Raw genomic sequence first — 72,089 nt, forward strand, 5'->3', positions numbered from 1 at the left:
CCACACCGTCACAGCTCCTCGGCCATGCTTCATGCAGATACCATCTGTTCACCTGCTCTGCGTCTCAGAAACACAGCGGCTGGAAGCATTTCATGTGTTTCTGGGCCCAAGTAGTTCTCTTCTTTTTATTGATCTCCTTCAGTGCATTTCAACCATGAAGGTGTGATTCATATTATCTCCTCCCAACAGTCGTTGCTGAAAGATGAGTGTTGTTTGAAGTTTGTAAAGTCTTGATGTGTCCTCTAATCTAAGGGGGTGTTTCCATGTTGCTTCTTCAGGCTGGTACCAGGGCTGGCCTCCACACACAGCACTAGCTCTGGAACCAAACTCCTGGGGGGCACTGGACTCTATACTTTTCTGTGGGGATTCTCACACCGCTGAGTTGGAGTTCTCCTCAGAGAATGAGAGACTTGACTGATTGAAAATGATAGAAAAGAACTCAAAGGTTTTCATTACACTTCATCGAACCTCCAAAACATGGTTTTACCCAATGGTATATTTTCAGTATGGGATTGGTGATTTTTCCTATTTGTTAACACCTTGAGTCGTATTAAGTACATTACCGTGTTCATATGTGAGGGTGGATCAATATGTTCTGAGACGGCTCCTGTTGTGCATGAACGATGCACCGGACAGGGACGTGCACGGAGCAGCAAAACGGCATCAGCAAAACTTAATCCAAAACCCTGGTGAATTATGGACTGTTGGAAACCATTCCTCCCCTTCAGTCTCAGCACTGCAGACAGATTTAAGTCCCCAATGAAAGGTCGATTCCTATCTCTTCTTTTGGATTATCACCTGTTCAAAGGAAAAAGCTAATAAATTGCTGGAAAGCAAAAGGAAAACTGGTGTGTTGTTGCTATTGTCGTGTTGATTTACAACTTTGACAGGATAAATAATTGATGACTTCTTTACTGGACGGCAGGAGCAAAGCTGAGTCAGTGAGCAGGTTTAATAGAAGTACATCAATGTTGTCACTCTCAACTTCAAGTGAATTAAAAATCTGTGTTTCCTTAAACACGAGCAACAATATACATGTGGGATTACATTCTTTATGTGAAGGGAAATTATTCAAGAATTAAATACATTATTTGGGCATTATTAAGTATTTTTTTGTTAGTTTAACTTTTCGGGACCTACTGATGAATTATGACCATCTGCTTAATAAGAGGTTGGTCCTTTGCATACCGCCGAAACACCTGCAACTCACCAAAATGTCTGCAAGACCTCTGCAGGTGTCCTTGTGGTATCTGGCACCAAGATGTTAGCAGCAGATCCTTTAAGTCCTGATGATGTCAGTTGTTTCCTCAACACCCTGTCACTAATTCAGGGTTGTCCCCCTCCTCCCCTGTGGAACCAGCATCCAGTTTGTGTTCGAGGGCCAGAAACCCTCTCTAGCTTTAAGATTAGACTCAAAACTTTCATTTTTGATAAAGCATATAGTTAGGGCTAGCTTATGTGGGAATTGTTGAATTGTTGAATTTCTCTGTATAATATTATAAAGTTCTGCTGTAAGGACTTTGATGTGTTAAGATTCATGAAATAACCTGTGTTGTGATTTGGCGCTATATAAATAAAGTTGAATTGAACTGAACCACTGTCAGTAAAACCCTGCATCCTGTAATACGTCTGTCAGTTGTTACGAGTCTTTCTATGTCCCACTGCGCAAGCATGTGTGTAAGTATGTGCATTCTATATCTTTGAGTTCTAGGTGCAGCTCCCTGATGATGAACTGAGGGCTTCTGCTTGAAGATGTGGGTGTGGCCTATATAAATGCCTCCTTGCTCCGCCCACTCTCTCTCGCTCTCTCTCTCTCGCTCTCTCTCGCTTCCTGGTGCCAGACCCTGGCCTTCTGTTTGTTTCTGATTTATACTTTATTTTTGTCTTTTGTAAGCAGATGCCATCTTTCTTTTGAATCTAACTGGGTTTTGTGTCCCTTGTTATGTTGCGTCTATCGAGCCAGTTGTAACACACAATAAAAACTAAACCATTACAAAACCACGAGCAAAGTTTGTCTCGGGTTTATGAACTCTGCACATGTTTTGAAAAGTGTTCATCAGTAGTGCATGTGATTTGCAGTAAAGAGACTAAACATGCAAAACCACTGATACGTCATCCCTCAGCACTGCAGTGGGATTTGCATAACACTGTGTAAAGCAGCAGGTGAAGAAGTTCAACATTTGAATGAGTCAAGCCCATGTACATTTAAAAACCCTGGCTACTGTTGCCATGGTACCAACACACCAACATCACTGAAGAGAAGAATCTGACGACGTCACAGGATCTGAAGGTATGAATTAGATTGGTGCTGTAAAATATACCAAGATGAGAAATGTTGAATGGGGATGGATAAGTGGCTGTGACAGTCTCTGACTATTTGTGCTATTTTAAAATGGTCTTTTCTCTTCTGTAGACAGAGCTGACACACAAGACAGCGACTCTCAGCCAATACTGTTGTCACTTGTAACTGAATTCCCCATTTACACAAGATGACTGTGTAAGCAGCGATGGCTCCATCACCACGGAAACCTTTTATTCCAAACAAGAGAGGAGCGTCAAATCTAAATTAGCTGAGATGGAGTGTCTTTTTCAAAGGTTGATTAGTTCACAGCCAGGCGTTAAAATGTCCCATCCTCAGTTTTGTCACATACACTGGATGTGATGGGAGTCTTTTTGTTATGGAATAACAGAAAGAAGGGCTAGATATGAAAATGGGTAAAAAAAAAAAAAAAATATGTATTAAAAGACTTCAGCTATTACAGATCTGTTATTTAAAACTTGCAGAACCTCTGAATAACTCAAGAAAAGCTGCATTATGACCACCTTTTATTTTCTCTCATTCACCTAACACCTAAAGAGATTATTTAAATAACGTTCAGTAAAGTATGATTGATGCAAGGCCAAACATAAGAACATTCCTGTTCATCTCCATCACAAGGCCACATCAAGTTTCAGTTCTACTGAGGTTCTGCTGACCTGAAGGTCCTGGTTACCACGGAAACTCAGCACACTTTACTGAAGGGAGCCTGGATTTGAATTAAAATACGTACATGACTTGAATACATTACGTGTGTAACGTTACTTGTGTAACATGCCTTCATTCAACCCAAACCAGGATCTGTTCCAAGCCCTAACGCGGTGGGTTTTGGTACCGAAACCCCCTTTCACTCCGAGGAGAAGGAAAAACGGGACGCTGGCCAGGTACTGGCCGTTGGACTGACAGATCCGTTACACCCCTAAAAGCGATGCCAGGCTGTTCTAGGTGTCAAATTATAATCTGAGTTTTTGTTGTTGGTTAACTGTAACATCTTGCTGCTAAAAGGAAACATGTCCACTCAACATGTGAATAGATGATTCACAGCCAATAAATAGAAATCAGAACTGAAAGAGAGTGCTAGTGAGCAAAGTCGGGGAACTTGGGAGTGGGTGCAATATGCAATATGGACTGAGTTCAAATTAGTTTGAACAAACTAAATGTCAGTTCTAAGTCATCATAACTTTTTGAACTATATGTGAAATATATCAAACAGATGAGTTTTGTGATATTCGCGTACTACACAGTAATGATGCTGCTACGTCAAAGAAGTATAAGAAAATAAAACAATCAGGTAAAGAGCATTTATAACTCTGAGTGCTTGACTGAAGACTTTTGTGAACCGCTCAGCAGCCGTGGTATGTCGTAATGGTCCCTAATTCATAGCTGCTCCTTTTGTGTGCTTCTTCAACATTGTTCACGTGCACACTGATGTCTTTATCCCTCCAGACAAATCCCAAGCAACTGTGACCACATCCTTGCCATTCTTTCCCTGAAAACTCCCAACTATGGCAATTAGTGTAGTGGTGTGTGTAGAGGGCTTGGGAACATAACATTCATAGACCTCGGAGGAACTTTCAACAGAACACAACAATGCCTTTTCGGCATTTTATAGAGAATACGTACATTTGCCCTCCAGCAAGAACGGGGAGAGCTCACATTCCCAGTCGTACAGGACCCACAATTAGCCACTGATGGACCACAACAGAAAGAGGTCCAAGAGGTCTCGTCAAGCATGAAAAGGCCCAATTGAGATTAACAATTTAATTCTAGTCGACTTCCAGTGATACGTAGAGCACGGGGCACATGTTGAGCCTGTTTCCCATAAACGCCACGTAGAATAAGGAGCTCCAGACGAGGGATTAAATCCAGGCATGGGCAGCAGTGCATGTGTGTCACATAACCAGGAATTTCCTTCCATGCGACGAAAGGAATTACCAGCGTGACGGGACATAATGGGCTCAATGTGCTCGACAGCATCACGACTTATCTTCAGCAACAGGAATCCCAAGGAGATATTTAGGGAGCGATCACATGCAGGTTTGCATTTGTTTGAGCCAGACGTCGGTTCAGTGAATAGACGCACTTATAAACATTTACAGTAAACCCAAGGAAACTTTCCCCAGGGGGAAGACATCTGTGGACAATATGGTGCAGTGTCACCACATAATTGATCATTTTTGATAGCTAGAAATATTAATAGATTCCTCAAGAGACAATGAAAACACTATTTTGCCGATTTGGACAATAACGTGAAGATGAAACCTTTCCACCATCTGTTGAGGTGAACTGACACTCATGTTTTCATTCCTAATCCATAAAAATATATTGCATTTCCTAAAGCAGCCCACACGATGAAACAGAAATGTTGAAGCTCACACCTTCATATTTATTTATGGTTGATTGAACAAAATAAGCAATTTGAAGACATCAATTATAAACTAAACAGTTGACTGATATTGTTTTATTACCACAACAGGAACTCATACAGCTACATCTGGAAGCCACATTGTACAGTATACGATCCAGTACGATTCACGACAGAAGTTATGAAACCTTCTTTATTCGTCTGATTATGAGTGTCATAACTCAGGAAGTCACAATTATTCACTGCAATTTTAATGTCATGAATGTAGACGGATGTATCAAATCAGAGATGTGTGGAAAAAATACAGATGATACAGTTCGAAATCTTAGTATGATTTCATTTTGTGACATTACTCTTATGCCAAATTTGTACTTAAATTTAGCCTCCAAACTTGTACTGTGTTTGGTGCTTTGGGGTGTTGAACTTGGAAGGATTACTGAACATCCAGTGAGAGGTACACAAAACAGTTGTGACTGCTGAATTAAATATCATGTCAATTTCAAGCTGTGTGAATATCTACAATCAAAAAGCTGCAGGACCACAAATATTTGTTGGGTAAGCAGTGCAGACTGACTGCGTCTTCGTGTGATAACAGGCTTGTTATTGAATAAATTAGTTTACAGTTTATATCATTCGTCTATAATGTTTCTAAAACCAGACAAACAGGAGAAGTGACTCCAAACAGGTACTATTTTACAGGCTGGTGACCAGAGACACTTTTATTACATTTTTATTTATTCTTTTCTGGAAGGTTGATTGATGATATCTCACATCAATCAACCTTGAAGGCACATACTTTTCCTCCCAGAGCTTTTACCAGTTATTTCCTGGCTTGGTCATCATTGTTCAGGGAGACGAACAGTATCCACGCACATATAATGTGTCCATATCTGTCCAGACACATTTTATGTATGTCGTTGAGACTTTGCATGAATTCTTAAATGTTTTTAACTTGGACAATAAAACGGATTCACAGTAAACAGTTTTTCATGTATGGATGTTGCTCTAAAGAAGCTACACGTTCTAAAATACACAGATGATTAACCCAACAGCACAGAATATCTAAATAAGCAGTGTAGTTTCAAGGTGGCCACCCAACATTATTGTCACTAGTTCAGTATTCGACCAAATGTGAAATATGGCTCATTTTAATTATCTCACCAGATTAATATGGTGCTGCTTAAAGTTACAGGTGGGTGACCATACGGTAACTCAGTGTTGAATATACTCACCATGCAGATATCTGATCAAATCCCTGAATAAATCAAGAGCAGGTTTCAACAGAAAAGCAATGGAAGCTCCAAATTAGCTCAAAAACACAAACCTAACACCAACAAAAGGTTCATTTATAGTCTTTTTTTTTATCAAAAAGCTGCCACGACACATTCATAAACAATTTAAAGTTTTTCTTCCTAAAGACTTTTTCTTCAGGTCTTCCCAAACAAAAAAGTTATTTTATCAATATTCAACAGAATGCCGGAACATAACCTGCATAAGGAACAAGAGCAGTATTGTGTAGTTTTCATTCATTTGATCTTTTATCCTGTTTCTTCACCTCCAAACAAAAACTCTCGGCAGAGCCTGATGCAGAGGAGCACATTGATTCCAGTCTGTGGAAGAAAATAATTTCCTCTGGTGCCTGCTGTTATCTAAAATTCTACTTAATCTTGGTTTTGTGTTCATTATTTATGTTATCGACAGGCTGTGTGAGCGAGCTGTGTACATTCATACTCTGTGCAGGCTTGTTAAAATGTGTTGAACAGTGCATGAATGTACTGTAATGTTGGGATTTCTGTGATCTCTGTCTGTATTTCATTCTTAAAAAACACTCATCGGGAAACACGCTGTGAATCACTAATCAGCCATTCAGGCTGTTATTACTCTGCTCCTTTAGTTTTACAGCTATGCGTGTGTTAGCAAAGCCATCAACTCAACCAGAAGTCAATGGAGAATCAAATCGTTTGTCTAAAAACAATTCTTGAACATATTTCCAACGAACATTGTGGAGATCAATGGATGAGTTTGAACTATTGGAGAGTCGGATCAGAAACTGGTTCTTTTCTGGTTCTTGAGGTGATGAATGAACCAATGATGGTGGCTACAGCTCCAAAAAAAAGTTGGATATGAAAAATACACACAACACAAAAGATCAATGCATCAATCTTTTTGATATCCCTCTGCCTATTTTTCTTCCCAAATTTAAAATCATGTTGCATGCTGCAGAATCATTTCTATTGAAGTTCAGTCGCTGAGTCAGCAGTCTGCTGTGACAAAATAAATGTTATTGATGGCATAAACATTGATTTTTACTACAATCCTAATGAAGTGCTGTTATAGGAACAGTTTAATAAAGTAACCATAAATGTTGTATGTGATAATTTACCTTTAATATCGGATAACTGTGTCTGTGTAGTCAGCTTTCTTGACCTATCCCGAGCACACGTCGACCATGTCCTAGAAGAAGTGGTAGACAGAAATCTCACATAATTCAGGAATCTCTTTGTTCAAATAAAGACACTTACAGTATGTCCAGGTAAGTCCTATTTATGTTTCCTGAAATAAATCACCGTGCAGGGGAAACTCTTGGCCTTTTCACATTTATTCTGACTTCATAAACTGATTTGTAGACGAGTCTGCCTGTGAAGTGTACCAGAACCTGATCTGATGGATTTGAGAACCACGATTATAGTCCCACATATAATATGGAGTAAACATTTGTCCCACACCTCCAGTATGTCTGGATATGATTTAGCTAGAACACGTGTGCACCTGGTTTGGACACTAAAGTTTCATGTCTTCCCCTAAATGTCTTTTTGTCTTACTGGTTTTCCTTTGAAATTGACAATAGATCCGTCATCTCACTTGTTGTTCAGCAAACTTTTACTGAGACAATCCAATACAGGCTGGCATGTGGACGAGGTGACTGGATCTTCATTTCAACCATTGTGACAGGTGTAAAGGGCAATCGTAGAAATTGTTCTCAGTTCATTTTTCTTTGATCACCAGATTTGCATTAGCTCGGTATTCTCTGACTGAACATAAGAAAATGTGTCTCTTTGTACTTTGAAAACGACCATTTGGAGTGAAGAACTTCACTTCTCAGTTTCTATGGTGACACAACAGATGAGTCAGACAAAAAGAGAAGCTGGCCTGATTTGCCATGACCTTTCCCCACCGTCGATAGATGATGTCCCTGCTTTCACTTTTCATTCATCAGAACAATTTTCTCTCATAATTTGCTGTCTTTTTGATGGCAAACATTTTGAGATTTTTGTTGAATTTATTTGAAAATCAATACAATCTAGAGGTGTAAGTGTAACCGAAGAAACCATCATTCCAAAAAGATCCACCCAATCTTTATTACATAATTTTCCTCTCATCAATATGATTATCAGCCGCCGAGCTGTGGAATGCCTCTCCAAACCATTCGGGTTCTTGTTTACATGCATATCGGTCCAGACAGATGTTGCTGCAAAGAATCTATAAATTCAAAAATGTGGATGATTCACACACAACTTAAATCGTGAGAGCACAAAAGCTCTTTGTAATCACCACATTTTATAAATAGACAACCCGGGGTAATGTCACCAATTCATAAATCATAGTCATAAATGGGAAATATGATCACAATCTACCCTCCTCCTCCTCAGTTATGGTGTTGATAATTGGACATAAAAGAATAATTTTGTAAAATGTTGAGAATTGTTGAGTTATGGCCACAAACGTGTTCTGTGAGGTCACAGTTTCATTTGACCACTAAATTATAATTAGTTGAGGGACTGATGGATCGGACAGACGGGAGGTCATGACCTCTTGACCTCAGAACTTTGATTACCTAAATATACTCGCCTTATCGCTGCATCCACGTTCATGTTTGAAGAAGGTCCCTCAAGGCGTTCCTGAGATACAAAGTTAATAAGAAAGATGTGAGGTCACAGTGACCATGACCTTCGACCACTAAAATCAAATCACTTCATTGTTGTTGAAGTTCAATACAATTCAGTTATTTCAGGGCACTTACACAGGAAGAAAAAAGTCCATCAGTGAGAATGAAAATCTCAATTTTAACAGGAAGAAACCTCCCACAGAGCCTGACTCAGAAGCGAGCGGCCATCTGCCTCAACTGGTTGGGGTGAGGAGAGAGGAGGAGAGAAAAGAACAGCATAGCGATCCAAAACAATGAACATTGACAAGCAAGTGGGAGCAGGAAGCACAGCGCCAGGGCCAGAAAAAAAAAAAAAAAGCACAGAACCACATGAGCAAACGGAACTGAATAGAGAGACAACAAACACATAACACAACTATAGGAAAGAGAAGGCATGAAGTAAATGAGATGTAATAATGCCTGAAAGTCAGAAATTCATGGATTAGGTTTGTGCAGAGGACGGATGTTCCTGATTTTAATAATATCATGTAGATGAAAGAAAGCAGTCTTCGAGACCTACTTTATGTGTAAGTTAAAGGAAGAAGATCGCAGAGGAGGACTTGTAAACATTTGTGCCAAATTTGAAGACATTCCCTCCTGGCGTTCCCCTGATATCATCTTCACCAGCATAGGTCAATGTGAGGTGACAGTGACTTGACCTTTGACCTCCAAAATTTAAATCAGTTTGTTCTTGAGTCTGAGTGAATATTGGTGTCTAAGGCCTGGAACACACTGGCTGCTGGAACGAGCGTCTCTTGCCTCCCGTCTGCGGTGCATCATTTATGAAGTGGACACATGTGGTTCCCAGAGAAAATATACAGGGAATCCATCTGTGATCATATTTGTACTTTCTAATCGTAGCAAAAACCCAGTGGAGGCTGTATTTATATCATGGTGATACTTTACCTCACTCCCTCCTCCCCCTGTGTCTGTGAACGAGGGTAAACAAAAACCACATGGCTGCTTTTTGGTTACAACTCATCACTTGTCGGACCTCAAAAATACTTTACTGATGGCCGTTATTAAAGAGAAGCTCATTGATTTAATGGAAATACTGCAGCTGACACGCAGCTGGCGTGGACACGCGCAAACAAGCAACAGCAGTGCGTGAGAGGTAACGCACACGCTACGCAGTCATTATATCGAAAGCTGTATTTGAAGAGATTCCCTGAAGGTGCTCTGGAGATACTGCTTCCACGGTGAGAAACAGATGTGAACTCAGTGACCACGACTTTCGACCACCAAAATCTTCAGCTAAATTTCATGAAGGCCTCTCAACGGCGATCCTGAGATTTTGCGTTCACCAGAATGGGAACGGTGTCACAGTGATGTTGAGTTTTGTCGACTGAAACTAAATCAGTTCATTGCTGAGGCGTAATAAACATGTCTGACAAATTTGAAGACAGTTCCTGAAATCTCGCGTTCTTTTTTTACCAGGTTTGAAGAACACACCTCAAGGTGTACTTGAGATATTACGTTCGCAGTAACAGGACGGACGAACAACTCAAAAACGTAATGCCCGTGGATACGGCTATCGCCGCCTCTGAGGCCTATAAACATGGTGTGCTGTGAATGTGGGCTGAGCTGAGTTACTGCCCCAATCACGGTTAGTGTAAAAAATACCAGGTGCAGCAGGGCAGCGCTCTGGCCTGCAGCAGATATCCAGGAACCGAAACAACCCCTCCAAGGTTAGCAGGCTGCCAGCTGGCCCGCAGCCACAGAGTCTTCCCTTCCCTCTCAGATCCCGCCAGCCGGCCTCTCTGATTAAAAAACACAGAGTACACGGACCTGCTCAGGAGCTCCGACGCCCACCGCTCTGACCTACCTGGACCACATCAACCCACTCAGCTGCCTCTCAGCCTCCCCCAGCACAGGCTGGCCGAACGGAAGGCATGATCACATGATTATGCCTTTGGGTCACTTGGCTTAGTTAGCAGTGTAAGTTTCCAGCCAACTGCAATGAGCTTTTTAAAAGACCTGGGCTTCTGCAGCATTACGGATAACAATGGCTTCAAAAACATAATCCACACAACTATTATCCGTCCTGCCGACGCCTCAGTGCCTCAGCTGTAGTGGGAGAAGGAGAGCCACGACCACTGCTCACTGTACGACAATCAATCAGTCTGTTTGTATGAAAACCACAAATAAAGTAAAAGTGCTTTACACATTGGATGTCACTTTCCCACTTGACATAGCATTGAATAAAATGAGATAATCTTGCTTACTCGAGCGATATTTTCAATGCACCGTCAATTAAAAATGTATAATGCATTTCACATTTGTAAATGTCTGAACACTACAGTTTGTAGTTCACAACCTGAACCATCAGACTCGATCTGATCACAGTTCAGGCTCGGATTATTTAATCAGTTCAGGAGGTCTGAGAGGGTCCAGCTCTGCACTGAGGAGGATAAACTGAACTGTGCAAGGGACTCTTCCACAGGTGAGGGTCAGATGTTTAGTTGCGCTCTGCAGAATTATGAAGGGTATTTTTTTTTTTTTATTTCTATAGCTGAGCAGAGCACATCAGTTGGAAAGGCTGTCCTCCAGTATAGTCCAGGACACACTGACGTACACACAGATAAAAGAAGGTGGCTGCATGCGGCTCAGATCGCCTCCATACTTGGACTGAACACATCTGATCTCAGTGTGTCCTCACTGGACGTGTCTCTACCAGATGAGAAAAACAGCATTTGCAAATAAATAGAAAGCATCTCCAGCACAGAAGATAAAATGAAGGTTCGTACCAATACAAGCTACAACCAGCACCCTGGCAGTCCGATACCTAAATACCCATTCAAATCAACTTTATCATTTTTCAAATATTGAGCTGACCATTCAGAAACCAAGGTTTTCTGGTTCTGTTCATCACGTTGTGTATCACGTTGAATTAGAACATTAGAAGATATCAGTGTTCATTGAATAAAATGAACCTTCATATGTCTTTAGAGTTATGATAAGAACAATTTCCATATCATTTGAAAAAAAACAAATGTCCTAATTTGTTTTTGTCCTTTGTGTAGTTGTCCGTGTTTGAGGAAATGAAACACTATGTTGATGTTGAAATGAAAACCTAAGGCCACTTCCTTTTATGTGATAAACGATGGTCCACTTTCTCTTCTTGTTATAGCTGTGACCACACAAAGACAACAACAACACAGCCACTGGTTCCCTCTCCCTTCACCATGATCAAGACACTCATTTGATGTCAATATCATTGAGTATTTGTCATTTTATGCCGTGGAAGTATTGTATCACTTTTCAGTTCTAATGATGCACTTAAAAACAAGACCTAAACTGTTTCCATGCATAATTCAGGCCGTGTTTGCAGCTTGTAGGAGGACCTTTGCTCACTCCAGCTGTGCTTTCACTGCAAATGCAGGTGTAATAACTGAAGGCTTTAACAATAATTCAGATAAATGCTTGGTTTGTGTCAACACTTTGAGGCTGTAAATGTGAGAATAAATCAACCTCAAAGCTACTTATGGATCAGTTTGGTGATTTGGAATGAATATTTATTTAAAAGTCTGAATTATGTTTGTGTCCTGAAGAGACAGTGGTTTGGATGAATACCATCTTCCACTGTGGAAGATGCCAGTTCTTTTTGCTGTATGTCCTTTTTCCTGATCCAATCAAGGTGAAAATGCAAAGCACTATAATATCCATTCCTTTTCTTCTGACAGCAGTGGTGGCACACTTTCAGGGTGGGTGGATCAATTACTGTATATTGGTGCTGGCAAGAGCCGGTTCTGGCCAACTGTATAAAATCCCCAAATCCTTTCAAAAAGACAAATGTGTATTTTAATGCCACTGCTACATTTTGTCTGAGTGCTATATGGTGTGTGCCACTATATACTATCTACGCCAATTATTCCAATATATTGTACCAGGTAACTGAATATTCTCACAAGCTGTTTTCTTGGTACTGAATAATTTTTTTTTTTTTTTAAAGTTGCCTCCCTCTTTAAAAAGTGTGGAAAACAATGGCACTGAGATGATATACTGCACAGTCAGGCCGAGGTTAGTGGTAAAACAGTTAACTTCAGTTATCTTCACTGTAACAGTCAAACTGTAATGTTTACAATTAGAGAATATTTGAACTTTCTCAACCAATCAAGACAACAAATGTTACTTTTTCTTACCATAAAAGCACTGATTAGCTTCACCTGCTGCATATTTACTCAGAGCTGTGTGTCACACAAATAAACCTCAGCACTGATACAAATGGAAGACTTCAAGCACCAAAACACAAATACTGTCTAAACAGCACATCTTCGCATTTTACTCAAATGAAGCCCGAATGTCAAGACTTTCCTAGCATTTGATGCATATATGTGCACTAATTTACTTTATCTCAATTTACAAGCAAAGTAAAGAACTTTCCTTGACATAGTGTCTGGGCTTAGGGACAGTGTGGGGAGTTCAGACATGTGCAAGCAGGTCAGCGTATAGAGGTCTTTAGAGCTATCGCCAGTGTTCCTTTAGAAATTTACATGAACTTAATGTGCATAAATGAATTCTTAAAAACAGGTGACCGGACCCGGTGACAGTCAGACCCGATGCGAATACTAAAGTATACCGAATACTAAGAATAATAAAAGAAAATACAGGTAACTCGTGTTTCTTTTCCATTGAGTTGACTGACCCGACACCAATGGAAGGAGCCTACCAACTCTATTCAAAGAACTGTAAAATGTGCCTTGCATTCACCCATGTGTGCATTCACCCATGTGTACCCACACCAATGATAGGACCCAACGGAGGTTTCAGATACTGAGAATCATAAGAACTCTTGAAGACTTGTTTCATGTGTAAAACCAGTGTTGATTCCTATTGAATGGAGCCAACAGAGGAAGTGCGTTAATCTAATGAGGATGTCCCTGGAACATCTCCTTCCAGCAGGCCCTACTGGGAGAAGACGCTGAACACACTGGAGGGATTGTGAGACCCATCCGGCCTGGTGAGGGTTGAGAATACACAACAAGGAGCTGAAGAAAGTTGCTAATAAGAAAAGTGTCAGAGCTACTTTGACACAACAATCCCAACCACAAGTATTCCCAGAGGAAATGTGAATGGATGTATGAGGTTCAACATGGGAGTCAGTGGCAAGATACTTTAGACAAGACACAATATATGATCCTCCACATATGAGCAGCCAGTTGGAATATCAAAAACCCAAACTAATGGGGTCCTCAGTATGTTTGGAGAATTGTAATAAATTAGCAAAATGGATGCGATCTTTAATGGTGATGGTTGAGTCATATTTAGAAATCAATCAAATGAGCCATTAAAGGGGAACAAGCCCTTGAGGCATCTCATAACAGCTGTAACTGATGGTCTGATGCTGTAGGAATGCCTTGTACTTCAAATGAACTAGGGGTGGGGGGGTTTCCACAGTGGTGGTGTTGGTCCAGTTCCTGTTAGCACTTAAATTCCTGCTTTAAACGCTGCTGATCTGACGCATCACAGAGGAGGACAGAAACTGTGGCGCTAGAACCACACACTGAGAACTCAAGGAGCTTATATCGCATCAAGCACTTTAGATGAGAATTTTATACACTTCTAAATTACTCTATTTTCCATCTAGTGCCATCTTGAGACAGTGTGTTGGCAAACAGGTGCCTACATCTGATTGCAGTCCTCTTCAGAGCAGGACACTCATAGTCACATCATGATTACAGAGAGACTAAGATCGTTGGTTTAAATCTTTGAAAGCCTTTTGTAATGCTTAATTCATGATAATTCATGTACCCTTACTGTAAAGTGTTACCTATGTTGGTTTGGATGACATTGGATAAATCATGATCAAGGGTTTGTATTAATAAAAACATGGCTGACTGTCATCATCCTAAAATGATTTTAGAAGAGGCCCATTTCCAAATGACCTGTTCATTTACCGAACTGTCCTGTTAACTGGTGCTCATGTTAAAGACCATCAGTCTGTGAAGGATGTGATATTCCTGCTCTACGTCAGGTCAATGTGAGAGTTTTGTCTTTTGAATTAAATAATCAGAGGTGAAATGAATATAACTGAAAAACTCTATATGCTTTCAGCAAATTAAAAACAGCAACAACACGGTGTTGAAACGAAGGCGTGAGAGAATGATTTATGTTTGTGTGCTCGACGTGCGACCAACGATCCACTCTGCGAGACACATGCTGCTGCTGCATCTGTCAGCCAGTGGCATCACCGGGGCTGCAGCCTGTGCTGAGACAGCAATCTGCTCGAACAAAAGTCTTATCAACACGCACAAACAACAGTCTGACCCCCCCACCCCCTCCCTGAACAGAACAGACACACGCCGCCGGTCGCTGTCTGTCTCTGTCTATAGACCTGCTTTCAATCAAATCCCTAAAAAGCCGAACGATGATTCACCATGTAACTTATCAGGACACTTGATGACTTCAGCATCCATCAGCTGCACGTCTTTGCTTTGAATTACTTCTACAAAGACCTCGCACCAGTAAATGGACTGCACTTATACAGCGCTTTGTCTCCTTGGTGGTCTCGAAGCACTGTCACACATTCACACAGCGATGACGGTAGAGCTGCCATTTAAGGTGCTTGTCTGCCATTAGAAGCAACTGAAGGCTCAGTGTGTTGCCCGAGGACACTTCAGCTTGTGGCCAGGAGGACCTGGGGATTGAACCAACAACCTTTTGATTGTTGGGCAACTTGTTCTACCATCTGCTCAACATCAGTCACTGAAGGAGAACAGAAAACTCTGTGACCTGCTGTTCTGGTGCTGTTAGATTAACCTTCAAAAAGCGTCTGTGCACCGTGGGCGACAAGAAAAGGAGTCGGTGTTCAGCCCGGGATGTTCTGAGGGAGTCTAAGCGTGAGGGCCTTTTCCCTTCGTTAATGAGAAACACTGAACAGCAGGATGGGAATGTAGAGTTACTATTACTTCCAGCTGATACACCAGCTCACAAACACATTGACAGAAAGGATTGAGGAGCTACAACTGTAGGTCTCCCGCACTTTCACTCACAGATGCAGGAAAAGTTTTCTGTTTTTTAATATTCAAAGACGTTGGTTAAAGGACATTTGTGGTTTATTACATCTTATTTATTGTTCCAGCAATTTTAGCCTTTGTTTTCTCTACCAATGAGATTAAATGATCTGTAGGTGTGTTTTAGGGAGAGTTCCAGATTTAGAAGTCTTGGGTTGTAGTTTTCTTGTTTGGGCTGTAATTCCTATTAATACGTATTTACCAAGGTAATGTGCTGTGTTAAGAAGGGTTTTAACACAAGATCGGAGAGTTATTTATTTGGAGAATAAACCCAAAACGTCCCTTTTCAGGCCTAATTATACTGATATTGTCCTGTTCTGGGATCTCAGAAATTAGTTTTGTAATTACAATGAAACTGTAATCGGCAGAACGACATGAGGTCACAGTTCTTCCTTCTTTTGACTCTGAGTTGGCAGCTGTAGGGAATAGTTGTGACATTTCAGGTTAATATTCTGAATCGTTCTCCAGCTGACAGTTCGATGAAAAGATTGACAACACGCTAACTCTCTGTGTGATAAAATAAAGCCACTGCAAGTAACATGTGAGCTTATGTTCAACAACTGGCTTGTTTGTGAGGGTTTTATGCCCAACTACTTCTTGGCATTGATTGTAGGAAGATCCTGGTTACAGCTGAGAAACAGTCCGAGGGCGTTTCAACACTGTATGTACAGCACCTGACATTATTTTTCATCCCAAGTTGTATTTATTTGCATTTTTTTTTTTTGTGTACAGTTTGTGTGTATATTTATTCATTTGATCTTACTTTTTCTAAATGGTAATTTTTCTCTATCATATTTTTATTGTATACGTATTTTAAATTTGTTCTTGTTGTGAGCACCTTTTTTCTTTTTTCCTAACTGTGTTTCTATGCTGCTGTGACGACTAAATGTGGGATTAATAAAGTCTTATTTTATCTCTTATCTGATCTTACACACCTCAATGTCCCGAGCAAGGTCCAAACCCAGGTTCATGTTACATATTAAACATTTGATCTGTTTAGGTTTGGTTTCACATTGATAGCGCACTAAAGAACTTTGCTCGACATGCCTCCATCCTGTCTTCCTTCGTGCAGCCTGCGTCTCCGTGTGTTTGACACTGTTTGGTTGGTAAACAGGCCGACGTCTGACTTCAGCGTGTTGTAAAGTCAGCCGGTAGCCTTTACAGTTAGAACAAAGAAAAAGAGTGAACAGATTTGATTCGTTGTCACTATACTCTTGTTTAAAATAGCATTACTACCAGCACTTACTTTCTTCTGAGAATGGATTTGAGATTTTTATGTTTTTTTCAAGTTGACTTTAAATTTCTTCATTGCACAAAATTACACTTAAATACTTCGTCTCTTCCCCCAGACAGATGCACTGGGAGCAGACATGGTTTGGTCCAGGCCTCTGTGAGCATTGAGCTGCTTCTTAACTGGTTAATGGCGAGTGAACAGCCACAGCAGAGAGGTAGAGCGGCACGACAACGCCACTCCCCCCCTCCCCCCTCCCCCAGTCTCTTATTAGATTCTCCCTCTTTGGAAAAACAGCCCTTGTTCTGTTCAAACACGTGGTATGTGCAAATAAAAAAAACCTGCTGTGTGGAGCATGAAGTCACTGCCAGTGAAGTCACCGCTAGCGATAAGCCCAGTGTGCTGTTTGACATGCAGGGTGCCTGAGTAGCCATCTGTGCGGGCACAGAGGCACACCCAAAACAGAAGGAGATATTCCCTGAACGCTCCCAGCCAGGGCGGGGGACCTGAGTCGAGGAAGAAACAAAGCGGCGGGAGCAGGAACCAGGGCCAGATCCACTGTGGGGAGTGGAGACCTGCAATTATACGAGCCAGCAGAAACAGCTACCTCATGAAAAAGAAGATCACATTTCCGCGGCCTTTGTGTTGGCCCGAGTGTTCGGTTCCTTTAACTTTTGTGTAGGAGGCACGTAGACAAATCTCCAGTCTTAGCAACCAGGTTGAGTCGGACTGGTCCCACATGGCATAGTAGACCTGGGTAATAGCATTCCTCTAATGGCAGCAGAAAAATGTGGACATTTACACTTGGTCAGATTGGATTGAGCCTCTTTTCTCCCTCTGTCCTGGTCCCATTCAGACGGGTCAGTGAGCTCCTGCCTGGTGTTTTGGGCGATGCAGTTCACAGCACTCCATCACTCTGTAGCTCAAACTCTCTCACACCTGTTCTCCGCTCAACTACCAGGAGAACACTGTGTAAATGGACCCTGGCATTCCTCAGCAAGGAAATGTGTTTAGAGAAAGGCATCATGGGTGTAACAGTAGACTTAAAGTGAAAAACAGCAGAAGGAAAGGAACAAAGTTAGTCCAGAAAGCAGTGATGTATGTCAACATTGTCCATGAATGCCACAAACCGTTACTAACTTGAGTTCCAGCTGTCTGTCGCCTAAAGATCATGTCAAATTTAAAAATCATTTGCATCAGCAAATGTGTTTTGTTGGACACGTTTTGTCTCTCAAATGATGTCTTTTATTAGAATGAGAAGGTAAAATAGTACCCATTTAAAAACAGTTCACAGTTTATGCAACATGTTTGGAAAATTGTATTAACAAAATGATCACCGTCGACGTATTTAAATGTATATTTTCTTTTGTTTATCTACAATATCTGCTTACAGTAACAACAGCATGATTCATGTTTTTATCGATATGATATAAACATCTCAAAGCACCTAGTTCAAATACTCAAAAGATGGTGGATGTGGCTAAAGCCTTGTGAAATAAAACCACAAAATAAGTCTTTATTTCTCTCTTAAAGACCACACAGGTGTTTTCTGATGACAGGACGACATCATTCGTCTGAACCTCCCAAAATCAATTCAAATCACTTTTGAATAATGACCTGACAAAGTTAGTTGAAGGAGCAGTTGAATCCACTTCCTCCCGAGACCCTGAGAACAGTGTAAGAATGACAGAGCAGGTGTATTTGGATGAGCAAATAATCTTAAAGCTGCTTGCTTGTTCTATTCTCTTATCGCGTTCAACGTATAAAACTGAAATGGCAGGTGGAACAGATAAATTGTAACATGAGACAGAAAGTGCAGTAAAAACAGTTGGGTGGTTTCGCCTGAGGGAAAATGTTGAAACTGGATGGTTTGTTTGGATTAAAACAGAAGAGTGAACAATGATCACAGTTCAGCACCAGTGTGGTGTTGGGACCTTTCTTCTTAAAATAAGTTATTTTTGTGTTCGTACTTCCCTGTGACTGCTACTGGTTCCTAGAGAGACTTTTAATTGAACCAAAGCAGGCATGTCCACCTAACTGCTTTTAATTCAGGGTGGCCGGAAGACTTCAATGCTCCTATTGCCCAGTGACCACTGGAGCCGATAATGACCGACAGCAGCAGTTGTGGTTACTGTGCAGCGGTTCGAACCTGTCACAACATGGAAACACATCAATACATGTATTTTTATTGCAAACTCCTAAATTTGGAAAAAGTCCAAAAACTGAAAACCGATTTTTCAATCAGAACTTTGTGTTTTCTTCTTTCCTCTCCCAGTCATCATCTCACAACCCTTCAGATGTATTTGTTGTTCCTTTACATAAAGCTGGACAAAAGTAGTTCAAACTCACGTGCTACAATAACACACTGATGCTTCACTATTTTTAATCTAACAATGTCATAGATTATAACAAATCAGTTAGAGGAGCCAAACCAGTCATTTTACATTCAAACTCTTAACTACATTTTCTTGTAAATATTTATATACATTTACTTAAATGTGATTTTTTTTTTCTAATGCAGGACTTCTCTAATGCTGTATTGGTACTTCATCTTAAAGGTTCTGTAAGCAATATTCAGAAAACCCTTATCAACAGTGACACTGGTGGCAGTTAAGTGCAATGCAGCCAGCTAGCATCATATCGTTCAAAACAGTGACAATGTAAGTGACTGCTATCATCTTCAAAGATGAGATAACTAAAGTTACACTGTTATTACAGTTTTATTATAAACTATATTTGACTCTAGCGAAACTATAGTTTGACCAAGGTTATGTTTTGATTTGTTATTTATACATGATTTATAAAGTTAATTGTCAGCTTTCAAAATACACAGTCGGTTAGTAAAGGTAGAAGAACTCAATTGTGTTTCATGATACATTCACTGCATTTATGTAGAAAGTTGTCAGCGTAATCAATCACTGTTTCTCTTTCACTGAAAGGTTCAGCAATGTCAGTGTAAATACATTTGCTGGTTGAAAGTGGAACATTCGTCTTATTTTTTGTCTAAAAATAAATGTTTCAAGAATGTTTTGTATTAGAAAACTATTCTCATTTTAAGAAAATGTATCTAACGTTGTCTTAATAAGATATTCCAGATAATATTGAGCTAGATTTAACTAGTACAACCACAAGGGTTTGCACAATATCCCAGAGGAACCATGTGCACAACTTACCGATCTGGGAATCTTACAAAATAACAATTGTGTGAACATCCGCATGTTTGCAGATGTTTTCAGAGTGAAGCAGTGACCAGTGACCATTTTCTTTAACAGTGGGGTGTTTTATGAGGGACTACTCTACCTCATCTTTACTTTCCCGAATTGTATTCAACACTGCTATCAGTATTGCAAACTGAAATTCTCCAAGATCCCATTCAAAACCAGGATTCAACCCCCTTCCAGACAAAATCCATTGGCTAGTGGAATCGCTGGAATGTTCACTTTTGTTTGTTTTCCTATACAATAGCTGGAAGATGAGTGTATCAACAAGTCCTAATGAAATAGAAAACTGCTCTCAGTAAATCCTTTAGTCTGTGTGTCTATAGAAAAAGTGTGTTTGTCTTGAGTCATGGAATAAATTTGGTCAGATAATACTAAAAGTGGAGCAGTGTGAGGAGAGCATGTGTTTTGGGACAAGGTAGCCCCCTACACACTCACAAAAGAAAAAAAAGGAAAAAAAGAAGGAACAGTGTGCAAGTTTTGTTAAAGTGCAAAGAAAGAAAACAAAATAAAAGTCATCACCAACCACCCAATTATAGGAGTGTGAAGCACAGGTGAGACCTCCACCGGCTGAGTCAAACTCACAAAGTCAGCGACAATAATATGAAAATGTACTTCTTGAAGGGAAAAGCAACAAGTGCCACCAAGGGCTAGCATTAAAAAAAAGGAAACAGGAAACAAGAACAGAAACCAGCTAAATCTAGACAATACAAATGAAGACCAACCAATGAAGGGAGCACAAACCAACAAAACGGAAAAAAAACAGTGGTGTTCGATGTCTCTCCTGCAAAACCCATGAAGGAAGGGAATGGAAGAAGGCCTCACTGTGGAGCTGGACCTGAAGGAACAAAAAACACAGCATCTATGACTCAATTCAAGAGCTAAAAAAAACACCTACCACAGTATCACCACCTGTCGCAACCAGAGGGCCTCTCAAGAGGCCACTGGTACGCTTTTAATACTCAGCCAACCAAATTTAAAAAAAAAAAAAAACAGGAAGTAAGAGGTGCAAAGGTGTGTTGACTCCTACAGCAGGTGAAGGAGGGATATTCCATTACTGCATTTAGCATGACCGACAGCCAAAATAGACACAATTGAAAATGCAGTTTAGTCTACCTACAATGACAACATGTGTCCCAGCATCACAGAGGTTGTTGAGCAGCTGAGGAGCACCTCACCTTTATATCTGAAATTGAATATCCTTTAATTAGCACAACAATAAATCATAATCCTTACGTTCCCTTTGAAAACTGCTTCACCTTTGTTGCATCACAAGTTCTGCTTCTGAGAAAATTCTAATTGTTCCGAAACTGAATCTCACCGGTCCTTTCACATGAGGATCAATGAGAGCGAAACTGCCCTGGAGAAAGCCACTGAACACACACTTCAAACAATATGTTGCAGTCAATAAAAGAGGAAGTGAGTACAGCAAACATGAATCAGCTGAACCCTGCTGGAGGCAGTTCTCGTGGCCTGGGACAGGCTAACGATGTTACTGGGGTTAATCTGTGTTTCTGACGCTCTGTCCTAACCTTCAGTTAAGAAAATAATATATTACAGTTGATGGGTCGAGATGTTTTGTGTTATGTTAAAAACATTGATTACGGACCTCCAGTGAGATTGTTTGTCTGCCTATAATTGTTGCCCTTAGATTGACTGTGGATATGGAAATTTAACCCGCTCTGACTTATTTACAGTAACACTATTTCATGGCAACAATGCGATGCAGATTTGGCTTCTTTACCTTATTGGCAGTAATTGGTAAACAACAGCAACAAGAAACATTTAACATGTCCTTTACTTTGACCAGAGTCAGGATTTGTCTTTGCTGACTCGTATATGACTAGAGAGATGTGAATGAAGATAGGCAGCTGTGACCGGTTTGATAGGGTCCTCATTTGTAAAAGTTAATTCTTGACTTTAATAACAGAAGTGAGAAAATTATCTTAAATAAGGCTTACTAGATTATTATCCACATTACGGTTACTAGCCATGTTAAGGTTTCTAACCAGGTTACTAGTCATGTTAAGTTTCCTAACCAGGTTACCAGCCATGTTAAGGCCTCTAACCAAGTTACGAGTCATGTTAATGTTTCTAACCAAGTTACTAGTCATGTTAATGTTTCTAACCAGATTACTTGCAATGTTAAGGTCACTGGGCAGATTATTAGCCACATTAAGGTAATTAGCCAGCTAAGTAGCCATATCATGTTAATATGAAAGGTTAGGATGTTTTGCATTTTAGCTTTTTCTTTTATGATAACTGGAGACAATAACAGAAGTGCAGTTTGGAAATATAACGTTGAACTCTATGAAACTATAATGGACAGTTTTTTTCTAACATTTTCTAAACTAAACACAAGTTGGTTACTGTAGGTCCAGTTGCTCAGTGATGGCATCAAAAGCTCAGGTAATAGTAAGTGGCCATTGAGTTGAGAGTATCCTGACATAAAAACCTTTCCCAGAAAGTCTGTAAATGTTCCTCACATGTTTTCAAACTCCTTCGGGATCACCTTTATAAAGAGAAACACATTTGACTTTTTAGAGATCTCTACTACATCCCATGGTCTTCATCGAGGAGTGGATATTACGGAGTCTGAATATCTGAGTGTAGATGGATGGAGTGTTCGTCTGAGGAGGAATGACAGATGTGACTGAAAGAACCCCAAAAAGATAACAAGTTGATATTTGTTCTTTTGGTCAAACTTTCATGTGAAGTTTTGAAGTTTCTAATGTTGTTGTAATGTGTTACACTAATGTTGATTAATCACTGCAATCCATTAAAGCAAATGCATAAGAATGATGAAGATTATCATTAGTTGAAGCCGTATATTGCATCAGATGTTTTAAATCCCATTTAAAAGCAGCTGGTTTGACCTCTATGCGCTCATGGACTCTCTGAATACCAACTGATGCTGTAGTTTCCTTCCCCGGTGTGAGGGGCCCAGCCGTGCCGCTTTGCATTGTACTTGATAACATTTAAAAGCAGCAGACTGAAACCACTCCAGGCAGCCCACCTGTGCTGCGCCGGTACAGACGAAGCGCTGTGTGCTCTGCTTCTGTCTCCGTGCAGCAGAGGACAGTTGATTCTGCCTCTCTGATGGATTTGCATTGCAAATGTGGGCCGAGGGACCCGTTTGAACACTCACAAACTTCCCCATGGGGCACATCACATGGTAGCCGACAAGGCTGCACCCGGTATGCCCCCACCCCTCCTTTACTTCTCACACACACACACACACACACACACACACACACACACACACACACACACACACACACACACACACACACACACACACACACACACACACACACACACACACACACACACACACACACACACACTGTCCTTTGAGAAAGTTCTTGAACCACCCAAACCTGATCAGCTGACACTTTGTTCTGGTAATATGTGTCCTCTCACTTTGTGTCTGTGTGACTTGTGCTGTGGCTACTAAAACGTATTACACTGAATGTTCTTTATGGACAACATGCCCAGGTAAAAAGTTAGAATAGATCATTGTGAATTATGAACTCCATGTAATTGGACCAATATAATATTTATTACATTCATCTTCATGAAAATACATACAAATTCTGATGAATTAATTAATTCAATAAAAAGAACAGTTGTGGTTGCAACAAAACTACCTGACATCTTCAGTGCTGCATTCAAGGATCACTAAAAAAAAAGTTATATCCAAGTATCTGAGAACAATTTGCAGATGGCAAATGACTTCATTGTTGCTCAGTGTTGCTAATTTAATACTTCAAGGGACAAAATTAATGATCTCAGTGCAGAGACCACTTGTTTTTGTGCCTTGAAACATTGTAAACTAACATTTTGCTGTATTTGGATATTTGTGGTTCCACAGTGTACAGGTTGAATATCTGTATAAACTATTATGAAGTATATAAATCTTGGTGGGTTTTTAATCACTACATTCCAACCTAAGTTGGACCAGGTCCAAATGACTGTACATGCAGTGTAACTGGAATTGGTCCTGATCTACTGCCCTGGTTCTGGACTTGGTATCTGGTCTCATCATGTTGAGGGTTCTGGGTGGTTCACTGCATTGTAGATATGGTCTAATTATCTTCAGGTCCGAAGGAATCCAGGCTGACAGTCTTTGGGTCCACATTGGGATTTCCGATGCTCGATCCACAAATGTATTCCTTTTTTCATTACGTGTTAATTAATTTGGGCTTTTTTTTTTTTACAAAGAAACTTAAAACATTTTAAAATGTGTGCAGGTTTTTGTTGGAGCTCTCGTGTAGAAAAATGGGTTGATGTAACAAAATAGCAAAAAGACTGTTTCTTATTTTTGTAAAAGATTTAAATATGTCATACCCATTGTGAAATAATATGTTAAAAAAAAAAGTTTTTACATTCGAAATTTGGATGCTCTAAAGTTTTGAAACGGTTTTTTTTTTTTTTTTTTTTTTTAATCCTACACATTATCTAGATCCCAAGTGCCAAAACACACGTCAATACTGTATTTGTTCATTGAGCAGTTTACACTTTAATGCAAACATTTTTTTTTAGGTTTGGTGAGATTTCATTCCACTGGTGAATCTTACCAATTTCAACTATTTCTACGTACCTTGAAAGCAGCACTACAATCTATTGTTCACTCCTTTTCCTAAACTCCGCCCACGTTCTAAGTGGAAGCTGTGATTGGCTGAATCTTCGTGCGGTGCCGTCATCGCTCGGAGCGCCCATTCATCTCTGTACTTGGGCGTTGGACTCCGCATCTTATTAGCAACAAGGGAAATTTCTCCATTTTGCAGCTTGTCTACAGCGACACGGCCACCAATCTGGGATTTTATTACTTCTCTTCACTTGCCAGCCTTTTCCTGCGTTTCTGAAAAATCCTCCTCACTTGAACTGGACTTTGCTTCACGTTTTTCCCTCTAAACTTTTTCTTTGAGCAGAGAGGGAGAGTGGACAGCAGCGAAGAGCTTTACGTTTCAACAAAGAGGCTTGTGAGTCTTTGTTCGTTTTTTGGATCGGTTGAGTTTCTTTGTTGGAGCGAAAAGCATGGGAGCGCAATTGTCCAAGACAGCTGGGAAGGCTGAAACGGTGGCCGAGAAGCCCGGAGAGGCTGCTGCTTCACCCACCAAGAGCAACGGACAGGTAAATAATATTTTAACACCCAGCTCTTTACATCCATCAGGGGAGAGCTCGTCGTTGTGAAGGCGGCTGCGCTCTGAGGGCGCTATCTGTGCGTAATTGTGGACTGATTGAATGGAGCTCCACGGTGGGAGACTAGAAACTGAATGGGAAGACTTTTCATTTTTAATTTGAACGAGATTACACTTCATCAGCAACAGATGATCATTTGATATTTCAATTTGTCACAGAAAACTGGGCGCAATAGAAAGCGGATTTTGGAAGGTAATCTGACAACACAAGCCTGTGTTTCTTAAGGAGGAAAACGGTTTCGATTGAGCTTGTGTTGATCAAATGAATTAAAACATTTGAATGAAGTCGTGTTTTTAATTGGTGATTGAAGTGATTTTACGTGAAATAATTGTGGGATGCTAATGAGCTGCTTTTTGCTTTGAATGAAGTCGCCTCTCGAGGAGAATTTGGAAGTTGCTAAACAAAACAAGATGCACGACGGCCAACAAAGGCCGTGTGCGCTGAGAGCACCACGCCTTTTGTTACAGATGCTCGACGAGAAAGTGGAGATGGCAGCCTGTTATCACACAGGAGGGGTGACAGAGGTTGGGAGTCAGCGGTGCGACGCGAGAGAGAGAGAGAGAGAGGAGCTTGAGCTGTTCTTCGTCGCTCCTTTTGCGTTTGAATTGAGGGGAAAAAAAGATAGCAGGCTGGCTGAGAAACTTGTTAAGGTTTTATATATATTTAGGAGATGCATATGAACTCGGTGATCTGCGGGACTAATGAGCATCTGCTGTTTTAATGAGCAGCTGCTTTGCTCTGGAGCGGCCGAGCACCGACCCCTTGCGATCCAGTTGAGGCACTGCGCTCATCCTGGCACAAAAGAAGAGGGAACATGTTGCTTTTTTATTTATTTTTTTTTTTTAATTTTTTTTTAGTCTAATGCATGTTATATTGTGTGTTTCACTGCCAAGTAATGTCTCTATTTACTCTGAAAAGTAGAAACTGAACCCTTTCGGAGGTCAGTCAGCTTCTGTCTCTGGTGGTGTCTGCTGCCCCTGGTGTCCACCAGCGGCACTGGTAGTGTTGAAACCATGCCAGCTCTGTGCATGGCATTAACAGCCACTGTTTCTCTGTTTAGGAAAACGGTCACGTTAAAGCCAATGGAGACGCCTCTCCTGCAGCAGCTGAGAACGGCAAAGAGGAGGTGCAGGCCAACGGCAGCGCCACAGCCGAGGAGAGCCCCAAGGAGGAGGCGGAGAAGGCCGAGGCTGCCCCCGCTGAGAAGGCGGAGGCTGCAGAGGGGGAGAACGTAGAGGCCTCTCCGGCTCCTGCCGAGGGAGAGGCCACAGCCAAGGCCGAGGATGGCACAACTCCTTCCACCAGTAACGAGACCCCCAAGAAGAAGAAGAAGAGGTTCTCCTTCAAGAAGTCGTTCAAGCTCAGCGGCTTTTCTTTCAAGAAGACCAAAAAGGAGACGGGTGATGGGGCAGAGAATGAGGAGGCGGCTTCTACTGCTGCAGAGGCACCCAAGGAGGAGGCCGCTGCTGAGGGTGCAGAGGAAACAACGGCTGCTGGCGAGGAGGCCAAGCCCGCCGAGGAGGAGGCCAAGCCCGCTGCAGAGCAGGAGGTAGAGGCCAAGCCAGAGGAGGCTGCGGCAGCACCAGAAGCAGAAAAACCCGCCGAGGAGGCCAAGGTGGCCGCAGAGGAGAAGGCAGCCGAGCCTGTGGCCGAGGAGGCGCCCAAAACGGAGGAGGCGGCCCCGGCCTCACAGGAAGCAGCGTCAGCGGAGGCTCCAGCTGCTCCCACTGAGGCTGCTGAATAAGATCTGAAAGAGGAAGAAACCTGATAAAAAAGGGGGAGAAAAAAAGATAATCAAAGAACATTTCCCTGTTTGTATTTTGGAGTGACGCCACGTCTTGGCTTTGAAGAACTTATCTACAACCAGGGATATTTTAAAGCTTTTCTTTATTTTTTAAGTTTGGTTTCCATTTCCCCATCACACAAAACCTATCTCGGTCCATTGTTACTAGCATTCCAGCGGGCTAGGGAGGTGGGTGGCTTCAATATGTACAACTGAATAAATGCATCCACACTCTGCCATATATTTTTACAGCAGTATTATTATTATTTTTTTTTTTAATTTTTATACAAAATGTAAACAAAATAGTATGGACATGCCCGTGGTATGAAGGAGATGGGGTTTGAGCTGTAAATTAGGGGGCGAGGGAGGGCTGGGAAATGTGCCACAGACTATTATTGAAAGAGTAGTCTTAAAAAAAAAAAAAAAAAAAAAACTATGAGACCAACATCTATTTACACCATACAGTTTACAACACTAAGTCATTTTTTACAACAAGTCCCAGAGTTAGATTTTTAGGAAGTCATGTAAACTCATAGGAGCTTTTCACTTCTCATTAGCTGTACCAGTCAGTGATTCCGTAGAAATACAAGTTGTATAGGCTTTATCGTTTATTGTTGGTTTTATGACCTTAATAAAAATGTAAGTATGTATAGGCGGGGTGTTTTTAACTGTGATTATTGTACAAAATGAAATCTTGATCTCAAGAAGCACATCAAGTTTGCAGCTCTTTTTTTCCACCCGCTCATTTTTGTAAGATACCAATGCAAACAAATACAAAAACAAGTCATCCCAGAAGACTTTCTTCAGCAATGTTGAACTCAAAAAACCAAGCTGTGATAAGTGGAATGGTTAACTGTTTATATACTGTGGTATGTTTTTTTTTTTTAATTATTATTCCAGCAGGCAGTTCTTTTTCCAGTGGTCTTTTACTAAATCTAAGGAATCTATCAGATGCAAATTATTGTGTAGCATCTTCTCTCTCTCTCTCTCTCTCTCTCTCTCTCTCTCTCTCTCTTCATTCTTTTGTAAATACAGGAGAAGCTTTGACCAATTTGACTTAGAGATGGAATGTAACTTTGCTTACAAAACAATTGCTATTAAACTCCTCTGCTTAAGGTGTTCTAATTTTTTGTGAGCACACTAAAAGCAAAAATAAATGTGAATAAAATTTGAGCTGCATCTGTCATTATTTGTATTTCATACAATTTGATTATCTGGGTAGTAAATGATGGACTGCATGCACTTTACTTGTTCTGTGCCTCTAAGGCAAAACTTTGGGTACAATTACAGTTGACAAAAACAGTGTAAGTAAAAGATCTAAGATGTTATTTATGCAGATAAAAACTTTATATTTCCCTCAAAGTTTGTTCAAATATTTGTCAAACTGTGTCTTGCAGTTAGATTGAACGGTAAATGGCCACTCGGAAATGTGCAGTTTTATGTGCAGAGTACTGGATATTGGCCGGAATTGAAAGAATCTGTCCGACACGCTGAACCGGAGCATCCGTAACGTGATCAATGGGTGAAATGTCCGCTGGATATGCAGGCTGCACAAGAACTGGGGTGTTTTCAGCTCCCAGCAATTCTGTACAGATCCCTGCAACAGTGAATTATCAGGCTGCCACACGAGGCGATGGCAGGAAATGGGCCTCGGGATCTGGTCACAATATATCTATGCATTCAAATTACCATCAGTAAAATGCAGGTGACGACCTCGGTGAGGAGGCCGAGCATCCAGGTGAGCTGTGTTGTGTGATAAAACTGCACATCTTAGAGCAGCCTTTGTTGTGACCACTCCAAGGCGCACCTGTGCAATACTGCTGTTTAATGAGCATCCTGATGTGCCACATCTGTCAGGTGGATGGATTATCCTGATAAAGGTGAAGTGCTCTCGACAGGCATTTTAACGAATTAGTAAACAAAAGAAAGAAACCTTTTTGCATGCACGAAAGAAGTCTTAAATCTTTTACTTCAACTCATTAAATAATGAATGGAAGTGATGAAACAAAAGTTTTGTGTTTTCATTGACTGCATTGATTTGAACCGACACAAACAAATATAGTAATTTGAACAATTAAGGATGGAGATGGATAAAAGCTTTCTATGTGATAGCTGACCATGTCACATTAATGTGCTGCTGGAGCTCTCCACCAGAACATGGCCGTAGGGACTTGATTTCAATTCCTCTTTAAGGTGTCCGATGTACTCGAGGTGGGAGTCAACTGGTGCTGGCACGCACAATGGAGGGAAAAATACAAACCACCGACACAAAGCTGGAAGAACACTGGTGTCTAACATATCCTGAAATATTTGCAATACAATGGTGAGACTACGAGCCCCAAAGCAGAAGCAGAATGAGGACGTATGAGGACAAGGTGGTGTTATTGGTGTATTTGATAGTGTTTGACGAGCCAGGATTCAAATGGATTAATGACATCCAAAGTAATGTTTTTGTTCTTTCTGGGGAGCAAATGTTTATATTTAATGTTTAATTGTTCCTTTATATCTGTTTTTATGTGAAACACTGCGTGTAATTATTTTGCTGTGAAGCACTTTGAGCTGCATTTCTTGTATGAAAGGTGCTATACAAATACATTTTATTATTATATTATTATTATTATTATTTTATTTGCCCACAGGATTAAATGTGGAAATATGAAAAATCAAAAATAGATAGAGGTTGTGTAAAAGCTGAACTTTGATCTACGTTATGATAACGCACTAATGTGATAACATCTATATGTGATGGTTGACTCTTTATGAAGCTGCCTCTGAGCACTGGAGCTCTGCCATGTTCAGACAGGAAAGGCTCAAATGCAAACAGGAAAACAAATCTGGAAGAACCGTGCTGCCTGGAATACCACTGATGACACAAGGATTAGTATAGGGGACAAAGTGTCTGCATACTGACTGTGCTATATTTGTGTACATGTTATATTTGCAGGTGCAAAGCGATATGCATTCCCATCTACCTTCCTCCTCTCATTATACATATTCTGGTCCTAAGTCTGACTCATCTTTAGCAATAGCAGGTTCCAAAGCAGCTGGAAGTTCACCAACCTGTTTGAAGACGATTCGTTTTCCTTCAACCTGACTGCCGGATGAAACAAAAACAGACCTGCACTTCACGCTGAGCGATGAGTAACAACTGATGGGTCTAAATGTGCTTCATGGCTACAACACACAGCAGACAGAACCCGAACCTGACATGTGAAGAATGATTCATGGGACGAACAGAAAGTAGTCAAAGTAAGCTGCTCTGGAGGGTTCAAATCTGTCCCATCTGAAGCCGAGTGAAGCCACAAGTTCGGGCAAAAAAAAAATCCCGGATGTCAGTCACGTCACATTTCTAAACATCATCCGACCTGAGCTGAAGCTGCTGCTCAAAACAAACAGCAAACATTAAGCAAACGGCTACGCTATCGACAGGTTGTTATCCTGTCAGGAGTCATCTTACCTCTCGGTCATCCAGTGATCCGGTCGTGAGGCCGTCTGAGACATCGAGCAAACTCCATTCAAAACTCCGGTAATTAAAAACGTTGTTAGCTACCAGAAAAACATTTCTCTTCTTCATTTATGGACATCTGTAACTAGAGATACGTGTTCATTCAAAGCATCAACAGGCCTTAAACTTGAGGCCAATTTCACCTTTATGTCATTGGGTCATCTGGATGTGGAGTTCAGTTGAAATCATTCATGGTGGAAGAGTCTTGTGTTTATAATCGTTACTGCAGCCGGCAGCATTTCTTCTGAACTCTTTCCTGAAGCTGTCTACACCGCGCTCCGCTCGAAGCTCCTCCAGGTTAAAGTTTGTTTCTTGGTCATGAGGAAAAAATTCCACATACTGCAAAACAAACAGATATTTGCATATAATTAGGATTTACTTTCCATCCAGCATATCCTAAACGCATAAGGAAGCCGTCATCGGGACGTTTGTTCTTCTTTGAGTTCTGCTTCCACCAAACCAGCGATGGACGGCAGCAGAGCAACATTGGAACCGATAAACTTTGGTATGCTTCATTAACCACAATCATATATTTGTGTTTGAAGTATTTGATATTATTATGCTGGTAGAAACATTGAGTGCCTGCACGTTTACAACACGTCTTTCCACCAGTGTTGGTACTTTGCCTGAGAATGCTATGTGTTGGGTTACAGCGCCCCCTTGTGTCTGAACCTTTGGATTACACAATGCTCACGGAGCTGCAGTTTACATCCCAAGAAAGCAGTATCAAAACTTTTATTGACAAATACAAAATATCAAAAGGTAACCAATGATTGCAGGTTCATGGAGCCTCAGTTCACCAACAACAAACTGGTGTTTCCTTCAGAAGATCGAGCACATTGGAATCACGGGGTTCAAAGAGTATCAAAGGACGAAGCCTGGAAAATTCAAGTAGAGGATTCAAGCTGGCCACCGACACGCAACACAAAGAGACGATTCACTCCAGATTTACACCTAGAAAATAAATATCATGACTCTGAGGAGGTTTTGAGGCGTTGGATGGTCGAGGGGTAGATAGCACCGGTTGGGTGGTGAGTGGAGAGAAGAAGAACACTTCAGGCACTGCTGGTCTGCTCAGTCTTCACACTGCTGAGGAAAACACAGTTTCAACAACATCAACACTTTTTACAGTTTGATTTCCAGCAGCAACGTAGTGAGCAACAAACCACAAGTCCACCATGATAGTAACAGCACACGGTCTGAACCAAAGACCCACATCACTGGGTGTCTATTCCTATTTAGATTTGATTTTGATGTGACGAGCCTGTCATGTTTTCTCACTATAGCTAAACAATAACAATAACCATAGCAACTTTTATGAAACGCAAAAGAAGCACCGGCCATTCTGGATTAAGCCCCGCCCCCTTAGTACGGGTACGGATACAGACCATTTAGTTGGTTTAACAGATACAGATGCAGGACATATGACTCTTTAACTAACTGGACGCGTGTCTGATTTATTATTTAATAATTACATAAAATGGTTGATTTTCATTTCTACAGTCCTGTTAAACATATTTCAAAGTAATCATCTCATAGATTTTCATTTAAATGTGAGTTGTTTAATGCTGCTGAGCGAGTTCAGATATTCCTTTTTGAACGTTCTCTACGTATTCTGTGGTTTCCTGTGTCGCCTTCACAATAAGAGCAGCCGTGTCTCCTGATGTTCATCTGATTAAAACCTTCAATCGTACTAAAATACACAACAATCACTGCTCCTGTTTCTACTTCCAGGTTCAGTAAATATCATTGTGGGTGATAAATTGTTCTATTTGCATGTTTCCTCTCAGTATTTTACACCTTCAAGCAGAAACGTCCAATATTACATATGATGCAGGAAAACACACAGAATGGACAACGAGTGTTAAACTGAACATTAGAAAGATGAAATCCTCGCTGCACGTCGTCAGTAGATCTGATGGACGTTGTTTTGCGGGTGGTGTTGAGTTTGAACCTGATTTTACACACAAACCTTCAGTGAATTTCACCCCGCAACTCCAACACTCGCCCTGTTTCATGCTCAGCCGTTGTTTCTCCGTTGTACCAACTGTAAATGCACGTTCGACCCTCAGTCGGGATGTTTGTTTCCAAAGTGATTCTGGCGTCAGCCTCCTTGCAAAGCTCTCTCCCTGTTGCGTGGATTCATGTTGGTGAGCTGGTGTGTGTTAATGCTTTCAGACTCTAATGGGCCAGTGAGGCATTGACTACATGGTTCAGGTTCGCCGCTATCCCAATAGTGACAGCTCTTAGAGGGTGAAGCCTTTACAAATAAAGCATTGGTTACATACTGTAACCCTAGTTTCTTTGAGTATAGGCATTGCCCTCGAAGAATGGGGCCTTGCTAGCTCTATTTACATCAGCTGAAGAAAAAGCTGTCCAGTTGGAAGCAGAACTCCGGTGTAATATAGTTAAGATGTTGACCTGAGAGGGTGAAGTCTCGTGGATCACAGAGCGTGACAGAAACTTCAGACTGCGCATGCGCGAGGGATAAACCCAACAGCAACAGCTCTTCGAGGGCTACGCCCATACTCACAGAACCGGGGCTACAGTACGTAACCAACGTTGCTGTAAAGACGACTGTTGTTGTTCTCTCACTGCAACACTGAACAGCTGATCAGTTCCATTTGTGTTACAGCTCTGAGATCAGTCTGCGGATCTCAGAAGCATCCTTACGTTTGGTAAACATGAGGTCTTTAAACAGACCGGAAGCTCTGCTGAAGTCCAATAATCCCATGTGCGTATCTGTCCTTCTGTCATGTGTTTCATCCACATATGTTTGGTGACAGCCTCCATGTTTATCTGTCAGCTGATGGTTCACAAACACAAGATGTCGATTAACACCCACTTTTCTTTAAATAGAGCAGCAGCAGTGAATCAGTGCAAGTGTTTGTGTAGTAATCATGACTCAGCATTTTCTCTCTCCAGATGGAGGTTTGTTTCCTAGACAGGATGGTGTGTGTGTGTGTGTGTGTGTGAGAGGATGAGCTGTGTCCTGATGATCCAGAGGGGTTGAAGCAGCAGCAGCAGCGGGTATAGAAAGCCTCTGACTGGGCCATGGTGATGATAATGATGATGATGATGATGATGATGATGATGATGATGATGATGATGATGATGATGATGATGATTATGAGGGTTAGGGTTTAATTATTCTAACATCACGTCAGTCTTCTGTCACTAACACTGGACCTTTAAAGTTTAGGAACCCTTTAGAATTGTCTATATTTCTGCAAAAATATGATGCAAAACATCAGATTGTCAGACAATCATACAATTAAATAAAATATTACACCTAGTTGTTTAATTATTAAGTAAAATGATCAAAATTAAATATCTGTGATTGGTAAAAGTATGTGACTCTCCAGGACTATTAGCTAATCTAGTGGCTAGTTTTATTTAAAGAACCGGGATCTATCTAAATCTGAGCTTCACAATAAGTTTGTGGAAATGTATCATTCACGAACAGAGGAGATTGTTGAGAAGCTCAGAAAAAAGAGTTGTTGATGCTCATCAGGATGGAAAAGGTTACAAAACCATTTACAAAGAGTTTGGACTCCACCAACCAACAGTCACACAGACAGGCTACAAATGGAGGAAGAAGAAGACCATAATCAACCTCCCCAGGTGTCGTCAACCCACAAAGAGTAAGCCGTATAGTCTGTCGGGACATTTCTAAGCAGCTAAAGGCCTTTCTCATATTGGCTGATGTTCATGTGAATAAGGGAAGCGTTACGTTTGTGTGGCGACAGCACAGCCAAGAGAATAGAGGACCAACAACACCACCTGGGGAATACTGTTCACACAGTCTTAATTATGGTTGGTATTAAACCAAATATTTTATTGGAATTACACCTCCAACTCCTCACCTGCAGACCTCTGGCCTCTGTATGCACCTGTCTGCCTGGTCCGTTGCTGCCCAGCAGTCACTCAAGGTCTCCGCCCCCTGCTGGATCTCCACCTCTGAAGCCAGCCTTTGACTCTCTGCTGCCCAGCAGTCCTCGACCACTCCAACGTTATCGCGTAGCTCGGGCGAAGCCCAGGACCGACTGGACGATGTGTTCCCCTCACCTCTTGGACAATTACCACATCACAACTTGTTTTTACAGTAAATCTGGTTCACCTCCATTCTGTGTTGTGCCGTGGGGTTTGTTTTCCACATCATCCACACAACAAATAACCAAGTTGGCAGGGACTGCAGCTGAGGGAAGAAAGTTAAAAGGGGAAATCACAAAACCAATGAGAATTAAAAGTATCTTTATTACATTTTAGTTCCTAAAATAAGGCCTTAACATAAAAATAAAATCTAAGTGAATTTTAAAATTCCTAAAACCAACAGTCCAACAATATAGCACACATTTTCACTGCAAGAAAAGAACTAAATACAAATCATTTAAAATTAAACAAATACACAACCAGGTTGGTTTAACCAATCAAAAAAATAAGGAAACCGAAAGAACCACCAGAACCAAAAACAGGGAAACAAAATAAAACTAAACTAAAACAATTCTCACAAAACAAAACAAAGCAAAACCAAACCTGAAGAGAAAAAAATAAAAATAAAACAAAAAAGCAAAACGCAAAACTACATTAAAAGCAAGACAGCAGCAGGACAAGTTCAGTTTCATTGACCCACCCTTCTGCCAACTCAAACACATAATAAGTCCTGACTCACCACCTCTGGTATGGAGCTGACTAAACAGGGGAATCAAGATGGCCACATCAACACCAGAGAGGTAGAACTGTCACACAGAGGGACACGCAAGCGTGTTCGACTGGTATTTTGGCAAGAAGGGTGAATTCATTACTTATCTGCAACACTAACCAACCACAGGAGGCGAGGGAGAGAGAGAGAGAGCAGCTGACAGCAGGTGCTTTTTATACCCTGAGGCTCTGATTGATAAGCTGAGGGAAGAATCAGGCCTCAGGCTGCATTCAGAGTCATTTCAACGAGAAGCATTCAATGCCACGGAAAACACTGCAGCCCAGCAGTCCACCCGGATCCCCTCTCTGAGGCACGGCGGTGGGAGTATCATGGTTTGTACTTGGTTTGTTGCATCTGGACCAGGACGGCTCACCGTCATTGATGGATCAAAGAATCCTGAATTCCACATGAAAATGAGGAAACATCACCAAACTTTACAACTCATAAACATGCACATGTCAGTTGCACATGTCGGTTTTCTTTTGAATATCTTCTGCAGGATCATTTAAAATTAGGGTCTTTTTGGACTCCAAACTGCTCAGACTTTGATTTGTGTCAGACTCACCCTGACCAATATATGATGCAGTGTCCAAGTTTAAGGAAGCAGTTACATGCTTATCCTCTTCGATGCCATGTGTTAAAGCAGTGGAAGGCATCTACATTGATCTTAGTCCCACACAAGTGGATCATCTGGTAGAAAACACTGCAGTATCTCTGCTACAACTCTAGATGATGTCGCCCCTCTGAAGAAGAGAGTAATGAATCAGAGGAAGTTGTCTCCATGGTACAACTCAGAACTACGCTCTGCTAGGCAGGGGACTAGAAAGCTGGAAAGGAAATGGAGTTCAACTAATTTAGAAGAATTTCACCTGCCTGGAAGGATAGTCTAATATTATATAAGAAAGCTCTTCGTAAGGCCAGGACTTTATATTATTCATCATTAATAGAGGACAACAAGAATAACCCCAGGTTTATTTTCAGCACTGTAGCCAGGCTGACAAAGAGTCACAGCTCTGTTGAGCCCTCTATTCCTTCAGCTCTCAGCAGTAATGACTTCATCAACTTCTTTACTAATAAAATTCTTACTATTAGGGAGAGAATTGGGCCGACCCTTCCTGCCACCGTCACTGATGTGATGTTAAGCACAGCAGCCCTGAAAGAAACTGTAGGACCAGATGTAAACTTGGAACATTTATCTTCTGTTGAGCTCTCTGAGTTAACTAGAATTATTTCTTTATCTGGATACTCTAGCTGTCTGTTAGATCCCATCCCAACTAAACTTTTTAAGAAAATCTTCCCTTTAATTAATACTTCCATATCAGATCAGATCAACCTATCTATTGTAAGCGGCTATGTACCGCAGGCTTTTAAAGTGGCTGTAATTAAACCTTTACTTAAAAATCCGACTTGATCAGCTGTTTTAGGAAGCTACAGACCAATTTCCAACTTGACATTTATTTCTAAAATCCTTGAAAAAGTTGTTGCAAGTCAACTTTGTGATCATTTACAAAGCAATGATCTGTTTGAAGATTTTCAGTCAGGCTTTAGAGTTAATCATAGCACAGAAACAGCGCTGGTGAAAGTTACTAACAACCTTTACAACAACAGCCTCAGATAATGGACTCGTCTCTGTACTTGTTCTTCTGGACCTCAGTGCTGCTTTTGATACGATTGATCATACGATCATATTACAGAGATTAGAAGACGTTACGAGGATCAAAGGAACTGCATTAGACTGGTTCAAATCCTACTTATCAGATAGATTCCAGTTTGTCCATGTCAACAATGAGTCTTCCAGACAAACAAGAGTTAGTTATGGAGTTCCACAAGGCTCAGTGTTAGGCCCGATACTTTTTACTTTGTACATGCTTCCATTAGGAGATGTCATCAGGAAGCACTGGATCAACTTCTATTGTTATGCAGATGACACGCAGCTATATCTTTCTATAAAACCAGATGAAACTAATCAGTTAGTAAAACTTGAAGCCTGTCTAAAAGACATAAAGGCCTGGATGACCAAAAACTTCCTGCTTCTAAATTCAGACAAAACGGAAGTTATTGTACTCGGTCCCAAACACCTGATAAACTCTTTCTGTAATCACTTAGTTACTCTAGATGACGTTGTCTTGGCCTCCAGAAAAACTGTGAGGAACCTTGGAGTCATCTTTGATGAGGATTTGTCCTTTAGACACAATATAAAGCAAATCACCAGAACTGCCTTCTTTCATCTACATAATATTAATAAAATCAGGAAAATCCTTCCTCAGGATGACGCAGAAAAACTCATTCATGCGTTTGTTACTTCTAGGCTATATTATTGTAATTCCTTGTTGTTAGGACGTCCAAATTACTCATTAAAAACCCTGCAGCTGATCCAAAATGCTGCAGCAAGAGTACTGATGGGATTTAGCAAGAGAGATCATATTTCTCCAGTTTTAGCTTCTCTTCACTGGGTTCCTGTTAAATCAAGAATATAATTTAAAATTCTCTTGATGACTTACAAAGCTCTACATGACCAGGCTCCATCATATCTTAGAGATCTTATAGAACCATATAATCCTAGCAGAGCACTTCTCTCTCAGTACGCTGGTCTACTTGTGGTTCCTAGAGTTTCCAGAAGTAGAATAGGAGGCGGAGCTTCAGTTTTCAGGCTCCTCCCCTGTGGAACCAGCTCCCAGTTTGTGTTCAAGGAGCAGAAACCCTCTCTAGCTTTAAGATTAGACTCAAAACGTTCCTTTTTGATAAAATCTATAGTTAGGGCTGGCTCAGGTAGACCTGAACCAACCCTTAGTTATGCTGTTATAGGCCGAGACTGCTGGGGGACGTCATTACATGCTGAGCTTCTTTTCTTTCCTCCTACTCTTTAACTGACTCATACCTCACCATCTTTTTCCCTCCCATAGTTTCTTCTTATTATCTGTTGTCTCCATTTAGTTCTTTCGCTCACGTAGTTCTGTTCTTTCTTTTCCAGATGTCCCATCATGGAGCTGCATGTCTCTGCTCTGTGCTTGTCGTCTCCACCAACAGTTCTTCTCTTCTATATCTATGCTGTCCTTTTCTCTCTCTGCTCTCCTCTCACCCCAACCAGTCGAGGAAGATGGCCGCCCACCTCTGAGTCTGGTTCTGTTAACACAGGGGTGTCCAAACTTTTTGCAAAGAGGGCCAAATTTGATAAAGTGAAGATGCCCGGGGGCCAATAGTTCCTTCTGACATTTTTTTAACCACAAAAGTTACATGAAAATACACACTGTTATAAAACAATTTTCATTGTCACAATTACCTTTATTTTTCAAATGACAATGTAACCAAATATAAGCCACTCAGGCAGACGTGAACAACTCTATAAACACAATTCTGCCTTTCATTCAGTCAGATAACATTGAACAAACTGTATAGAATACCTTCAATTTCCATGAGTTAAATATCTTTGCCTCATGAACATTTTAAACAGGAGTTATAAGTAATGCAAAGTGGTCTGTTACCATTAAACTTTAAAACAAGTAAATTTTGCCTTTGTCTTTTACAAGATCTTTCAGGAAGCAATAGTTTGTGTCACATCTACAGGTACATAACATCAACAGTTATAACACATATCTTATTCAAGAGTTTAATAACATAAGTGCCATAAGTCCAAGTGCATTAGTGTGCTTTAGGCTTTTCACAGTTAATAGTGACAGATGTTACTGTTCAAAGCACTCAATTTCAGATTGATCAAGGAACAGATAACTTGCTGACACTAATGTCACACATTCATAAATTCTTGCTTCTTCTCGGGGCAAATGTTCTCCACCATTTTTATGACACAGTCTTTGATGAACACACCTTCAGTAAAAGGTTTGCCATGTTTAGCTATTAACATGGCCACTTTGTAGCTGGCTTTTGTTGTTTTCCTTTGACTCAAGAGGCCCGCGTGAAGAATCTCTGTTGTGATGCCAGAGCAGCTTGGAGTTGCTTCACTTTTTCAGCGCTGTCACACGTTGTCGCATGTTTAGTCTCGTAGTGTCTCTTTACGCTGAAATCCTCAAACAAGGCAACCGCCTCTTTACAAATTAGACAAACACAATTGCCTCGATTTTCAGTGAAAAAGTATTGTAATTCCCACCGCTCCTGAAAGCAGCGGCCCTCACTGTCAACTTTTCTCTTTTTTTTTGTGGTCGCCATGGCAGAAATGATTTGAGAAGGGTTCCCAGCACGGATGCAGAGCCAGATAGCATTAGAACGGTGCTGCCACCGTGTGGTGAAGGGAGGAATTACATATTTACATTTGTATGATTTATTTATTCTGACAGAGCTAGCGAGCCATAACTAACACATTATAAGACCGAAGCTGCGGGCCGTATGAAATCTGACGGGCCGGACTTTGGACATGCCTGTGTTAACAGATGCTCCGCCCACCTCTGATCCTGGTTGTGTTAACAGATGCTCCGCCCACCTCTGAGCCTGGTTCTGTTAACAGATGCTCCGCCCACCTCTGAGCCTGGTTCTGTTAACAGATGCTCCGCCCACCTCTGATCCTGGTTGTGTTAACAGATGCTCCGCCCACCTCTGAGCCTGGTTCTGTTAACAGATGCTCCGCCCACCTCTAAGTCTGGTTCTGTTAACAGATGCTCCACCCACCTCTGAGTCTGGTTCTGTCAGAGGTTTCTTCCTGTTAAAGGGAGTTTTTCTTCCCTCTGTTGGAGGTTTTTCTCCTTTAAAGAGGAGTTTTTTCCTTCTAGCTTATGTGGGAATTGTTGAATTGTTCAATTTTTGGGTTTCTTTTTATAATATTATAAAGTTCTGCTGAAAGGACTTTAATGTGTTACGATTCATGAAATAACCTGTGTTGTGATTTGGTGCTATGTAAATACACATTTATTAAATTGAACATATTAATTCAGGAATTTCGAATCAGCCAATTTTTTTTTTTTTACTTTACTGTAGTTGTCTAAATTTATAAAAAAAAAAATCCACTTGGCTGTTAAACCGAACATGTTTCTGGACACTGCAGATTTTTTTTTGCAGAAGGAAAATTAGTGCTTTAGAAAAAAAAAAGCGCTAAAAAAAACCCCCTCTGATAGCCATCACAGTCTTTTAAACCACATTCCTCATAATGTAATCATGACAGATCTTCAAGCAGGCGCAGTGACGCCTCTCACGGCACATGACGTCACTCCGCGGCTGGGAGTCAGCTGCGCGCCACTCCCCATTCCTCAACAGGTGCAGGTGATTGCTGCAAGTTGAACATTGAACTCCGTATTCGACCTGGAAACTTGAAAGTGGCAGTTACTTCCCCTTCACACTGTGCTGAGGTCAAAGACCACTGCTGTCCGATGCTGGATTATTACATTTTGGACCATGCCGACAGGAAAAGGAATTCCCCAATCTGTGTTCGTCTGACAGCGCACTATGACTGGCTGTGATTGACGATCGCTTATCATGGGGATCCAAATGAGCTTCTCTTCGTGTTGGCAGAGTTTTTTGGCGTGTTTTAAAAAAGGTGGCACTCGCCCGTCTCGGGGTGAGACCCGGGATGAGACCCGGGATGAGACCCGGGATGAGATCCGGGGTGAGGAGAAACGGACCGCGGCGAATGAAAACGCGTCAGAACTCTACAAGAGAAGAGCTTTGCCGCCGCTGCCGGTGGGGTTAATCGGGGACTATTACATCGCCCTGTATGATTACTCCGGGCGTACCGAGGACGACCTGAGCTTCAACACCGGAGACACTCTCGAGGCGCTGGACAAAAGTGCCGGTGACTGGTGGTTTGCGAAAGGCCTCACCGGGCTGTCGGCATCCAAACAGGGATACATCCCCGCCAATTATGTGGCGCCTGTGGAGAGCATTGACGCGGAACCGTAAGTAGGCCTGTTACCTGTTAGTATCGGCAACGGATCATCCACCAGAGGAGGCTGCTGCCCCGTGTATGATACAGTAGTGCGCATTTACTGATTTCAGACTTTTAAAACACCTGCAAACAAGTTTCTGTCATTTCACACCACACTGGATTTACATTTACAAACACTGGAACATGTGACAGCAGACCGTATTTTGCCGTATTTTGCCGTCTTGTGTCTTTTGAGTCCAAGTCTTGACTCAAACCAAGTTAATCATTGCCTGAGACCAGGAATAATCCTCCATTTCCTCGTCTGAAATTAATCATTTCCACGAAGGTACAGTTCAAAGACACAACAGCAGCAACGGTGCATTAAAGGGACTTTGCCTGTATTCCTGTGGGTCCTGTTTGACCACATCCTCCTGAGTAAAACCAGAAACTGGTTTTGCAACAAGCTTTTATTTCTCTGCAGGTATACTAATTCAATGCTGTGAATGACCTGCAGGTTATTGGGAGGTCATTTATCCTTTTTCTCTCCTGCTGCATGTTCATTCCTTGAAAACGTAGCATCCTAAAAAAAAAAGTCCAACACAAATTTGTAATCTGTTCTGTCGGACAGGCAGCTGAAACATGTTCCTTCTCGGCTGTATTTTTATTTTTTTATTTTTTCTGTTTTATTCATAAGAATACTATAAAAACAGGATAGCAGATTCTGGAATGACCGAATGCCAAAGTCCTCTCAGTGAAATGGAATATTAAAGGTCAGGCCTTTAACCCTTCCACCTGTTTAATAAGTGTTCAGGCTTTACCCTTTACTCCATTTTACCTCCATCCAAAACGGCATTATTGTCTATATCTGAATACATCATTCTATTGCTGGCTAACTTCTGATAAGTTGGACCTGATTTATTACCAGTTAAAGCTTATGGAGAAGTTTCTGATTAGGCGTATTTGGCATCTGTTGCTATTCTCAGTTTATTAAAATAGATTAACCTGCAAAAAGCAGCTGAGCCAATTGTATACTGTTCAGGTTCTGTTCCTTTGATTAAGCCTCCGATTATTTCATTCACGAGTGAGGCTCATGTTGTTTGTTGTTTGTTGTCACACACTTTCCCAAGTTGTCAGTGACTCTCTGCTTCCAGCACATCAGTTCTGAGAGATGTGAATCTTTATAACGCGCCGTGTTTATAGTTTCATTTCTTTTTTTTTTTTTAAAGTCTCTCAAAACACACAGGGGAAAAAAACATATTCAGGAGGATGCAAAAAAAAAAAAAAAAAAAAAAAAGTTTTGTGCATGCAAAACTACTGACGTTTATTAAACAAAAAATATGTTTCAACAACCACCTATGTTCAGTAAAATCAGAAAATTCAAACATGATGTAACTAACAAGCGATTAGTTTTCTGTTGCAAAGCTTGATGTTGCCTGGATGAGCTTCACTCGGGTGTTTTGAATCGATCTGGACGTGAAGAGTCCAAAGCGCAGTAATAATATAACGTTTGTTTTTGCAGAAATCAAACGGGCTCATCAAAAACATAAAAACAAATACAATTGCGGCAGCGGCGGTCCTATTTTCACCTGGTAGTAAACCAGCATGGTTTGACTATATGTGGCTATTAAAAGCTGTGATATGAGTACATTCAGAGCATTATATGACTTTTAATATTTGTAATTTGGCTGAACATCTGATTTGCAGATGGTATTTTCCCGACACCAAGAGGCTGGATGCAGAGAAGATGCTGCTGGCCGAAGGGAACCAGCACGGTGCCTTCCTCGTCAGAAACTCTGAAAGTCAGAGAGGAGAGCTCGCTCTCTCGGGTAAGCAAAATGCATATTGTCAACAGCTCCAAATACACTCTTCTTTCAAACAACAACAACAAAAAAAATGATTTCATGTGCAATTTAAGGTCAGAGGTCAGAGGTCAAGGTCAATATGACCTCAAATCTGTCCTGTCCGTCAGTCTTATTGTTGTGAATCGGCTATCGCAGGAACGCGTTGCGGGAACCTCTTTAAAATGTGTCCCTGACGTTTACATTTATTGGACTCGAGGATGAAACCGTGACCTCCAAAACAAATTTGTGGCCTTAATTTAATCATTCAAGTGTCCAACAGGATAAAATAATTATTTTTCTTTTCTGTCCATTACTCAACACTGAGGGGCAGAACGGGAGATCGTGACCATTTTTCATATTTATGACAATAAGTGCTTCTTTACTGCTTCTTTGCAGGAAGGTACGACTTTGGTCAGTTATGTTCTCGGAGTTGCCTGTGTGTCGGTAAAACCTAATGCGCTTCTCTTGTGTTATGGTGCATGTGCGTATCTTTGCATATACATTTGCGACAGGCTTTTATTTTTGGGGGGGATGTGAAGAACTGGATGTGAACTTGGACCCAAATGCATTTGCAGGTTGCGTATCTGCGATGATGCCCGTTAAGTCTTTGCCGAGATTTGTGGTAGTTCCAAAGTATCTCGCCTCCATTTTGTGTATTTTACACACGGCTTTGCTTTTCTTCAGATCTTTACCGTCTTCAGAGTTACACCAGATTAACATGCATCCATGCTTTAAGGCTGTAAAAGGAGCATATTAAAAGTTCAATCTCAAGATTTTATGCATTAATATCGCCTTATTAAAGTGAAGATCGATTGCTGTCTGTGTAGCTTTCTCTGTCCCCCCCCTGCTTTGCACAAAGAGCATCAACAACAATAGCAACCACACATGACAAAACACAATAAGCATTCACAGTTAATTCTTAAACTAAATTGTGCTAATCTGAAGTTTCGTACAGTATGCAGTCGTGGATCCGTTTGTTGGAACTCTTCGATTGAAAAGAGAAAAACACACAATGTTCACCAAAATCATTTGAAACTGATAAAAGTAATCTGCCTCCATTATTATTTCTATTTAACATAAATCAAAATTTGATTTTGATTTTTGGATTCAACAAAATGTTTTGAATAATAAAAATGAAAATGGCACTGATCAAATTAATGGGACAATTAAGCTAATATTTTGTTGTAAAACAACTTCTGTTGCTCTGTGAGACTTCTGCCCCTGTTAACAGCAGATTGGTCCGATCTTACAAGACAAACTGAGCCAGCTGTCTCAGATTTGAAGGGTTCTTTCTCCAGACTGCACGTTTCAGCTCTTTCCATAGATGTTTGACAGGATTCACATCAGGACCCCTGGAAAGGTCACTTCAGAATAGTCCAATGTTTTGTTCTTGGCCATTCCACGGGGGTGGGGATTTACACGGGGATTCCAGCTGCGTTTTGGGTCATTATCTTCCATGGCCTGCAACTGAGACAGATCTTTGTGGCAGCCTCGGTCGTCCTCAGATTTCATTGAGCCCTGTACAGATTCAAGGCACCATGTGCCGGACGCAGCAAAGCAGCCCTAAAAATAACAAGCTTTCAGTCTATATGATGTTCTTTTCCTGAAAAACTGCACACTGCAGCTTTTAACAACCTCATTTTGAAGTGTAAAAGAAGACAGTGTTTTTCAGTGGAAAAGTGATAAAGGCAATTTAACTGCGCAACATGAAACCACTGAAACACACCTCGCAATTAGCCCATAGATATAGTGGGGGAATTTAATCACTTAATGTATTTTTCTCACCAAAACAAGACCAAAAGTACAGCACAGCTCCTGATGGGTGCTGAGAGTGCTCTGGGTCCACTGGATGCAGAAACGGTTTGTTCATACATTTGCAATAACAATCAGTGTTTGGTTTAAAGGATGTTTCAGAGCCCCAAAGTGGTTTAAAAAAAAATCATTTGCTGCAGCTTCAAACCACAGTTAGGCTCACTTAGCTAATGAAGACATACTATGCTGACATTAGCAAGCAACAGGATAGCAGGAGGAAACATTCACACGTGAAGCCTACTGGGCTGTAACATGGCAAACCTGCATTGGGCTGTATTGTTTATAACCTTCAGGTACGCCTTGATAAATCCTACTTGTTGTTTTTCAGTGCTGGACAGTGGGGCAGTGAAGCATTACAAACTGAAAAAACTGGAGAACGGTCAGTACTTTGTGACGAGGAACAGATCTTTTCTAACACTGAACGAGTTGGTGGAACATTACTCCGGACAGGCTGATGGCCTCTGCACACGTCTGGGTGAGCCGTGTAAAAAGGTAAAGAAACATTGTGCAGCACCACGTGAACTGAACACGTGCCGTTTGTTTTCTTATTTGAATTATTGCCTCTTATTTTGGGAGTGACTCTTCCTGCCCACGCAGATGGAGGCTCCACAGACTCACGGTCTGTCCTACAACACAGTCGACCAATGGGAGATCGATCGCAAGTCCATCAAACTACTGAGGAAGCTCGGAGCTGGACAGTTTGGTGAAGTCTTCGAGGGCCTGTGGAATGAAACCACGTCAGTTGCGGTGAAGACCCTCAAACCTGGTAGGCTAAAATAATAGCTTTGTGTAGCACTAATCTAAAAACTTGGCTAAATCAAATCGTAATTATTATTATTTTTTTCATCTGACTGTTTAAGAGACCAATCGAATCACACTTATTTAAATAGGTAGATACATAGATAGATAGTTACTTTATTAATCCCCAAGGGGACATTTTTTCGCTACAGCAGCATTTATAGATACAGGAAAGAAATAAAATAACAGTAAAAAATATTAAATATAAAAATGCACAGTATATACAATAAAATAAAATAGAATCATTAAATTAAAACTAACTAAACAATAGTGCAAAGTTTTTTAAATTTTTTTTTATATATATATATATTTAAACAACCAAGAAAAACAGAGAACAGACAATGGTGTTATTGTTGTGTGATGGATTTTGCCAGAGGTGAGTTATTGTACAGTCTTATTGCAGTGGGCAGGAATGATCTCCTGGATCTGGAATGATCTCCTGGATCTGGAATGATCTCCTGTATCTGGAATGATCTCCTGTATCTGTCCTTGTGACAGCGGAGCTGGAGGAGTCTATTGGAGAACGTCCTGCTCTGTCCCTGCAGCAAGTGGTGGAGAGGGTGGTCAGGATTATCCAATATGGATAATAGTTTCCTCAGCGTCCTCCTCTCCACCACCTTTTCCAGACTGTCCAGTTTGTAGCCGATGATGGAGCCGGCCTTCTTAACCAGTTTGTTAAGTCTGTTGGTGTCTCCGGCTCCAATGCTGCTGCCCCCCCCCCCCCAGCAGACCACAGCGAAGTACAGTTACTGGACACAACAGATGGTAGAACATCTCCAACATCTTGCTGCACACATTGAAAGATCGAAGTTTCCTCAAGAAAAAGAGTCGACTCGTCCTCTTCTTGTAGACAACGTTGATGTTGGTCTTCCAGTTCAGTCTGTTGTCATGGAGACGCTGAGGTACTTGTACTCCTCAACCATGTCCACCTCCTCTCCCAGATCTCTCAGCGGTTATGGAGCCGTCGTCTTCCTCCTGGTCTTGGCCACGTTCAGGAGCAGGTGATTTCTACCCGCCCACTCCACAAAGTCCTCCACTACTGCCCTGTACTCCTCCTCCCATCCATCCCTTATACACTGACTCCTCCTCCCGTCCATCTCTTATACACCGACCACTGACTCCTCCTCCCGTCCATCCCTTATAGACCGACCACTGCAGAGTCATCAGAGAACTTCTGCAGATGGCAGGACTCTGAGTTGTATTGGAAGTCAGTGGTGTATAAGGTGAACAGGAAGGGAGACAGAACAGTTCCTGTGGAGCTCCAGTACCACTGACCACCGTATCAGACGGCACACTGCCCAGACAGACAAACTGTGGTCTGCCTGTCAGGTAGTCGGTGATCCAGGAGACGGTGGACGTGTCCACCCCCACCACCCGCAGCTTCTCACTCAGCAGCAGTGGTTGGATGGTGTTAAATGCACTGGTGAATTCAAAGAAAGTGATTCTCACAGAGTCACCGGTTCCATCCAGGTGAGACTGAGCTCGTTGCAGCAGGTAGATGATGGCGTCGTCCACTCCCACATGAGGCTGGTGCGCAAATTGCAGAGGGTCCAGTGAAGATTTCACCAGCAGCCTGAGGTGGCCCAAGACCAGCCTCTCCAGCACCTTCATCACATGAGATGTGAGGGCAACCGGTTGGTAGTTGTTGAGGTCGGATGGAGTCGTCTTCTTGGGGACTGGAACCAGGGAGGACGTCTTTCACAGCACCGGGACTTCCTCCTGCTTCAGGCTCAGGTTGAAGAGGTGTTGCAGGACCTCAGCCAGCTGGACGGCGCAGGTCTTCAGGACCCCGGGGCTGATGCCGTCAGGTCTTCAGGACCCCGGGGCCGATGCCGTCAGGTCTTCAGGACCCCGAGGCCGATGCCGTCAGGTCTTCAGGACCCCAGGACTGATGCCATCAGGTCCTGCAGTCCTGTGCTGGTGGAGTCTCTTCAGCTGTCTCCTAACCTGGCCAGTCGTCACAGAGAGGGGGGGGGGGGGGGGTCATGGCGTTGATTGTGGAAGAGCCCTTTGATGTTGAGGGCTCTGTGTCCATGCAGCTCACCAGGGGAGAAAGACGGGTGAGGGGGGAAGGCAGTGGAGGTGTGGAGGAGACAGATGAGGGCAGTGAACTAAACCTGTTGAAGAAACAGTTTAGCTCATTGTTCCTCTCCAGGGAGCCCCCCGGTTGTTCCTCTCCAGGTTCCCCCTGGTTGTTTCTCTCCAGGTTCCCCCTGGTTGTTCCTCTCCAGGTTCCCCCTGGTTGTTCCTCTCCAGGGAGCCCCCTGGTTGTCTCTCTCTCCCCTTGAACCCAGTAATCTCCTTCATACCGGTCCACACCTCCCTCACGTTGTTATGCTGGAGTTTGGCCTCCAGCTTCCTCCTGTAGGAGTCCTTGCCCTCCCTCAGCTTCTCCTTCAGGTCGTGCTGAACTCTCCTGAGCTCCTCCCTGTCCCCAGACCTGAAGGCTGCTTTCTTCTGATTAAGAAGAACCTTTAGGTCACTGGTGATCCACGGCTTGTTGTTGGGGAAGCAGTGTACAGTCCAGGATGGTACGGTGGTGTGTTCACAAAATTTGATGTATTCTGTGATACAGTCCGTCATGCTGTTGATGTCCTCCCCATGTGGTCCACACAGCACATCCCAGTCAGTGGACTCAAAGCAGTCCTGCAGGGCATCTTTAGCCTCCTGTGTCCACCTCCTCACAGTCCTAGTGGTTACAGGCTGCCTCTGTACCAGAGGAACATACTTTGGTGTCAGCAGGACCAGGTTGTGATCTGACCTACCAAGGGGGGGGAAGGGCAGTAGTACTGTATGCATCCATGGCATTAGCATACAGTAAGTCCAGGGTTTTATTGTTCTGGGTGGGGCAGTTAACATACTGGTGCAAAGTTGGCAGAGCTTTATCCAGACTGGTTAAAGTCTCCAGTAACTGCCAAAAATGCACCGGGATGCTGTGTCTGAAGTTTGGACACAGTGGAGTGGAGTGGATGGTGTCCACTGCTGCCTCTAAGTCAGCTGATGGAGGAACGTACACAGCAACAACAATGGCGGATGAGAACTCCCTCGGCAAATAATACAGGCGCATCCCCACGGCTAGAAGTTCAATGTCCGGGCTACAGAAACGCTCCTTCACACACACATGGTCGGGATTGCACTGTGAATGCAGCCATGTCTCAGTGAAACACATGATGCTGCTGCACTCCCGGTATTCCCGCTGGGTCTTTACCAGCGCGCCGAGCTCATCAATCTTATTGGCCAAGGACCTCACATTCCCCATTAAAATCGCCGGTACCGATGGTTTATATTTCCTCCACTTTGCCTTCAGTTTTTCTCCAGTAAATATGAAATATTTGAAAGTTGTATGTAAGCTGACAGAGATCACTCCTTCATGTTTAGTGTGAGAGGCCAAAGTACCAAAGTCATAAACCTGCTGAAAAGAAACCATCAGAAATGCTCATTATGAAAATGAGCGTGAAAGTTTCCTCTTAAACTTTAAAAAAAAAAAAAAAAAAAAAAGTATTTATTGATGAACTTTTTACAAGCTTTTACCAGATCTTTCCACGACATCTCAGTCTTCTTCAGCAAACAGAGTTTGCTCATTTGTCATGGAGTTATCTGCCACCATACGTGAAGTTTCATGTGACAACAGGTTGTCATACGGAGGAAACATTCCTGGTGATTTTCTACAAATTCTAATTTGCACTACATTTGGATTGAAACGTCCAATCTTTAGTTTACTGAGCACTTGCAGGTGGCCAGTTGGTTCCTTATAGGATAGTTTGTCAGAATTAAAAAAAAAAAAATGATATTGTGTCGAGTATATCTGGCATGCAAGTAGTTGCATTTATCCGCAGAACAAATTCTTGTTAAGAAAATCACCTTGATAGTTACGGCCTCCGTGGCTCATCAAGACAACATCCGAGGATCTGGTACAAACATAATGGCGTTCTGTTTATTGGAAATCAAATCATATCTCAAAATCACTGCACCCCCCCAGGTACCATGGACACTGAGGACTTCCTGAGAGAAGCTCAGCTCATGAAGAGGTTGCGGCACGTGAAGCTCATTCAGCTGTACGCTGTCTGCACCATGGAGGAGCCCATTTACATAATCACAGAGCTGATGAGCAACGGCAGTCTGCTGGACTACCTCCAGAGTAAGAAACCACATTTTTCATTTTACAGATGTGATTAACTGCTGCCTCCACTTGATGACAGGGTCAAAGTCCAGCAGTCCAACTCCCTGTGGCAGGGACTTCTACTAAAGAGACTTCTACTGGAGCAGAACAACATGTAAACGTCCCCACCAACACATTTTACATCAGACATTTTATTAAGGAGAGTTTGGATGAAATGTGGGAAAAGTACAATTATGATTGAGCTTTAAAATGTGAGACTCTACCGTCTTATTTTTCAGACTTCTAGTTTCATAATTATGCTTAAAAACTGTACAAGAAATAATAATGCAGATCAAAGCCTGACTGAGATCTTATTGATTAGTGAAGAGTGACTCATTCTGCTCTCCTGTAAATAGACAAGCACTCAAACTAACCCAGTTTTATCTATTGGCATCAAGATACTGCATGAAGTGAAAAGAACATGCGCTTGGTTCTGTTCTGAAAAGAAAATTTTAACAGATGGAGCTGTGATGCAAAGCTCATGAAGGCCGATAAGGTACTTTAAAAGCCTTCGGGGCAGAGTGCTACGATATATTTCAAAAACACAATCCTTCTTAGTTTCATAATTTTAAGTGTGATAAACATATTTGTAGATTTAAGGTGACTCTCCTTTTCTTAGGATGTCATTATCTTCATTGTCCATTGCAATTGTTATTATCCGCCTCCAGTTATCGGGTCACGGAGACAGCTGTTGCAGGTCCCTCATCCCCAGCCCCCCCGCCAGCTCCTCCAGGGGGGGTCGGACATTGTTCCCAGTTAGAAGTGTGTCCATTACAAATTAATGTCCATAAATCTCCAAATTTCAGAACCTGCCTGACAATCCTGAGATGAGGTTTTCTTTAGTAGCACAGTAATCCGGTGACTGTTGTCTGTACGTTAATGGGTAGTCACTGCAAACAGTAACTGCTTCTGGTAATTCGGCGGTCTACTCATGGTGCCAGCTGGCTGAGATGTTAAGGAGGAAGAGATGTCACAGATGTCCCCAGATGAACTCAAACCAGGCATACCATGGCCGCAAAGCTGTTTCCTGCTGTGTAGTGTCTCGTTTCATAAAGCAGCATTTACCAGCAAGGCACGGATTACTTTAGGAAATCAGTAAATTGTATGTTTTATGAAATCATAGTTATTTTGGAAACGTAACCCTCCAGACGAGCCTGATCCCAGTGTCAATGTCACAGTCGTTCTGCCAGACTGAAACCGTAAACTGAAGTTCTCAACATCTCATTTATCTGAGTCTTACCTCACAATGTGCAGACATTTCTATAGTAGAAATCTAGTGACCCTGATAAGTATTTTTGATAAAAGAGCTTTTATTTGCCTCATAAGTAATCGCTGCAATGTGTTGCGTTTGCCTCATAGACACATGCTGTGCTGCATTGTGACAGATGTGTCACTTTCAGACTGAGTGGTGGTCACACGTAGATGTGTACAGCCTCGAGTCCATCTGTGACCCAGATCTACTATAATTTACCACACACGTCTGCAACAGCTCATGGCTGTTCAAAATTATACAGTCATGAAGTGTAATATTGACCAAGATGGTCAACATTAAAGCTGTTACTGAAAAAAAATGAGTCAGAGGTGCAGTTGATACATAAATTCTTGAAATTGAAACTTGCACAAACATTGTCTAAAAAAAACCATTGATTTAGTTTTAGGCTGGACAATTTGAGAAACAACTAATTGCACTTTTTTTTAAACATTAATAAGAGGTTAAGGGTTCAGTGTGTAGGATTTAGTGTCATCTGTTGGCAGTAATAAAAAGAAGTGCTATTCATTATTCTCTTTTCACCTCTAATCACCTGATTGTTCGGGTATAATCACCTGACACTAAGAATCCTTGTGTTTTGGTTGCCTTAGACTGAGCCCTTCATATGTACTCTTCCACAGTGTGCTGTGTTGCACCACTGTGTTTCTACCATAGCTCAAAATGGAAAAACTAAACTCTGCATTGAGAGAGGCCCTGTTGCATTTGTTGCATATTTTTAAATGAAAACATATCGATGGCAATTAATAAGCAGTCTGTAACGTCCCCACTCCAAGTCGAACTAAATAGGCTTAATATTTTCTTACTCTGCCCCCTATGATGCTTAAAACATGCTTGGACTGCAACTGAATATTTGCCTTTCTGCCTGCATTACAGAGGATAAAGGCGTCACAGTGGGCATCTCGCACCAAATTGAGATGGCAGCCCAGGTGGCAGCAGGCATGGCTTTCCTGGAGTTACAGAACTACATCCACAGAGACCTGGCAGCCAGGAACGTCCTGGTGGGCGAGAACAACATCTGTAAGGTGGCTGACTTTGGCCTTGCCAGGGTCTTCATGGTGGGTTTGAAATTTTAAGTGGTATTGTATACTGTATGTAAAAAGTGTTGTAGTTACTCTCACTTATCATTAATCCTGTACTTGAAGAGTATTTTAAACCTTGAAGTGCTCCCTTAAAATGAAGCTCAAGCAAGCCCATATTCTCTCTGTAGTTATGCAACCTAGTTTCCAAAAAGGTTGGGGGGCTATGTAAAATGCAAATAAAAACAGAATACGATGATCATTAAAATCCATATTTAATTGATAATAGAATAAAGACTTAATGCATTTTTAAACAGAGACATTTTATTGTTTTTTTGGAAAAAAGTTGGGACAAGGCTAACAAAAGACTGGAAAAGTGAAAAAAAAAAAAAAAGTGTAATGCCAAAAAAATCCACCAAATGGAACATGTCGCAACTAATTAGGTTACCTGGCAACAGATCAGTAACGTGATTTCAGTTTAAAAACATAATTTCGGAGATTCTCTCAGCAGTGAAAATGGGGAGGGGTTCACTACTCCGTGAAAGACTGAGTGGGGGAAAATAGTGCAACAATTTAAAAACCATGTTCCTCTGTAAAATGTCAAAGAATTTGCGGATTCCATCATCTACGGTCATTAAAAGATTCAGAGAACACAAGGAAATCTCTGTAAACAGGGGATAAGGATGAAAACCAATATTGGGTGGTGGTGATCTTCGGGCCTTAAGGCGGCACTGCATTAAAAAACAGACATGAAACTGTAGAGGAAATCACTGCATGGGCTCAGGAACACTATTTTCTATGAACACAGTTCATCGTTGCATCTTCAAATGCAGGTTTAGACGAGCATGCAAAAAAGTAACCGTTTATAAACATGATCCAAAAAATGCCCAAAGACATCATTAGCCTGCTTTTAATGTTATTAAATAAACTGACGGTGGGAAGCTGGGTGAGTTATGCAGACAGTCCACATCGAAATATGCATTCAGCCTTACACTATATTCTTGCTGAGGGAAGATATCTTAACGAAGTACGAGTGAGCCGATGGAGGAAAATACCCGGTAGAGTCACGAGCTGAGCTGTACCTTCCCTCTCGTCCAGTGGGAGCAAAGTTCTCCAAGATATCGATATATTTTATATAAACCAAATTGAAACGAGCCGATGCCAGAAATAAACCAGAAGAGTCCCGATGTGTTGTTAAAATTGTTGCCGACATTAAATTCAAAATGAGCATATAATGTTCAAACAAAACAATACTGTTCATTTTCTACATTTGATATGTTGTCTTTGTTCTATTTTTAATTTCAAGTGTTGATATAATTTGAAAAAAATTATTTCAATCTGTTTTTATTTACATTTTACAAAGCGTCCTGACTTCTTTTTAAACTCGGTTGCACATTCTACCTTCACATAGAGGTATGCATTATAGAGCCTCATAAATACTCCACAGCCAAAGCCACAGTTTTGTGTTTGTTTTTGTTTATCTCTTTGGATAAATGTCCACTACGATATGCCCCTGTTATGTAAATTATCCCTGTAAAGTCCAGATTTGTTTCTCCTGTGTCGCAAAGTGTGGAATTTTATACTATCGTTGACTGACCGAAAGTAAAATTCCGTATTGTGTGCTTGTTTTATTTCTAGAAAGATAATGAAAATGTGTATGAAGCCAAAGAAGGAACAAAATTTCCTGTGAAGTGGACCGCTCCCGAGGCAATCCACGACAACAAGTTCACTATTAAATCAGACGTTTGGTCTTTTGGAATTTTGCTGTATGAGATCGTGACATTTGGCCACATGCCTTACCCAAGTGAGTGAAACTATCTTGAGGTCTCTGAACCCTGCAGGCGATTGTTTAAGAATTCTCTCCTATTAGATCAGTTCTCATTATGTCTGTAATTCTTGCAGACATGACGAACTTACAGGTGGTCCAGAAGATCCCGCAGGGCTACAGGATGCCATGCCCTCTCAACTGCCCCAAAGTCTTGCATGACATTATGGCAGACTGCTGGAAGGGAAATGAACTGGAGCGGCCGACGTTCGAGACCCTCCAGTGGAAGCTGGAGGATTTCTTCGACATGGATGTGACTTCGTACGACGACGCCGGCCGTTATTAGCTCGACGACCGGGCCGTGAAAGGAGGAAACGTGGGATAAAAAAAAAAACTTTGTCAACAAAATCTAAATCCAAACATGAACATGCATAGACATTCCTGTAAATAACAAATTCAAATGTAATTTAAATTTCCACTTCTTGTTCAATGAAGGATTTTAACTGTTGACTGTTAAACCGAACCAGACACAGGGGGAGCTTGTACAACTGCACTTGGTCTTACTTCGTTTGAGAACTGATTGCATTTCCAGACAGACAGTATACATGGATATCTTCTAAAGCACACTTGACTGGAAGCAGAAAGCTGCTGTCCGTCAACTCGTCCAACCAGTTCTGCCGGCTCCAAGCATAATGCATTCTTTCCACCGGCGACCTGTTGAGCTACTGCCAGACAGCATCTGAAGGATTACGAGTTTACAAGCTGGAACTGTTCTGCTCAGAGTCTTTGTGCGTCAGAGTGAGTAGCAGGTGCTGCCATCTCAGGTATTTCCTCATTGCATATGTAGCCACCCAGAAGTTGGTCCTAGTTTTATTTAAATTTGGCCGTTGCAGTTGGGGCCAAACAGTAGAGGAAAGCAAAATAAAATGGTTCCATAACCCAGTTATGTCACTTCAATCTTTTATCTTCAGGAAAACCATAGAGAGCTACAGAATAACCAAAAAAAAAAGACCTGTGCACAAAAATGTATATATTTTGTACTATAATAATTCATGAGAAAGTTGCTAATCGTGCTCATTTTTTTTTACACATTATTTGCAGGAATTAAAAGGTTAGTTCCATCTTAATTAACGCAGTTAAAGGGACTATTTCACTTTTTGTAATTTTAGAAAATACAGTAGTCTCGAGTCACACACTTTTGATGCATCTTGTCTTGGAGGCTAATGTTAGCAGATTTCAGATAGATGTTATAATTCAATGGCTTTGACTCTTCCCTATGTTTTACCATTATCTGGTAAGTGTTATATGTGGCTGTTCTGTAAAAGTTCCATAGTTTCATGTCATAGTTAGTTTTTATAAATGCAAAATGTTAACGCAAAATTTAAAAAAAATGCGTCACTTCAATGTAAGTTTTTCTTTATTTAAGCTAAATATACTTTCAACCAGTGACCAGTCTTAATGACATCCTTTCAACAAATTGTCTATTTGTGAGCAAAAAAAAATGATTTTATTAATTTGGGTGCACATATTTTCCCTTTGACAACTGCTCTTGCATATGTCACAGTTTTGGCCGCCCCAGGCCCCTGAATGGTTTTCACTGAGGTGGTGTATGGTAGAATGATTTGTGGGGTCCCTATCATCAGCCCTCCCACACCAAGTTTAGTCTTTGTTGTTCATCTTCTTACAGTAGAATGGCTTCCTGACGATGGACTTTTTTTTTGTTGATTCTGTTAAGACTGACTCAGTTCTTTTGAACCATCTGTAACTGCAACCTCGAAGAGACAGAACAACCAATCAGACGCCTGACACGTTGACTTAAGCACTAGAAACTGCTGGTTAATCTAATGTTCTGATGATTTTATATGTTGTTTGTGTCATGAACAAATTGTTGTTAATTGCATTTTATAACCATGATAGTGTTTATATAATTGTATTTTATTTTAACTTAACTGTCCTTCATGCCTGACAATAAAAAATAAAAACAAATCTGTTTAGTATGATTATTTTTTGTTTTAGGCTAATCTGTCGCTGTTTGAATTAAGTACTCTGATGTGAAAACAATCATTTGATTGTTTTAATATTCCTCAGAAATTTAATAAAAATACTCAGACCATGTGGTTAAAACATATCTTTTACCTTTGCTTTCAACAAGGTGGTCAGATGGTCACTCAGGTGCGTCTGGTACCTGTGTCAGTGTGTGTGTGTGTGTGTGTGTGTGTGTGTCTATATATATATATATATATATATATATATATATATATATATATATAGTTAGTGTATGAGCATATATGTTTGGCAGATATTGAGTCAGTTGACTCTTGCAGTGTTATTTTGCATTAATTTGGAACTTGGTGTTGGAAAACAACACATTTCACATCTATATTTCTTGGCGGGTGTTATTGATGTTTTTTGTTTTGTTTATTGCACAGATTAAGAAAAATCCAAAACAAAGTCCAAACCTGAAAAATTAAGTAAATAAAATTAATGAACAGCTTTCCTGATTTCCACAGAACAGTTTTCACAAATATTTTCAAAACGCTGCATTTTATGCTGTTTTCAAATTGTTATAAACGTTAAATTGTTTGGGAACTTTTTTTGTATAACTGTTTAGTTTAGAAAACAACATAAAATCAGTAGCTTAGTGGATGTTTTTGCAATGTAACAACATTTTATTCACCTTTAGTTTTAATGAAAATAAACCAGGCGACTGGTGCCTGACATCACAAGACTGTTTAATCAACTTGGTGTAATTCCACATGTGGCCACACCGTGGTGCTGACACTCCTACTTATACTCCTGCCTCATGAGCTTATCATATCTTACTGTGGCCTACAGGGTTGTGTTCTGTGGTGGAAATTCTTAGCCGGCCTGGAGGCCCCGGTCCCTTCACACCACTTCTAGTCGTCACAATCATACGCAGAGTCTTTGGAGTCTGATGCATTGTAGGTTTATTGAAAATCAAAGGTTTCAATAGACCGAGTGTTCTCGCGAGAGGAACTGGGGCTGAAGTGCCAAGAAGTTCCTTTTAAACTGGTGAAGGTCTGGACCTTATTCTATCCATCTGCTGTCATGTGTTCTGAAACAATTGACAAAGCTGGCTTCCTCATCAGCCGCTGTTTGATGGCACGATGTACATTGGACTACACTCTAATTAGCTTTTCTACTATCCAACGCTGACTCACGATTGATACATAGTCTAACTATTCTCACTTTATACACTTCGTACTCTAGCATTACATAAATCAAAATGACTTTTTATCAAGTATTCAAATTTAAGATTCAATCAACAACTTAAGTGGTGAGTACAAAAAAAATTAAAAAAAATCCCCCAGTTCCCTAACAGCAGCCATCTAAAACCTGGCTCCCCTTCAACCTCTGAAATGATTTGTCTTGCAAGCAGAGTGAGGTTAGAGTTCACCTCAGGAATATTTCTTATGGATATGAAAGTTAGTTCATAACTTTCAACTGAACATCTGTGAGTACCGCTGATTATTTAGGTCAAACCCAACCAGTCATTTAACGACATGACATGACTGGAAACACCAACCAGTCCACATCGGCTATTTTAGCCACATTGTGCTAACAGGGAAAGTTTTGCAATCAAGTACAAAAATGAAACTTAGAGAAGTGTCGGATCCTGTAGGTCTGTTAGCATACCTTCCGAATGACAACAAAATAAGATTTATTGGAGCTGAAGGTGTCAGATGGGGCGAGCTCAGGAACCAGGCAAAACAGATACCTGATACCAAATGTCCTAATGAGTACAGCTTCAGAGGGCCTGAACATAGCGACTGAGACCAAGCATTCCTGTTGGTGCTTTCTAAATGCTAAATAATTATAAGTAGGAGTTGATATCACCACAATATTTGCAATTGCCCCACTTGTCTACTTGTACTGGTGTTTAAGAGGCCTGTCAGTGGACCACTCAGAGCACACGCACTGACAACACCAAATCACTGTACTGGTATTAATAAAACATTAAAAAAAAAAAAAAAGATGTTATATTGTTGTTTAATGGGAGAGTTTCATGTTATTTCCGTATTATTGTCTTTCAGTTCACCTCATCTAGTGTGAAAGTCAGGAGCATTACACTCCACTTAGTGTCGGTCAATACAAACAATTAACTCAGGATCGGTAGTCAGGCTAAACGTTGTATCTGTCCTGACTGTCATGGGGTCATTAAATGGGTCCTAAGTGAGGTACTGTCATTTTGTAATAGCACAAAATGCATCACAATTAATGAAATGAATTAAACACCTGACACATTGAGGTGTAGTAGTAGCCATGTATGTTACTAACCCCGCCTCCTCTCCAAACATTTTTATCACCACTGGTTGTGATGGCAGGGAAGCATTCAATACTGCTATAGGGTGGCGCTGCACAGATGTGAGTGTTGCTATCGGCCTCATTATGTTCCAACGCTAACCACTTGCAGAACTCTCAGAATACCACCTTCATAAAGTTTTTCAAATATCCGAAGTACAACAAACATCTGATTGCATGTTAATTCAACAGAGAAGCTGCATCACAATATCTCCAAGCATTTTAAAAACATTCGACAGTTATACACTTTTTGCATAATTTGGATAATGAATAAGTGGCAGTGCAAAACAATCTATCTCCCTTTTAGTGTCTCAGAAACTGAAGATCCACCTGTCTTTTTCCACTAAAATGTATTTTTTCCTTTCTACCATATTACTTCACTAGGGCAAGTGTTTACTTATGCAACCCTGTAAAACCACAGCAGATTTGCTCTGAGTATAAATTACAAGCAGACAAGGGGTGATTGCCCCTCAACGGGGAAAAGAAATGGATGAGACAGGTTTAGGGATAATTATTCAAATAAATGACTCTTGTTTGCATAAAATAGGGGGGTTTGAAAAGATGAGCAGAGCACATTTATGAGCACAGACTTAATTATGTTATTTAGAGGGACATGTTAAGACTTCAGATATGTACAACTCTTCCTCCTTATGTGTGCAGGCATCGGCGTATGCTGGACGGTGACACGATCCCATTATATTTGGAGAATGAAGAGCATGTTTGGAGCATAGTCTGATTCAAAATGTGTCATTTTTTATTCTGCATTATGAGGCCTGCATATCACGAAAGGCGAGCGATAATAAAACTGTGCAAAGTTAAGATTCTCTTTCATGTTTTTTTTTGTTGTTGTTTTTTTTGGGTGGGGGGTTATCAATATGCTTGTTACTGTTTGCCTTTTGAACAGAGCTGATGTCTCAGTTTGCGCTGCAAAGCCGTAAAACAGAGACATGACCTGGACCACCAACAGATCATTGTCAATTCAATTCAATTCAATTCAATTCAATTCAATTCAATTCAATTCAATTCAATTCAATTCAATTCAATTCAATTCAATTCAATTCAATTCAATTCAATTCAATCTTTACCGTCATATGTACAGGAAACAATCTGCCACACATCACAATGACATTCTTATTTCGTGAGTCCTTCCAGAACCAACACACATAAACACACCATAAGTAAAAAAAAATACAATAAAATATAAAAAAAAAACAAGACATAAATGACAAGATAGACAATGTGAGAAAACTGAAGAGAAAGTGTGAAACAGTGCACAGATGCGTCCGTGTATAAAGTGGTTCAGGATCAGAGGATGGGCTGCAGTGTTGTGGGAAGGGGTGAGAGGGGATGGGGGGGGGGGGCAGTGGGTAAGTGTCATTCACAAGCCTGATGGCCTGTGGGAAGAAACGGTGTACTCCTCCTGCAACCGTCAGTATTGTCTTGGGTCTCAATGCTGGTCTGTTCTCTCTGCTCTCTCCCTTTTTTGGAGGGGTGGGGGAAGGGAGGGTGCTGGAATAAATTCAATTATAAAATGTACAGTTTTATCAAGTAACACAATGCTACAGCTGCATGCTGACTGCACAAATGTCCACCAGAGCTGTTGCCCGTGAATTTGAATGTTCATTTTACTTCCGTCTCCAACGTTGTTTCTGGGAATTTGGTGGTACATCAAACCAGCCTCACAAATGCACACCATATGCAACCGTGCCAGCATCACATCCGGCAGCTTCACCAGCAAGATTGTCTGAGAACAGTCGCGGGAGAGGGGGACTGTTTTGATGAAACAGTTGAGTTGCACAAACAAAGAATTTCTTCACAAGCTGTGAGAAACCGTCTTCTCTGAGTGCTCCATGTCCAACACGAGGGTCTTCATTGGTCCACCTCTAATAGCAACCCGCTCTTTAAAGAAGTGTTCTCTTCATGATTGAATCCCAGGTTAGACTTCACCGGGTTGACCGCAGCACTGGCGTTGTGTGGGGAAGTGGTTTGCTGATGTGAACATTTAGTAGCCCGTGGTGGCGGTGGGGTTACAGTACATAATCCATGGGCAATGAACACCGGTGCATTTTATGAATGGCAATTTAAATTTACAGAGATATTGTGACAGTAACTAACATGGTAGGTTTCCCCTGCCATTGCCTCACGTTGAGGCAAAAGGATAAAGCACTGTGCCATGTTTGAAAGATCGGTAAATATTTCCCAGAAGCTGAAAACATTCCAGTTCTCACATTGACCGGCATCCTTCAGGCCACAATCAACAGTCTTATCAAATGGTGGTCAAACCAGATCCTAAATGGTTTTCTGCCCCTTCCTCTCACGCCATCCCCAATAAAATGCTCATCTGTTGCAATACACTAAATTTCAAGATAGAACTGAACATTTTGTCCTTTCATTGTGATCAGTCCAAAGCACATCTGCACAATAATCATACTGTTTGAGTGTTCACTAACACGGATTTGACCAAATTTATCTACAAAATTCGATAGACTTAAACCCTTTGTGGACACAGAAGTTTGATTTTTTTTTTTTTTTTTAATTCAACTCGTGAGAAATGAGAGCTAAAATGAAAGTTATGTTATGTTAACGTTATAAATACTCTTCCATTGGAGGGACCTGATAGTCCAGTGTTGAGGGTGAATACCACATGGGCACCAGTGCTGTCATCAACGAGTACCTAGTTTGATTTTAAGATGACTATTTCCCCACATTTCCTTTGTCTCTATTGCTCCTCTTTAATAAAAAGAAAAGTTGACAAAGAGACAAAATTATGAAATGTTTTAATTCATTAATCTAAAAAAAACAACAACAACTCCCATCATTCAAATCTAAAAGGCACCGGGGTAGTGAGGGGCATGCTTGGGGTGTTTACAGATGTCCACACTGTCGTAGAGGCCGAAGTGTTCATCAGTGACGGCTATGTTAGCATAACACAAGTTGGAGTTCAGCCCAGTTGCTTCACCTCTTCTATCAAGACTTCATTCACATGCAGAGCAATCGTTGTGAAGGGGGCTAAATTAGCCAGAACCCCCCTATGTGACCATATGCTTCACCCTTTTTTTAAAGAGGCTCACATTGCGGAGCAGTCTGCTAATAACTGTGTGGGATCAAAGGCAAAAGTCCCACAGATAACATTTAATTAGTGCAAAAAAGAGAGACTGATACTGGCTGAGCTTTGTTTTGTCAGAAGCCCAGATTATGTGTCAGAATGAAGGAAACTGTGAGATGGTTGTATTCGTTATCTACCTTCCTTGTTGTTATGACGTCCAAATTACTCATTAAAAACCCTGCAGCTGATCCAAAATGCTGCAGCAAGAGTACTAACGGGATTCAGCAAGAGAGATTATATTTCTCCAGTTTTAGCTTCTCTTCATTGGCTTCCTGTTAAATCAAGAATATAATTTAAAATTCTCTTGATAACTTACAAAGCTCTACATGACCAGGCTCCATCATATCTTAGAGATCTTATAGAACCATATAATCCTAGCAGAGCACTTCGCTCTCAGTACGCTGGTCTACTTGTGGTTCCCAGAGTTTCCAGAAGTAGAATAGGAGGCGGAGCTTCAGTTTTCAGGCTCCTCCCCTGTGGAACCAGCTCCCAGTTTGTGTTTGAGGGGCAGAAACCCTCTCTAGCTTTAAGATTAGACTCAAAACGTTCCTTTTTGATAAAGCCTATAGTTAGGGCTGGCTCAGGTAGACCTGAACCAACCCTTAGTTATGCTGTTATAGGCCGAGACTGCTGGGGGACCTCGTTACATGCTGAGCTTCTTTTCTTTCCTCCTACTCTTTAACTGACTCATACCTCACCATCTTTTTCTCTCCCATAGTTTCTTATTAGTATCTGTTGTCTCCATTCAGTTCCTTTGCTCGCGTAGTTTCTGTTCTTTCTTTTCCAGATGTCCCGTCATGGAGCTGCATGTCTCTGCTCTGCCCTTGTCGTCTCCACCAACAGTTCTTCTCTTCTATATCTATGCTGTCCTTTTCTCTCTCTGCTTTCCTCTCACCCCAACCGGTCTAGGCAGATGGCTCCGCCCACCTCTGAGTCTGGTTCTGTTAACAGATGCTCCGCCCACCTCTGAGTCTGGTTCTGTCGGAGGTTTCTTCCTGTTAAAGGGAGTTTTTCTTCCCTCTGTTGGAGCTTTTTCTCCCTTAAAGAGGAGTTGTTTTTTTTTCCCTCCTAGCTTACGTGGGAATTGTTGAATTGTTGTGTTTCTCTGTATAATATTGTAAAGTCTTGCTGTAAAGACTTTAATGTGTTAAGTGCCATGAAATAACCTGTGTTGTGATTTGGCGCTATATAAATAAAGTGAATTGAATGTCAAAGTGTGGTTCTTTTTTTCTTCTTTGTGCACATCAAAGAAATCATTAACATTACTGACTCCAATCTTGGCCTAGATCTCAAAGCCTGACAGAGCATCTTTGCCTGCATGCGAAGCGTTGACTGCACTTTCTCTTTATAAAGCACTAATGAGCCTCTACCAATTTGAAAAATGAACTTGACAAAAGATGCTTGTGTTTCTCCAACAAATTAAATGCCTGAACAACAGCCAGAAATGTCCCTTTTCACCTTTGGATAATTATCTGCTTTGCCAAGTACTCTGACATTGGTCCACATGTCCAAGTCTATTAAATGGTGTTCAAGGACTGCGGTGACCATTGGCAAAGCTGGCCAAGAAAGCACTTGAATTTTCTAATCTGCCCAGGTCTATGTGACTTTGAATAAAGAGTTTACCCTTTTAACTTGTATGTAACTCCCCCCTTTGTGTCACACACACACACACACACACACACACACACACACACACACACACACACACACACACACACACACACACACACACACACACACACACACACACACACACACACACACACACACACACACACACACACACACATTCTTCTTCTGCTTGAATGACAAGAACATATGTATGTTTGATTGGTGCTTTTAACCCTCGTGTTGTCCTTGGATCAAAATGACCCGCAGCTGTGTTCAACCAAGTTCTATTTTATTTTCATATTTTTTGGGATCATTGGTGACAAGGAGGCTGTGAGGGTTTCTTTAAAGAATGATGATCGATTATCCCAATAAATATAAAAAATATATAAATAAAATAGAACTTGGTTGAACACAGCTGCGGGTCATTTTGACCCGAAGACAACACGAGGGTTAAGAGACCTGCTTGTGTTTCAAATAATCTTTGATGTACATCCCCGTTTCCCAAAAGTTTGGACACGGTGTAAAATGTAAATAAAAACAGAATAAATTGATTTGCGAATTACATAAACCTAAATTTGAGAATACGAGCGTAGATCAAACACACCAAATCAAATATGGAAACTGACACATTTTATTATTTAATGAAAAATATGTTTATTTTGAATTTGATGTCAGCAACACATTTAAAATAAAGTTGTTACAGGATCATGTTCACCACTGAGCTGCATCACCTCTTCTTTTAACAACACGCTGCAAACGTTGGGGAACTGAGGAGACCAGTTGCTGGAGTTTAGAAAGTGAAACGTGGTCCCTTTCTTGCCTGATAGAGGATTTCAGCTGCTCAACAGTTCAGGGTCTCCTTTGTTGTATTGTTCATGTCCTGATGCTCCAGATGTTTCCAATGATTGACAGGTCTGGACTGCAGGAGGTCAGTTTATCAGCGGACTCTTCTACTACAGAGCCATGCTGTTGGAATACGTGTAGAATGTGGTTGGACGTTGTTCTGCTGAAATAAACAAGACCTTCCCTGAAAGAGGCGTTGTCTGGATGGCAGCATATGTTGCTCCAAAACCTGAATATAACATTCAGCATTAAATGTTTCCTTCCAGATGTTCAAGCTACCCATGCCATGTGCACTAATGCATCCCTGTATCATCACAGATGCTGGCTTCAGAACTGAGCTGATAACAAGCTGGATGGTCCCTCTCCTCTTTAAACTGGAGGATGCAGCATCCATGATTTCCAAACAGAATCTCAGTGTTGTGAGGTGTATGTCCAACGAACCCAAACGCAGACAACAGCAGAATCTCTGGTGAACCAAGCTCTTTATTTCTCTTTGGTCTGGGTAACAAACAGGACGCACAGAAACAGTCCGAGTTCGTTTGCGCGGGTCCGCGATGCAACTGGCAGGCTGACGAACAGGCAGGCAGCAGGCGTGGGGCGTTGCTAACCGAGGGAATCCCGGGGTTCTCCTCGGCACGTGACCGGGTGACATAGTCGGACGGCGGCGCTGCGCTGGGGAATCCCGAGGCTTCTCCACAGCGAGCAGAAAGCTGACGTGACTTGGTGGGAATCCCGTGGTCCTCCACCAGGGCAGCTGATTGGCCGGATCGACTGTGTGACATCCGCGACTCGACACAGGATAGCCAAACCCTCAACAGTTGATCTCCGAGGAACACACTGGAAGGTCTCTTCGTGCAGGTGATGCCCGTGGCTGGACACTGGACGGAATAGGCAGGGTCGACTGTGTGACACTTGTAGCTCGACGCAGGATTGCCAAGATTGCAGCAGATGATCTCCGTGGAACGATCTGGAATCTTCTTCGTTCAGGTGAATGCCCGTGGCTCGACGCTGAACAGCAGGAGGCAGGAAACAGGAAACAGGTGGGGTCAGAACCGGAATCTCAGAACAGGGAGACGGACAGACTTACGGGACGGGTTGACAGATAGGCAACGGACGAACTGACAACGGGTAGGGAGGAGACCGGGGTATTAGTAGCAGCCGGAGGTGATCACTGGAATGCCGCCCAGCTGTACTGCCAGAGAGAGGCATGCCAAATTCTGTACAATTATATTAGAACAGTCAGATGTGGAAACTCACCCACAGCTTCTTCTGGCTTGGAGATGTCTTCTGAGTAAAAACATGCAAGTTCCAGCTTTTTCTCCTCAGCATCAGGGCACTCAAAGTGCTTTGGGTTCAGTACTGTGAACAATTTGGCCATTTCTTTGTGGATTTGTGGAAAATCGATTCTCAAATTTCCCGAATATCGAAGGATGTAAAAATAGACGTCACTTTTAAAGCCAATCCTGCTGGTCGTCCTCATCAAACTCCCTCTTCCTCTTGCGGCCTCCCTTTTTGCATACTCTGTGATTGCGTTGATTTTTCTGGCCATTGTGTCAAAGGCTGCATCTGCGCATAATTCTTCGATGCAAGTCATAGTGTTGTCAATACGATCCACAGCAGTGTTGACACCTAGTGATTGTTTTTGCAGATAATCAGACAGAATGTATGTTCTCTTGAGGAAATCGTTCCAAAATGAAAATAAACTCAAAGGTGTTGAGTTTTAACAGCAGGCCATCTGCTCGAGAGGCCACCATAGGTGTGCTGTCGTTATGCTTGATATGCTGCAGGGCTTTGATTATTGCAGGCAATATCACCTGTTTTCTGTATGGCCACCTTGTGTCTGACAGCCTCTTCAGCATTAGAACGGGTCGCTCAAGTTGCACGTTAAGCTGTTCCTCTAGTATTTTGAAAGACTCAAAATAAAAAAAAAAACAGTACAAGCTTTCAATTGTACCAAAACAATATTAGCGCTACACAAAGAACAAGCAGCATCCATGAGATTAACATTGTGCATGCAGCAATGGACATCAAATTAGTTTTGAAATAATGAAAATACCTCAAACAGTGTCAGTCAAAAACTGTTTTGGTTCTGCCTAAACTTTGGATAGCTCCACAGGGGCCCCCGATGGGGCCACAACCTCGGCCCTTGCGGTCGCTCTACTTACGCCAGGGACTGTTTCCAGGCCTTGACTGTAAATTGCTTTGACTCCATTTATCTACATACTTCCTATTCAGCAGTGTGGACTGGAGTGTGCTACTCTGAATGCAACTACTCCTACAAACTTCCCCAAATCCTCTTAATGCTATCAATCCTGCTTTTGCTCACTCCATTTCCTGATCTCTTTATTTTGGCACATTCTTGCATGGGGAAGCTTGATTGATATGCTTTGAAAGGATGGGAGACAGGGAAGTTGGGGTCTCGGGGAAGTGGTTAGGAGCATCGCATAAACTCTGACCCAGACAAATGTCTCCGGCCAGATGAATCATTTGACTTTCGGAATATTTCAGTGGCTTCTTTTCACACAAGTGACCTCGCCATGTCTTTTCTAATGCTCGAAAAAACATCTGGTCTCCTTTGGCCCAGACAATGTATTTGGAACAAATGATGAGCAAACCGACAGAATGACCTGGAATAGTACTACAGTGAGCTCTTTGGACGTTTCCTGGTTCCATGAAAAAAACAACATGAATTGTTTATTTGTAGAATTTTGGGGGAATTTTGTCACCCACTAAGATGAATATTAATTTCATCCCTTTGTGTCCAGTGCAGAGATAAGTAGAATTTAAATAGTATCCATTGAATAATTTGATAGCTCAATAAACTTTCATGTTATTTTAAACTGCATACATAGCTAGATAGCTACAGCTAACAACTGAACAGTCCATACATTGGCTAAGACTGGCTTATAGTTAATAATAAATTGGACAATGTTGAGCTTTACATTAATTTGGAAATGTGCTTAACAGGATTGGCAACAATATTTAGTTTTGGAGTTGCTATAAGACTCATTTTTCACTTCACAAAGCAGTTTCTGTTTCAAACAAAGCTAAACATGCCAAATCGATCCCTGTGCTCAATGCAATGTACAAAATATGGAGTTGCTTTTTTAAACCAGATTAATCAGCATGTAGATTACAGGCTGGTTTCTCATTTACATCTTTTAAAAACTGTTCTCCCAAAACAGCACAGTGAATGAAGGAATGGAGGGGATGTGAAATCCTCTTTGTAAAGATAGTTCCAGAGTAGTTTGCCTTGTTATGAAAATGGCAGCAGCATTGATTAACATTATGTGCAGATTAGTCCGACAGAGTTGAGAGGCAGCTGAGAGCCAAACTGTAGGATGGGGACTTAGGAGCAATTAACAGGATAGACACCATTTTGTGTGTTGATCCTGAGCAGCAGGGTTTTCAGAGAGAAGTCACAGCAGCGCCAAGCAGCTCACCCTCACTAAGCTGAGAGATTTCCATTTTTAATGAACTTCATTTATTTTTGTTACAACCATTTAAGCCTTTCAATAGGGCCTTTTTTGTTTTCTATTGAAAGAGGCTTAACTTGATGTATTTCAAATAATTGATGGAACAGAGGCTTACCCAGAGGAAGACTGAAAACATGTCTGACCCCATCCAGAAATGAGGCATAGAGGGGAAACAACACGGTAATGAAGACATTATCCAGCTGCATGCTGGGTAGATAACAGGTGTGTGTGTGTGTGTGTGTGTGTGTGTGTGTGTGTGTGTGTGTGTGTGTGTGTGTGTGTGTGTGTGTGTGTGTGTGTGTGTGTGTGTGTGTGTGTGTGTGTGTGTGTGTGTGTGTCTGTAGCCACACTTTAGTCTTTTGAATGCCATCTGATGACTATAATGGCTTCTTTGGAAACAACAGTTGTCTAACCTTTTTTGGCTACGCTTTCGTGTTTGAGGGTTCAGTAAGACAGTGAATGCGACTTACATGTCTTTGTGGAAAATATGTAACCAGTTGATCTGTTAGAGACACTGGACACAAGGAAACTAGCCTTGGTCTGTCCAAAGTCCGACTAAACTAACTGGTGCTAAAGCTCAATAAATTACCATGTTATATAACCCCATGTCCAAAAGAGTTGGGACGCACTGTAAAATATAAAAAGAAACAAAATTTAGAAAAGGTGCTTAATATTTACTGGAGTTATCACGTTTCTTAATGGGACATTGTAGCCAGACCAAGTGAGCTATTCATTTCATAGATACAGTCCATGTATATATGAGGTCAAGGTGAATGAGTGGATTCACAAAACATTGGACTTTTAAGAGGAGAGCCGCAGTTCAATTCTAGTTCCCAAACAAAATTCTGTGTTTCTTTCAACCATAATAATTCCATACTGTGTGCCAGTTATTGTGACCAGGACGATGAAGGTCCTCTAATTTAAGACAAACTATGATCTTTCCCGAATCCTAATCCTCTCCCATTTGTTTTGTTTTTTTGGGCAGAACAAAAGTTGTCTGTGGTTATAGAAGTATACATTATTTATGATTTACCAACATCCTGAAACTAAAGCCTGTCTGCTGTTAAACCTGCTTCAGCTGGGACAGTGATTTATCAGTCATTCTTAAATGAGAGCAAAAGTAATTGAGCTTGATCAACCTGGCCCTTAGCCACATCATTAGATTGACAGATGGAAGTGGCAAATCAGACAGGCGAAGGCGGGAAGCACTTAAGTCATAAAGCAAGGTCATTCTTACTATGTGACAGACTCATTTGCAGTGTTTGTTTCCACTTGCCTTGGCTCAGTGCTTGCAATGTCAAATGTGTGAATGAGGCACAGATATTTCACTTTCCTCGGTGACCATCTATGTGACAGCTGCATTGTAAATGCAAATTGAAAACAGGAAACTGTGAATCACTATGCATACATATTCACACTATATGGACATCTGTCAATATCTGTGTTGATGCCAAGAAAGCTGCAACATCAATCCTTTTATCACGTATATCCTGTAATATCTGATTAGACCCCCAGAAGAAGGTCAAACCTAATTTAGAAGAATAAAAAAAGAGACAAAACAATGCAAGCTGATCAAAATAACATATAAATGAAAAGCTTACCTCTGACATCAAAGCCAATGTAATGCAATTGATATATTTAGTCATACAAAACTACTGCTTATTAGTAATAGTAAAATTGATTTCTTCACCACTTAACTATTAAAAGTTCAGTTCAAGGCCTGTTTTACCCGGCATCACAGAAACCTTCTTTACCACCGAAACAATTCATACTTACCTACAGAAGGAATGTAATGGTATTACATTTTTGTACAGCATGAGTTTTCTTCTCAGATTATGACTTTAAAGACAAAATATAGGCTTATAAAGTATGATGCATTGGTTACATGGTAGAATAACCTATTCAGCACTATAAAAATGGTTAACATTAGCTTTTCCAGTAGCCATCCATGATCTCAGCAAACCAAATGTGGGGCAGAGTATGTTTGTGTGGGACAAAGTGGGACATTTGACCAATGCTGAGAAGTTTTTATGTCTATCTAACTTAAAAATAAAACAACAGACTTTGAGGGTTCTATGTCAGAATGTTGGCACGTGAAGGACTAAACAAATGGATTTCATTTGAATGCAACTTTCCAAACTCCCACGTGAAATAAATCCAGTGAGAATAAAAGGAAGCTGAAGTTTGACAGTAAACGGTTTTCTGTGCTGCAGCTCACCACCACAGTCTGCTGACCTGTATGGTTGGGATGCTGCACAGTGAGGTCAGCAGGAGTTATTTCAACTCCTGTTCTCTCATCTTTCAATGTGCAATTTGGTACAATCTCTTGTTCAGCCTCATATGCATTGTAAGACTCACTTGTAAAAAGATCTGAAAGTCACAAAGAACTGATGGATAAAACAACACCGGACTGCATCTGGATCACTAATAACAGACCTAGAAGGTGTCCATCTGCTGAGTCATCACTGTTACTGTTAATCAGAGGACATTTTGTTTCACCTGGACCTGTTGCATTTATTCCAGCTGCTCCAGTATGTTGAGACGTCCCACTGTTGTCTTGTGCTGTGGCTCCATCATCTTCAGCAGCATTGAACTGGAGATCCTGCAGTAGAAGGCAGCATGTCGTACCTGCAGTTTGTTCAGTGTCCACAAACTGAAGCTCTCTTTTCTTAGATGCAGCTTTCTGCTGCGTGTTTGGTTGCGTTGCTCTTCATGCTGTCTTCACCATGAACCTGCTGTTGGGAGATGTTGTTCAGACCAGTTGGAAATGTTTCCTGGCGCTTCTGAAGCCCAACTTCTACTGTTCTGCTATGACATCATCAGATTCTCTCCTCTGACATCATCAGATTCTTTTCTGTGACATCATCAGATTATTTTCTGTGACATCATCAGATTATGTTCCTTTAATCTCAATCAACATCTCAATCAACATTCTACTACAGAATGCTTCGGATGCTTTTTAGAGTTTCAGAGTTTCTTCAATACTTCAATAACAACTGATTGTGTGACTTCACTGTTGATTACAATGTGTTTACATTGTGGTAACCATAGAGACAGGTGGAGACATACAACCCTTCATGTTCACATTCACACCTACAGACAGTTCTCCAGTGAATCCACCCTGCAAGGCAAGGCAAGGCAAGGTAAGTTTATTTGCATAGCACATTTCAACAAGGCAATTCAAAGTGCTTCACATAAAACCATTAAAAGCATCAAAACATCAGGCAAAGGAAAAGCAAATTTAAAAAACAATAAGAACATTGATTGAAACATTAAAAACAATCATTAAAACATTAAACAAGCTAAAAATAGAATAAAAGTTGCAGTGCAGTTTAAGAAATAAAATACAGTCATAAAATGCAGAAATGCAGGAAATTGATCAACATTCTTGAACAGAAAAGTCTTCAATCTTGATTTGAAGCAGCTGAGAGTCGGGATGGTTCATAAGGTTGCAGCAGATCACAAATGTATTTTGGCCCTAAACCATTCAGTGCTTTATAAACCAACAGCAGGATTTTAAAGTCAATTCTTTGTTGGACAGGAAGCCGGTGTAAAGACCTCAGAACTGGAGTGATGTGATCCACTTTCCTGGTCTTAGTGAGGACTCGAGCTGCAGCGTTCTGAATCAGCTGCAGCTGTCTGATTGACTTTTTACAGAGACCCTTAAACACACCGTTACAATAGTAGTCTACTGAAGATGAATGCATGGACACGTTTTTCCAAATCCTGTTGAGAAATAAGTCCTCTAATCCTTGATATATTCTTCAGGTGATAGTAGGCTGATTTAGTAATTGTTTTGATATGGCTGTTCAGATTGAGGTCTGAATCTATAACTACACCTAGATTTCTGGCTTGGTTTGTGGTTTTTAACATCAGTGATTGAAGCTGAGTGCTGACTTTCAATCGTTCTTCCTTGGCCCCAAAAACAATTACTTCTGTTTTATCTTTGTTTAATTGAAGAACATTTTGGCACATCCAGTTGTTGATTTGCTCAATGCATTTACAACTCTTGTATGGGATTATAGTCCCCTGGCGATATAGTTATGTAGATTTGTGTGTCATCTGCATCATTATGATAACACACTTTGTTTCTTTCCATAATCTGAGCCAGTGGAAGCATGTAGATGTTGAACAGAAGAGGCCCCAGAATTGAACCTTGGGGAACACCACATGTCATTTTAGTCCGCTCTGATGTGTAATTAGCTACAGACACAAAGTATTCTCGGTCCTTCAAGTAGGATTCAAACCAGTTTAGTGCCAGAGAGTCCCACCCAGATTTTTAGTCTGTCTAGTAGTATGTCGTGGTCGACCGTGTCGAATGCAGCACTGAGATCCAGTAATAGTAAGACTGAAATTCTGCCACTGTCTGTGTTTAAGTGGATGTCGTTGAAAACCTTAACAAGAGCAGTTTCAGAACTGTGGTGCTGTCGAAAGCCTGACTGGAAGACATCAAAACACTTATTTATGGCCAAGAAGTTGTTCAGCTATTGAAAAACCGCCTTTTCAATTATTTTACTTAAAAATGGGAGGTTTGATATTGGCCTATAATTTTTCATTGTTGCGGATTCTAAATTAGCCTTTTTTTTTTAGGAATGGTTTGATTACTGCAGTTTTTAGGGCCTGAGGAAAGACACCTGAGAGAAGGGATGAGTTTACAATTCGTAAAAGATCAGTGGTCATGCAGTTTGAAATATTTTTGAAAAAGGGTGTTGGTATAATATCCAAACTGCAGGAGGAGGACTTCAGATGTTGTATAATATCTTCCAGACTTCCATGGTTGATTGAATGAAATTGTGTCATGATATTTGAATGGATAATATTTAGAGATGAGGACAACACATATCCTGTGGTTGGTGTGGAGGCACTTCCTGCTTGTCTAATTTTCTGTATTTTGTCAGTAAAAAAGGTGGCAAATTGATTGCATGCCCAGGTGGATTGGAGCTCAGCAGCTACTGACTGGAGGTTTGTTAGCCGGTCGACGGGAGCAAATAAGGTGCGT

At 41.2% G+C, this 72,089-nt stretch overlaps 2 protein-coding genes across 2 annotated transcripts; both read left to right on the forward strand.

Moving 5' to 3' along the window:
- The first annotated feature begins 24,815 nt into the window (after positions 1 to 24,815).
- marcksa (myristoylated alanine-rich protein kinase C substrate a) lies at positions 24,816 to 28,230 on the forward strand. The gene is made up of 2 exons (XM_069705815.1): positions 24,816 to 25,205; positions 26,335 to 28,230. Exons 1-2 carry the CDS (start codon positions 25,110 to 25,112, stop codon positions 27,016 to 27,018), a joined length of 780 nt encoding a protein of 259 aa, XP_069561916.1. The 5' UTR covers positions 24,816 to 25,109; the 3' UTR covers positions 27,019 to 28,230.
- Positions 28,231 to 40,514: 12,284 nt separating this feature from the next.
- Positions 40,515 to 55,135, forward strand: frk (fyn-related Src family tyrosine kinase). Its single transcript, XM_069705816.1, has 8 exons — positions 40,515 to 41,101; positions 42,775 to 42,896; positions 45,052 to 45,215; positions 45,321 to 45,489; positions 49,501 to 49,659; positions 51,824 to 52,005; positions 53,605 to 53,770; positions 53,869 to 55,135. The coding sequence occupies exons 1-8, from the start codon at positions 40,683 to 40,685 to the stop codon at positions 54,075 to 54,077; spliced, it is 1,590 nt and encodes a 529-aa protein (XP_069561917.1). The 5' UTR covers positions 40,515 to 40,682; the 3' UTR covers positions 54,078 to 55,135.
- Positions 55,136 to 72,089: the final 16,954 nt, after the last annotated feature.

This window comes from Brachyistius frenatus, unplaced genomic scaffold (assembly GCF_029030835.1).
Source record: "Brachyistius frenatus isolate BFR_SWC_R1_liver_20210118 unplaced genomic scaffold, ASM2903083v1 Contig_59, whole genome shotgun sequence".
Taxonomy (NCBI): Eukaryota; Metazoa; Chordata; class Actinopteri; family Embiotocidae; genus Brachyistius; species Brachyistius frenatus.

Coding starts and splice junctions, on each gene's coding strand:
- marcksa (XM_069705815.1), top strand. CDS start 25,110: ATGGGAGCGCAATTGTCCAAGACAGCTGGGAAGGCTGAAACGGTGGCC. Junction 25,206..26,334: donor CCACCAAGAGCAACGGACAG/GTAAATAATATT, acceptor TTCTCTGTTTAG/GAAAACGGTCACGTTAAAGC.
- frk (XM_069705816.1), top strand. CDS start 40,683: ATGGGGATCCAAATGAGCTTCTCTTCGTGTTGGCAGAGTTTTTTGGCG. Junction 41,102..42,774: donor GAGAGCATTGACGCGGAACC/GTAAGTAGGCCT, acceptor TCTGATTTGCAG/ATGGTATTTTCCCGACACCA. Junction 45,216..45,320: donor TGGGTGAGCCGTGTAAAAAG/GTAAAGAAACAT, acceptor CTGCCCACGCAG/ATGGAGGCTCCACAGACTCA.